Source organism: Populus nigra, chromosome 7 (genome assembly GCF_951802175.1).
Source record: "Populus nigra chromosome 7, ddPopNigr1.1, whole genome shotgun sequence".
Classification (NCBI taxonomy): Eukaryota; Viridiplantae; Streptophyta; class Magnoliopsida; order Malpighiales; family Salicaceae; genus Populus; species Populus nigra.
The window spans coordinates 1408909-1465747 of record NC_084858.1 but is presented as its reverse complement, the minus strand read 5'-3'; the positions used below and the strand labels follow the sequence as shown (position 1 = coordinate 1465747).

Genomic DNA, 56839 nt, shown 5'->3' with positions numbered 1-56839 from the left:
CATAATTTTCAACATGTTTGTGTCATTGGTTTGTCCATATTTGATTTGATTTGAAATCCATATTGTTGGGTTCATGTTGAATGTTCTTTGGTGTTATTTGCTTGACCGCTTTTTATGTTCGGCTTGTTTTAACTCGCAAGTGCACGAGTGTGCGATGTAGCAATTAACTCGGTAAGATCGAGGTCATATCCACAGAGAGCTAGATCTGGAAATTAAGCTAGGTAACAAAAAAAACTCAAGAGAAATTAAATTAACAATAACTTGGTTGAAAATGATTGATGGATTTGTTTTGAAAGATGAAAAGGTGTAAATAGATTTTAAATGACAAGAAAAAGTAAGTCTTGGTCCAAATCAATTTTAATGGTGATGTATTGGTGATTCCTTCAACATATATAAGATAACTCAACCTAATATCAACGATGGTGATATTAGATCGGAAGATATTACAATGAAGTTTAAAAAGATGAAGATTGATTATTGCTTAAGAATGAACAAGTATTTTCATATTAAGTAAGACATTGAATCAAGCAATCTCTATACAAAAACTAAGGTTTGTGCATAAAAATTCAAGATTATAACATTACCTAAATGATTTCTAAAATTTCTTTGCAATAATAAAACATTCATGAAGAAAATGAAAAGATAGACATTAAGTTTCATTCATATCTTAAAGAACTCACCTCAATCACCATCATCCTTGATTTGGATCCAAGAAGAAGATTAGCCAACCATGATTATATATAATAACACTTTAATAAACATAAAATGACTTGAATCAAACTGAAATAATGAGTTTTACAAGCTAAAGAAGCGAAATCTATAAAGAAGAACACAACACAATTTCAGTAAAAATTCGGATACAAATCTGACTCTAACTTTGGACAGCAATTCGACCCTTTTAGAAGCCTCCCCTGGATATGGCTATTAGAGACATATTTATAGGCCATTCTGTTAGCTTTCCAGATCATTAAAGAACAGCTCATTTGGACATCTGAGTCAAAAGTTATGGACAAAACACCGAAAGGTGTTCTGGAAAATCAAACCAGGCCAGCTTGGAGAACACTTTGGTGCACGTTTTTCTTCCTCCTTTATGAGTTGTCTCTTTCTTATTTTGACCCAAAATAATGTCACAATGTCCCCTCCAGCTTTCCATCCATGTGCTTGCCCTCTTGGATCAATGAATTACCCAAATAAATCAAATGTTATTTATTGTGTGGACATGTAGGATCATGGATTGTGTTTGGGCTGATTTGGAGGGTGATTTGAGGCTGAATTTAAGCATCAAATAAGGATACAAATGTACCTATTATTTGGGCTAAGATTGACTTTGAAACCTTGAGTGTTTGATGGTTGAAGTTTGCACACAACATAAGGCATGTTTGGGCTTGAAATAAATCATATGATATTCTTTTCTAGAATTGGACTAGAATTGATTTTTGGGGCAAATTTGGAGCACTTATTTGAACCAAGATTTGCTTCAATCTTCAACTAAATTTCTCTTCAATTCTTTGTTCCGAATTCTGACGTTGAATTTTCTGAAATAATTCATTTAAGCTCCAAAAACCTATCGAGACATTAAAATAAACTTCATTACTAAAAAGCACATCAATTATTATAAAAAACCCAAATAAAAATAATAAATACATATGTAAAATAAAAGACTTAATGATACTTTTGATGCACAATCATTATTCATGTCCTTTGTTTTTATTGGTTTTGATTTGTTTGATAAAGATTTTTTGAGTTTTTTCTTAGTTTGATTCGTTTTAGATTTTGGTTTAGGTTTTGGTTTGTTTTTTGGGTCAAAACAGTGGACTTTGATTTGGTTTATGGTCGAACAAAAGTTTCGGGTCTACTCGATCGGGTAAAAAAATAATTTTTTTGCTCGTTGCATATGAGCTAATCCTTACAAAAATTGCATTTTAAAAAGGATAGTAACAATGTTTTTAGCATTGTTTTAGAAAAAAAATTGTTTTTTTTTTTGCATTTTAGAATTTACAATAAATTTGTAAAATTTCTTAAGGATTTGACTCATATTTCAATAACCCTAAGAATTTAAATTCTTGAAAATTAAAGGTCAATATTTTGATATAAATGTTGGACCTACAAATAGGTTGATATTTAAGTATCAAGAGTTAACTATACAATTTTCAGAATTATTTTGGATATTCACCAATTTTAATTGAGAGTATTTTTCACCACAATTTACGAGTTGTGGAAAACATTTTTGTCTCTCAGGATAGGTAAACCCTATAAGAGCACCTGCATTGATTTTTTCTATAAGAATTTACCTAAGTATATAAGCCCATAATAAATTTGAAATGCCAGATTTTTTTATGAATATAAATCTTTGTTTTGAGCCATAATCAGACCACTGGTTAGGAACTCATCAACACTTTTAAACCACATCCAGATCACACAATGCAATTTACTTTAGGTAAAGTGCGCTAGGGGCATTAATATCTTCTTTTATCACAACCAGTCCACCCAAGTCTCCTAGTGACCTTGAACCAAACAACTAGATGACGACTCTTTGACATCTCGCCACGCCACACGCGCTACGTGTGACATTTTAGTCTATGACCTCACAAAAATGGTGGTGCACATTTGTTTCAGTTATAAATTTGGACCTTAAATCTTTAATTATTTTAAACTAATAACATTTAATTTTATCTCATCAAACTAAGCATCAACCGAGCACCAAATGTTTTTTATTGATGTCACAAGATCCCTGTATATAGGCAATTGAAACAAAACATTGAGTTCAAACCCAAATAACCTTAGTGTGAAATAATCAAATTGAATAAAAAAAGTATAGTGATAAAAAATAGCTAAATAGTTCCCCTGCCTATTTAATTTTGTTCTTGATGTTAGCCAAAACAGGGACTAAATATTTGTTTAAGTTTCAAATTTAGTCTCAAAAGCTTTAATTATTCTAGGTCAATAAAATTGAATGTAATCTTGCAAAACCAAACATTAACCTGGATTCCTGAACACCAATTTTACCCGCTATAGGGGGTATATTTCCAACAACCATACAAACTTGTTTGTTATTGTTTAAATAATTGACATTGACCTTGTTATTGGGTTTAATGTCTACAATAAGCCACCTTATTGCATTTTAAGAATTGGAGTTTAACATGGGCTCCTTGTTAAAAATTCTTAGGTTTCTCCACTTTTATATATATTAGACCACAACTCCAAATGAAAGGTTGTTTATTAACTATGAGATTAAATCTATACTAAAAAAACTCAACCTATCACCAGGCTTGATGAGAGCCTTCCATACCTTATAAGCAACAAGTAGTTTCTTAAAACATGAATATCAGACTCTATTTTTTATGGGCAGTTATGACAATAAGGATCTTTAGCTAGTATTTAATGTATTTGGGATTCATTCATCAACATACTTTTATGGGAGACAATCCAGAAATGCATTGATTCTCTTTGGTTTATTCCATTTCCAAATTAATTTCTATATAAGATCTATATAACATTGTGGATTCAATATCCCTACCTGGATATTACAAGCAAACCTAATAGAAAACATACCACTAGAATAGTTACGCTAGAAGACTGAATCACCCTTTATCGTACTAGAAAAGAAAAGTAGTTTGCCATAACCATTATACCACCTGCATGAGAAGTAAATGAGCATGGACTTCCTATTTTCATAGTCTATTATTAGACACCATCTTCACAACAGTCACGTTTAATATCACTTCTGGTATCTTTTGGATGCATGGTGCATTAATGGTCTAAACCTTTCTAACTAACTAGCCTTCCAAAACTAAATATATGTTCCCCTTTCAATAGACCAACCCATACCATCAAAAACTTGAGGCTAAACTTTACATATTGTTTTTCATAACATGGAGTCTTTACCTTTAGCCTAAACCTGAGGGATGTGATCCTACGACTTGATATGTTTTCCTCGTAAGACACTCGCCCAAGTACTAGTGCTATCATATATAATACCCCCATTCTAATCTTATAATGAAGGCCTTGTAACCTCTATTTAGCTTAGACAATTGATAAGGTGAACTCTATCTTTGTGAAGTTCTCTCCTCATATAAATCCATAACATTTTTTTTAATCTTATAACATATGGATTTTGAAATAAGCAAGGACTACACATGATATAAAGGGACCATTGCGAGGATTGATTTACATAGTGTAATTATCCTCACTAAGGATAAATTCTTGGATTTCTAACAAGCCAACTTTTTATTCATGTTCTCAATAATGTAATTGTAGGTTTGCTTATTAATCCATCAGTGCAAGAAAGGAACCCCAAATACTTCTTAAGATCTTCAGTAATGGCAAAACCATTACTATGACTGATTGATTTTGCTAGTGTGAGTGACATATTCTTGGAGAAAAACATCTTAGTTTTACCAACACTCACCTTTTATCCCAAAACATCACATAACAAATTCAAATAGTGCACTACTTATTTCAGATGGATCTCACTAGCTTTAACAAAGAGAAATATATCATCCGCAAAACATGGATGAGATACGTAAAGTCCTTTCCTGCCAACATTAAAAAGAATCCATGAACCTGTCTCAACCACCTTAAAAATAAGCTAGGATAACATTTCTAGACACAAAACAAAAATATTAGGGAGAGGATCACCTTGTCAAATACCACTCATAAGTGTGAAACTAAACAAAAGGCTACCATTCAAAAGAACAATGGGTGGTAGTCTTAATATAATGCATAACAAGTTCTATAAACCGATGATGGAAACTTGCATCCACTAATGTGTCTCTAATGAAATCTCACCCTAATTGATCATTAGCCTAAGACAAAGTTGCTTTGATATTTAGTGACTAACTCTGTCATAAAGATTCTAAGGTGATTCACTAAGAGCTTGGTTACAATCTTAAAATTAACATCACATGGACCAATAGACAAAACTGGTGAAAAAACTTTGGTTTAAGAATCTTCAGGATGAAAAAAATCTCTTGTATTAAAACCAAATAAGAATAACTGATTTTGGCCACTTTAGTTTTATGTGGCTAAGGACTTAAGGTTTATGAATAGAGTCCTTTTTACAACCTATTTATTGTTTTGGCCTTTTTTATGATATAATTTCCTACCAAAATTGCCTTAATAGAAATATCATTATTTTTATTTCCTGCCCCCTAAAGTCGGCCCAACACCAACAATCTTGTTATTTTTCACCCTAATTACTTCAATTTTCATGTTCAAACCCTGTAACACATTGAGCCAATAACCCTCCAGTAAATTAGTTTTTTTAATCTTTTTCTTAGGCTTAACTGTTGTAGTATCTATACGAGATCTCTAACCAGAATCAAATGGCTTCCTTAACTCAATGATCACAATTTTGTTGTTTAATTTTTTTCCTTGTATTCTTCGCAATCATTCACTATCTATAAGTTCCTGCCACCTCTAGTCTAATCACCATGTTAATTGTTTGCAACATATTGTTATTACTCATACCATTTACTTCAGATACACTTTAGCATGGTGCTGTATATAAAGGCATGATTCCTTCTTGTGATTATACTAACCATTATTAAAACACATTAGATGAAGGTCTTCATTTACTACATGACTAAACCCCATTCTCAATTTGAACTTCAACAATAAAGGCTTCATAAGGTCCATTTCCACATAGATTCTAGCATGATTTCCATGAGAAACGAAAGACCTATTCAATATGTCTCTAATTTTCCATAAGATCTTATTATTGTAATATTCCAGACAACCTTACCCATACAACGACCTTTTTCAATTGTTGCTTTATAATGATTAAAATTTGGATGTTATTGCCTCACTATGAGATACTAATCTGCCATCATTTATAAACCTAAAAAAAATGTAATCACAGTCCTTAGGATTGGAGAGCCTAACAAGGAAGAATTGTTTCCCAAATCCACCAACCCTAGATCACCCTTAATCTTCCATAAAATATGGACCATTTTCATTAACTATGTATAACCGACCTTCTTCCTATAATCTTGATAATTATGGTTTGACATCAAGGTCCCCTTATTCTTCTTTTATCTTTAACGAACAATTTAATAAGTGCACATTCATCCTCACCAAAATCCTTTCATCATCCTTCGAAATATAATCTTCTCCTGACAATCTTCAACCATCTTTTTATTCAAATACAAAGTCATCATAAGAGGATCCTTGTAACTGAAACCCTATTGGTTACTTTTGACTTCTTCAACAAATTTGAACTTATTTCCTCCACTACAAGTTGTTTTCTTGAATCCAATTTAACTTTTTTATTCGAACGTGATAACAATTCAACTTTCTCGGATGAGATCTCCATAGAGTCTATATGGGTCATCATTCTTGCTACTAGAAAAAAAAAGTTTAGACTATAGTTGATTAGGTTAAATCATAAGTTAGTGGATCAACCTAATGTTTTTTTACGCGTTTTAATCAAAGTTATCAAATTGAATTAGACTCACGACTTGATTTAAGACCTGAGTCACTAATTGAGGTAGGTTAATTTGAGTCAATTCAAAACAATATTATTTCAAGGATTTTTTAAAAAATCTAAACAAGTTATTTTGATTTTTTTAAAAAAATTAAATCAAGACAATTAGGTTGTAAGTTCATTTATAATGTTTAGGTTTTACTGAGTCAACTCTCCTCCAATATAAGTTTAATTTGAAACTTAGAGCATGTTAAATTCTATATTAACAGGTCATCAAATTGACATGTGTAAGTTTAGTCACATTAAATTTTAGGAATGTTTGGAATAGTGATAGCAGACTAGCAGTTGTTTTTCAAAATGTTTTTTACTTGAAATTATATTAAAATAATATATATTTTTAATTTTTTTATATTAATATATTAAAATAATATAAAAAAATCAAAAAATTATTTCAATTTTTTTTTAAAACCCCAATTAAAATGATATCCCTAACAAAATCTTAATAAAAAACAAATCAAAATAAAATCTGAGTCCGTAATTAATCACGGCTGATCATTACCCATCAGCCGGTCAACTTTTATAACTATTAAAAAAAAAAAACCCTTAACAATTAAGAACTCGCAAATCTGAGAACCCTCCTTGCATTACAATACAACACTGTCTCTCACTGTCTCTCTTTCTATAACGGGAAAAATCAGAGCAACCCGAGAGAATTCATCCGTCCTTGAGAAAAAGATTTTTGAAATAAAAAGAGAGAGAGATTTGGTTTGATTTGATTGACCGAATCTTGACCGTCAGATCCTTCCGTCACCGGCGATCGCCATGTCCTCCGCCATTCGATCTCTTCCTCTCATCGCCTTCATTTCCCTCCTCCTCCTCTCTCTCGCTCTCGCCTTCGACGCAGATCACAGGGTAACTGAAATTTTGATATCTCAAACCCTATTTGTTTAGTTCTGACTCAGGTGCACTCACCAATAGTGACTCGCTCTTTAGGTTTTATGTATTAAGTTCACGAATTTGAGTCAGATCTGCAAGGTTTTGCATCGTTTTCTTGTATAAAATTAATGAATTATTGGAAAGTTGGATCTGATTATGACTGATCTTTTTGGATTACATTATAGGGAATTCGTTGGCTTAATTCTCATTAGGGAACACTCTTTTTATTAAAAAAAAAAAAACCTCTTGACCGAGTCTCAATTTTGCAAATGACAGCTTATACATTGCGTTGTGAAAGGTGTTTTGTTTGTTGGTTGGCAAGATTTGATGCGGAAATTCACTTTGCTGGTTCAATGCACCTTGTTTAATGGATAGGATGAACTTAATCAGGAGCAATTGAAGTTGAATTTTCTCAAGGAAAGATTTTGGGAATGACTGTTAGCTGTAGTATTTCGTCTTTTTCTTGTCGTTCAGAGGACGTGTGACTTAGTGTGATGATATTTACATCTTGTAGTTGCTTTAAATTTGATTTTTTTATATACATATGTTTGTGAGGAATGGGAAAATTTGACTATGGCGTGATTTTCGATGACGAGAGCAGACTAGGAAGAGTGACCAACTATCTAGAGTGGGAGACAGATTCCATTTTTGAGAGTAAAGTGATGTTTCTTGTCTTGATATCTTAACAGTAAGATGTGCTTCCTGTCTTTGTATGAGCTAACTGGCTTGAATCTTCTTATGATTGTCCTGATGGTTTTATTTAAATGAAATGTGCTCTTCAACCAATCTCTTGCTATGCTTTTAATTTATTCTCCAATGACAAGTTTTTTTTTTTAAATTACATCTGCAGTATGGACAAGAAGAAGCAGTTAAGCTTTGGGTAAACAAAGTGGGTCCTTATAACAATCCACAAGAGACATACAACTATTACAGCCTTCCATTTTGCCATCCATCTGGCAATGATGGGACACACAAATGGGGTGGCCTTGGCGAGGTCCTTGGTGGAAATGAGCTTATTGATAGCCAGATTGACTTAAAGTTTGCGAGTACGTAAATTCTTTTCTTGTGCATTAACTTTTCTGGTGGAATCTGACCATATGTTTGTTGTTGCATTTAATTTGACGTCCTTTTCTTTTTTTTATTTTTTTTTTTAACAGAGAATGTGGACAAAGCTGTTATTTGTCAGCTTGAACTTGATGAAGCAAAAGTCAAACAATTCAAGGATGCAATTGAGAACAGTTATTGGTTCGAATTCTTCATTGGTATGTTTTGAGCTGTATTCTTCAGATGTGTTGTTTGTGTGGATGAAAGTGTTGTGGTGCATATGTTTATTAGATATCAGTTTGTTAAGGCTTCTGTTTATTTAATGGTCAAGATTCCTCTACTCTGTTTGTGCTTCCTTCCCTCTGTTTCCCTATATCAAGCAGCATGAGTGTGTGCATGTGGGTTTTTTTTTGGAGGTTTACATGATCTTTTAAATTATATCTTGGAACTAAGTTTCCTTTGTATACTGGGATGCTCATTGTTTACTTTTCTGTCCTTTTGTCTCTGGTTTGTGATCTTTGGGATTCTGATTGCAAGTTCAGATGATCTGCCATTATGGGGTATGTATTCACTGAACTTACATTGTTTTACTTTTCTCTCAATTTGATTGGATAATTTATTCTTGAATATATCCTTATTTATATTTTAGGTTTTGTGGGTGAATTGCGTCCTGATAAGAACAGTGATAATGGAAAGCATCTCCTTTTCACGCATAAGAGCATCACTATCAAATATAATAAAGATCAGGTTTGTGGTTCCTGAACATATGACTTTCTATTAATGGCATTGCTTTTTTTTTTTCTCATCAATGCTAAAAGCATCCTCGCTTGCAGATTATTCATGTCAATCTCACACAAGAGAATCCAAAGCCCCTTGAAGCTGGGACAGTGTTGGAGATGACATATTCTGTCAAATGGTCTTTGACTAATGTCAGTTTTGCACGTCGCTTTGATGTTTACTTGGACTACCCCTTCTTTGAGCATCAGGTAACATTGGTTTAGTATTGTGCTTCTCATTGTTTGCTATCTTGATTTACATTGTTTCATTAGTTCTACAAAAACTTTTGATTGTGGGTTGGATTATTGGCTGTTTAATTGTGTAATTTGTCTATTTGTTTAATTTTACTTATTTAGTTATAAATGCATTTGAAAGTGCAGATCCATTGGTTTTCCATCTTCAATTCATTCATGATGGTTATCTTTCTCACCGGTTTAGTGTCAATGATTTTGATGCGGACACTTAGAAATGACTATGCAAAATATGCTCGGGATGATGATGATCTGGTGGAGTCTTTGGTATACTTCTCCCGATTCTTGTTATTGTTTAAATAATGGGTTTATTGTGAATAATTTTTTATCTTTGGTGTTTTTATAGAGAATTCTTGTAGATTCTGACTGGTCAGATTACTCTCTTTTTTATTTATCAATATATTGTTAATTGTGCTAATTATACTGACATTCTCAGGAAAGAGATGTTAGTGAGGAGACTGGTTGGAAACTTGTTCATGGGGATGTTTTCCGGCCACCTCGCAGTTTGGTTGTTCTCTCAGCTGTCGTTGGAACAGGTGCTCAGCTAGCGACGCTTGTGCTTCTTGTCATCTTGATGGCAATTGTTGGAACGTTGTATGTTGGGTATGTTGAGATATTACCCCATGTTATACAATTTATTATATTTATATGTTTTATAATTTATCATCAGCAGGTAAACTTAATATTTGACCTAACAATCCATTGCAGCTATCATTTTTCTGTATTATAGCTTTGGTGCATATTGGCGATTGCAATTTCCTTGAAGATTGTTATCTTGAACTTCTTTTCTTGTTATGCTCTGCACTATCTTCTTTAAAATGGTCTCCATTTAAGATTAGTACTTAAGTCATCCTGCAAGCTACATGTTAAATGATTGTCAAATATGTGTTGACATCAAACAGTGCCTTTATTTATTCCATATATGGAATCAAAGTGCCCTAGGTACATCTACTTAGGACATCTACAGTGGCCAATCTTGACTTGCTTGTTAAATCATCTTTTTTCTGTTTTATTGAACAAGCCACTGAACCATAACAAACATAAATCTGCAAGGGGCGTGCATCTCTTTGCAGGTAACATTTACCCAACCGATCCTCAACAGTTAGCATACCTGTACCCCTCATTTCTACTTTACTCAACCACCACCTGCTTGTCATCCCGAAACTACGATGTTCTTGACTAAGGTTTATCAACAGGGAGATCTGAGGGGAGGGTTATTGTGGAGATGGAGGATGCCTTTGACTCTGTTCTTTTCAATGATCGCTTGCAAAATAGTGGTGCCTAAAGTTGTAAAAGATGGATCCATGGTCATAACTGATATTTCTGCCACCTCTGATGTTGACATCGCCTTCAGACATCAGGGCGCTAGTGGGTTAGGAAATATGGATTTGGTGCAGTTGGTGCTGTGAGAATGGTGCTCTTCAATTGGGATAAAATAAATTAATGACTGGATTTACATTTGAGATTTTTCTGGCAAGGATTTTGGATGAGTCACAACTTTGGATTCTTGGAATACCTTGGTTGCATGCTTGGATTAGGTTCAGTATATATTTACAGATAGACATAGAATGATATTCATTTGGTTAATGTCATTTCAGGCTATATGCTTGCTGTGTTGGGGATTTTGTCATTTAACAATAAATTTAGTTTTACTGTGCGTCCTCATCTTTCATTGTGGTATATCTGTTGCTGAAATTGAGAGGCGTGGAGATCTCATCTTTTTGAGCCTTTCAAATTTAACTTCATTCTTCTATGATAATGAATCATGTATATTGGGTTTGTTATGAATGCTTGCGTCTTTGAATCATTGTATCACATACTGATGGTTGTGTTGAATCCGTTTGGATTTGCTTGGCTGCTGAAAATGCTGTAATCTTTGTTTATCCCTTTCAGTCATTGCTTGTGAGGTAATGTTTGGTGCTATTTATGTGTTGCAGGAGAGGAGCAATTGTCACGACTTTCATAGTATGTTATGCTCTCACATCATTTATTGCTGGTTATGTGAGCGGGGGGATGTATTCTCGCCATGGAGGTATGCATCTTTGTCCATTAGTCAGCTGATTTTCTGTTCTCTTTGTCGTCCTTTATCATTTGCTTATGGCTCTATTTTGGCTGCCAGGTAAAAGTTGGATCAAGTCGATGATTCTCACTGCCTGTCTATTTCCATTTATGTGCTTTGGCATTGGGTTCATCCTGAACACAATTGCTATATTCTATGGATCTTTAGCTGCAATTCCCTTTGGCACCATGGTGGTTGTTTTTGTAATATGGGCTTTCATCTCCTTCCCTCTGGCCCTTCTTGGCACTGTTGTTGGAAGAAATTGGAGTGGTGCTCCAAACAATCCATGTCGTGTGAAAACCATTCCCCGTCCAATTCCTGAGAAGAAATGGTACCTCACACCATCTGTGGTCTCAATGATGGGAGGACTTTTGCCCTTTGGCAGCATATTCATTGAGATGTACTTTGTCTTCACATCCTTCTGGAATTACAAGGTGAACATATCTGTTTTATTTTTTATTGGAACAAGTAAAATTATATTAATCTCGTGTATAATGATTGTTTCTTGATACCCTTGATTTTCACTTGTTTTTGTGTGGAGCAAATATCGTGTATAAGTTTAAGGCTTAAAACTTTCATCTAATGTGTATGACGGTAGTTTGTTACGTTGCCAGACTTCAAGGGAATTTAATTTTCTATAAAACCTTGCTTAATAACCTATTTGGAGTTCTATTTAACAAGTGCATGGACATGCTTATCTATGTCTGGCCAAATCTTTTAAAGCAAATGAAGAACTTCAACATTATTTTTTTCCTGCTCGGAAAAAGCATGTTGCAAATATAATAAATACTAACCATTCTGTGTTCAAATCCAATTTAAACTTGAGTGACTGTTTTCTTGGGTACCCTATCTTAGTTTTTATTTTATTGAGTGGCATGCCTGTTCAGATATGTTTTATGTGCATTAAAATGTTTCTGATCGCTCATAAGTCTTTTGTTTATGAGAACTGGAAAACAAGTGCATAATACAGATTAAGCAATGTATCTGCTTGACGCTGTACTAACCTTGCTGCTGTTACTGGTTGACAGGTGTACTATGTATACGGCTTTATGCTGCTTGTTTTCCTGATTCTCATTATTGTAACAGTTTGTGTAACAATAGTGGGGACATATTTCTTGCTTAATGCTGAGAACTATCACTGGCAGTGGACTTCATTCTTCTCTGCTGCCTCAACAGCTGTTTATGTGTACTTGTACTCAATATATTACTACTCCGTGAAGACTAAGATGTCAGGCTTCTTCCAGACCAGCTTCTATTTTGGATACACTTTGATGTTCTGTCTTGGATTAGGAATTCTCTGTGGTGAGTTTGATATTTTTGTTGTTTATAATGCATAATACTGCAGTCACTGTTGCATTAGTGCTGACTTATTCTAATGTCTATTCTCACTAAAATTTCCCCTCTTGTTTCTGATGGGAAACAGATTATTTTTGTTAGTTTGTCCTGTAGTAATTTGTGACGAGCCCCACCGAGACAATAAGTTGCTAGTAGAGAGCAAATACTAGCAATTTGGGTAGTGATTGATGCAATTTGGGACTTAAGTGACCAGGGAGCAAGGATGCCCTAATCATGCCCTTTTGTTCTTCTCTCTTAATGATTGATATGCTTTTTTTTATTTGCATGTGCAGGAGCTGTTGGTTATCTAGGCTCCAATTTGTTTGTGAGGAGGATCTATAAGAACATTAAATGCGACTAGGACTTCACCGACAAAATTTAGACCTGATTGTGCTTCATCAGAGCATGTTCTTATTGTTGAGACAATAATTTCTTAGATGAAGCCTCCGTTCATGTATGGGGGACTTAACAACGCAACAGATGATGGAACAGGGTTTTGGGATGGGGTATAAATTTATTCTTTCTCTGGACAAAGGGAAGCCCTGAGATATTTTTTGGTTTTCTTCCCCTGCTGTAAGTGATAGTCGTAATTTAGAATTGAGAGATTGTTTTGTAATCTGTGAAGCTAGAAAAATATATCAAACGCCTGTCATTTTGCTATACGTTTTGCTATGGAACAAGGTGGACAACACAAAGGACGGGTGCCTATTATCCTTTTTTTTTTTGTTGAACTTGTTCTTACTATTCACTGATCTTGGGAAGAATGTTCATGTTTGGGTTCAGGAATGCATCTTGCTCTGCTGCAAAACTCTGCTGTTTTCTGCTGTTTCTGCCAGTAATTTGACATTGAACATTCGTGTAACTTCGTGTTCGACTTGTTCATGAGAAACAAAATCTTGACTAGGCCGGTTTTCTTGATTCCTAAGCCATACATTTTTTAAAGCAGTATCTGCACTTTCAGATTCACCTTGTGTTTTGTTATTATCTCTACTTGCCTTGAACTCTGCTAAATCCCGGGGCATTAAGAGCCAGGCGAGTGCAATTTTGTCTGGCCCTGGACAACATGTGGTGTGCTTTAGTCCCGTAGGCCATGAATTTTGTGATCTATGGAACATTAGGGTTTGGAAAAGTCCAAGATGATTAGACCAATGGTGTTCACATCCATTTATGTGGTGTTCGTAGCATGATGCGTGGCTGGGCTGAAGTTCCCTGTCTGTAGTACAGCGACGGGAAAAAAAGAACGACGAGTTGCTTAAGGATTCAAAATATTCCAGCCATTCATTTCAAAGGGACGGTACAGTGCATTTCTTTATTGGTTTTCTAAGTTGTATTTTTAAATCAATATTTAGAAAATTTACCAGCTATTTGACCGCTCCCCACATGAAAAGGTTTTTTTTTTTTTTCCAAGCAGAAAATCTGAACTTGCTGGCCTTTTCTTTTTTAACATAAAAAAGTCTTAAACATAAATTGAAAAGCATATATTTAATTAAATAAATTAAAAATCATCTAATTTAATAAATGAATTTTTTTAACAATAACTAAAGATAATATTAGAAAAATATAAAAATAAATATAAATCAAGATATTTGATTTTATAATATATGTCATTTAACTGGTTGTGTTTAATTATTTTATTTATTAAAATTAATTTTTTTTTATCTAATTAACTGATTATAGAGTAGACACATATAAAATCAATTAAAAAAATTTAAAAAATATATTATATAAGATTGTACATATTAAAAATAAATATTGTTATTATATGTGAAAACCAATTAAAAACCAAACATTATTGTTTTTAAACAATATTTAACCAAAGAATAAATTGAAAACTTGAGAGATATTAATGGATGTAAAAATATAATATTGAAATAGAAAAATAACATGGTTGATTGGAGCCAATGCTTTATTTGATAACACAACAATAAAAGCAATACGTAGAAAAGTGATTTAGTAAAATTAAAGAGAAAGAGAAAACATAAGGTTGCACATAAAAAAATTTTCTAAGATCATTTTTTTAAAAAAATATATTCATAAACTAAATAAAAATTATATTATATTTTATTAGAAAACATCTTAAAAATCTGTAAAAATTACAAAAAAAAAAAAAGTTCAAGCACACAAGCTTAGCATAAATGACCCGTGTATCAGGGACTACAAAAAAACTAAATAAACATTTTAAAATTTTATAGATAAAATGTATTAATTTAAATATAAAGCAAAAAAATATTTTCAAAAAACACATTAAAAATTAACAATTAAAAAAACATAATAAAAAAAAAAGAGAACAAAAGAGCTCAAGCACACAAGCCACGCTCACCAAGAGGTGAAAAAAAAATTAACAACTAAAATAAAATTAATTTTTTTGAAAAATCAAGGAACCAAGATTTTATGATTTGAAAAGTATGAAGATACTTTTCATGTTATTTCTGAAACTACCATATATTTTTTCTGTTTTCTAACTTTAGTCTCTTTCTTTCAATTTTCAGTCCCTTTCTTTTAATCTTGTCTTTACATAATAAATTTAAAATAATTAATCTTCAATTTGGCCGTAAAAGTTCGAAGAAAAAAAACTAAATTTGGCACGCACAATTTTAGCTATAATGTTTCTCCCAAACGACTTAGAGTTTGTTATAATTAATAATTATTATTATAATATATTTTCTTTTAGAGGAGTTGGTATTTATTTGCGATCAATCCGATTAAAAAATATATTTTAACATCAAATAAAAAAAAATGATAGCAAAACAAGTCAAAAGATGCCAAAAACTGTCATGGGATTGTGCCAGCCACAGTATTGGTGAAGAATGGTGAACCTGTGTGTGTGTGTGTGTGTGTGTGTGTGTGTGTGTGTGTGTGTGTGTGTGTGTGTGTGGTGATAATAGAAAGATAACGCCAGCCACCAAAGGTTGCCATTTGGCAGATAGGATTGTATGCCACTTGACTTCTCCTTTTCTTAACCACACCATTTCCACAAACCTACCATTTATCATTCTAACACTAGCAGTGCCTCAGTGCAGCCTCCCACACTCAGAGAGAGAGAGAGAGAGAGAGAGAGAGAATGGCCACCACAGCAGCCCTCTCCAGCGCCATGGTCAGCACATCGTTTACTCGCCGGGTGCCAGTGACAAGCCTACGGGCACTTCCCAACGTGGGGGAGGCTCTTCTTGGCTTGAAAGCCAGTCGGGGAGGACGTGTTAAAGCAATGGCAGCACACACGGTGAAGCTCATCACTCCTGATGGTGAGAAGGAGTTTAAATGCCCCGATGACATCTACATCCTTGACCATGCTGAGGAGGCTGAAGAGATTGACCTCCCCTACTCATGCAGGGCTGGCTCATGCTCTTCATGTCTTGGCAAGATTGTGAAGGGGACTGTGGATCAGTCTGATGCTAGCTTCCTCGATGATGACCAGATAGAGGAAGGCTGGGTTCTCACCTGTGTTGCTTATCCTACGTCTGATGTTGTCATCGAGACACACAAAGAGGAAGAGTTTAGCGGTTAAATAAGATCTCTTTCTGTTTGTGTCGTCGGTGGTGTTCCGGCAGGGGGGGGGGATTTTATGATTGTTTTCTCTACTGTTACTGAGCATGTAATTTAATTTGTCCCAAGTTTTTCTTCTTTCATTTGTAGTCTCAAATGAAACTGCGTTTACTTAATAAATCTTAGTGTATGGGATTGTTTCCTCAACCGCCATGGATCTCTCTCTCCCTCTCTCTCTCACACACACACAGACGTGTACTTTTGCAAGTGTTTCTGTAAAAATGGATTTGTTTTGGATGCTTAATCTGAAACATTTTTAGCTTAAAAACACAGTATCGAACACAGCCTTAGTGGCCTTCACTCGCAACCAGGTGCCTTTTAGCTTAGTTGGGCTAAGATCTTCTCTATGCCACAGATAAAAGTAAGAGAAGGCAAGAGCCCTGTACCGAGAGAATTACAGTTGCAACTACAACACAACTGTAAATTAAGAGAATAAGTCTTTTCCTGCTCAATGAATAATGCTTTTTTTTTCTTTCCTTCATGTTTTTGTGTGTGAGAAGTGTGGAGGAAGATTAAATATCGATTTTATAAAATTAAATTTAAGATTATAGTTAAAAAATTGAAAGATTAGATGTAAAAATAGATAAAAAAAGAGAGTCAATTACTCAAAAGGCATGGAAATTCTCAATCTAGTCTTTGAGGTTTCAATTTACACATATTTGGTCCTAAAATTTTAAGAGTTTATGTTTTGATCCTAAGAATTTTTTTTTTTTTTCAGTCCATAAGTATCCGTGAGGTGAGAGATAAAATTATCAAAAAAATAAAAGGAGATAGAAGGAGATTGGTCAGGCAAAATTTGACTAGAAAAAAACTAATCTTTGTGTTAATAGATTCATCTCATATATAAAAGTTCCGTTGAGATGTTTTGGAGTTTTTTTTATTTATTTAGTTTTAAAAATTAGATTGAGGTTTAAGAAGATTTTTTTTATTCAATATAATGAGTTTTTAGACTGATTGAAAGGTATTTTAAATTAAAAATGAGTTTAATAAGGTCTTTGGGATATTTTTAAGATGTTTATAAGTAAAAATAAATTAAAAAAAGTAGATTTCAAGGGTAAAAAAAATCTTGAAACTTGATTTTGGGCAAAAATGATAAGAATTTAAACTAGGAAACAACACATTATTCATTTTTTTATTTTTTATATAAAAAATTAGGGTGAATAGTATATTTTACACTCCTTAAAGAAAGAAAAAAGAAAGAAAGAAAGCAAGTCAAGCAAGCGGATGCCTGTACTTTTTTATTTTAGAAAAGGCATGTTGGCCATCCTCCTATGCCTAGGCATCGTTTTTTATTATTATTATTTATAGATTACCCATCAATTTTTTTAATTTATTTTTTAAAAAAGTTTTGAATAAAATTTACTATAAATAAAATAATTAAAATAATATTTAAATTATTATCCTATTTAACATAGTTTTCAAATAAATCTATAGTTTTTAATAGTAATATTAATAATTACTTAGTGAATTGTTAATTATATATGAACCTAGTATAAAAAAGAAATTTAAAAACAATATGCTCATGGATATTTAATAAAAATAAAATAACTATTTTTTTTATTTTTATTATAGATTATGTACATAATGTTTTCAAATTAACTATTTTTTTCTCATGAATGTTTATATTTTATGAATGAAATTTGCTTTAGAATCTATAGGTTTTTATTAAAAAACAATATTTTTTATAAAGAAAAACATGTTTTTATCAAAATAAAGAAAGGAAGTTTTAATTAAAGTGATACAAAATAAAAACAAATGCATGAACATTTATTTTGATTACCTTTAATTTTTATTTAAAGAACAATACTACTACTAATAAAAAAATATGTTTTCGTGCAAAAAAAAAAAAAAAAAAAACACACTCAAAAAATTGCTCCTCGCGTGGGAGAAAAAAACCATTTAGTGACTACATAAAAACTCCTCAATGTTTTGGCAGTACAAGGAAACGTTTGTCAGGCTCATAGACGAGTAGTAACATCATTTTGGACGATGAAGCTTCCATGAACAAAGCTGTCTAAAAAATAATCAAGTCCTTTGAAATAATTCTATAAGAGTCTCTGCTCTTGATCCCTCTTCATCGCCCAAATCATCATCCTCTTCATCGATAATCGGTGGAGGCTGCAATGTAGTATCATTCAAGTACTCTTCTATCCGCAGTGAAAGTTGGTGATGATCCTGGTGTGGATTTGAGGTCTCAGCATCTTCTTCTGCCTCTTCTTGTTCATGAGGTGGGGCTACAGTTACCTCATTCAAAGAACCTAGGGAAGAGGACCGCGATAGAGTCCCGGATGCCACTGTGATTTCATCCTGCTCATCGATCGTTGTATCTAGTGAACATACTGATCTTGTAGCAACTGAGAGTGCTGCCGAGTCACGTTTAGACCTCTCCTTCACCCTCTTGCACCAGCTGTGCAGAGAATCTCTAACACTCTCAGCAACCAATGCCTTCCTAAACCGTGATCCCATCTGAATGGTGAAAAAGGTTCAATGAACCCTCTTCTGAATGGAATGTGAAAAGATTTCTTGGCATATCTAACATTGAAAAGAAATTGCACAAACCTGTGTAATAATGACATTCAAGGGCACTGTGCTGTAGCTACACCAGAACTGAACTAGAACCCTGCATTTACAAATATAAGATGGTCACTGAAATCCAAAGATTAATAATTGCCAACAGTAGAAATTCTTGAAAGCAATTGGACAATGCCAGCAACCTGTTCTTACTACTAACACACTCAAAATCAAAATTACAAAACTTTTTTTTTGTTGTTGGATTTTCAGAAAAACAAAAGTGCTAATTATTCAGGTTAGGTGCACATGAACATTGGTTGGATGCTTGTGGCATCACCATGTACAGAAAACAAAAGTTATGACATGAGAGTTAAAAAGAAAAAAAGAAAGACATCAAATGAGAAACTTTAATATCAGCCTGTGATTGCTCACCCCCCTGTGAGAGGGAAAAGGTACATCATGGAACTGTTCTCTCTTCAAAAGATTCTCTCTTGCCTGCAGCTCAGAGTCAATAGAAACTGCAACAAGAAGATTTTCTGAAGCCACTGTGGCCTAAGTTGCCGAATTGCTAGAAGAAGCATGTTAGACAGACAACACTAAGGATTAACTCCATTGCTGTCATAGCTATTGGGTGGAGAGAAACAGGGATTTTCGCTGGCCTTGCATACATGATAACCTCTGGTGTATGGAAGGAAACTTCGATGACAAAAGCCTAAGTTTCTAGATTTTCTAATGTGTAACTGATAAGGGATTTCATCTTATATATGTAACTGATTGGATACAATTTCGCACCAGATAGCATACATTTTTTTCCTGATATTCTTAAGAAAGTTAATATGAGATTATCTTACATGTGCACAGCTGAAAACCGGTTCCTAAGACCAAATTAATATTCTGAATAAACAACTTGAAGAAACAAGGAGATATATTGTTACTGAATCTGTGGTGTCTTTATGTTTGTGGAGGACTAATACAAGGAGATCAAATAACCAGATCATTATATAACTTAGAAAATACAGGAAACTTATGTATTGGCAATACCAGTGGAAGAACTTGAAGAAAATCTGCAAGGTAGGTTCAAAATTAGGAAGGGAACATACCCAGAAGCTAACCGAATGATTATCATGAGATGGTTTTTCATGAAGCACGATCTTTTCTTGAATCCCCACTAAACACAAAGAAATTAGAAAACTCATAATTAAGAATAGATAATATGAGAGTCCATTCTCCTCAAAGAAGAAAAAAAGGACCTATCAGCTTTTGCTTTCCAAAGCCTGAAGCTATTTAATAAATGTACAGTTAGAGACATTTGAGATGTGACAAGAGACAAGCACCGCTAACCCATCTATGTTGTCAACTTATCCACGAGTTCCTTTTCAGAAGTTGCATAAGCTATACCATGTTTCAAGAACCAGTTTCTCTCAAAGCCTTAGCTACAATGCGAACCATCCCGATTCTCATGAACATATAGACGATAATTTTTCTAACCCCTAGACACTAGAAATACTGAAGCCCACAGAAAGAATGAGAAAAGGGGCTCAAACCTACCAAGGACCAGATAAAGGTTGCCATCTCAAAAGCATTCTGCATGCAGGGCAAGAAAACAAATGAGAAGAACTGTATGAAACACAGAGAGATCAATATATCTGACACAGGATATAAATCAATATCATCACCTGAAATATGATAAATTGTATCAACCTCAACGATATGTCCGGTTTACCAAACCAAAAAAGACCATCTCGAGGCTTTACTTGATTCCCAATGGATGGACCTGTTTGTTCCCCTATCTCAAGTGCTAACGTCAAAACAACATGCTGAAGTTTTGTTCCAATCAACATCACAAGCTTTGATATGTGAAACATGTATGTTAGAAAAATACCATGCAGCAACCGTTACTATTTAGATAAAGTGACAGAAAGAATATGTATACTTACAATAGCAGGAATGAAGGAAAGCCAAAAGTAAATATTTAAACCTGGAACATTTAAAGAATTTAACCTTTCAGAAACAAAATGGTAGACTCTAACATATACCAAAGAGATATCCTTTTTACATGCTAGAAAAAGAAACGACAAGTTACCATGGATATTGACGAAGATACAAATTATTGCATATCCCCAAAGTGGCCAGCTACAAAATTTAGGAAAATGATTCAGTTCAACTCATTATACTGCTTCTTCACTTCAGGGAAATTTTACATTTACATCCTTCAATATAACAATGTTCATTTCCTTGAAATATTTGCATTCATTAAGCCTCATCTTCTAACTCCAAAACATGGTAAATTACAGGTATTTAAACTTCAAAGGTTGTAATGGTTACTGTTCTATAATAATTATATCGCAGAATGAGGATTTCATTTCTGGTGTCCATCCGATGTAAAAGTATGTAATCTCATAATTAAGTACATGTTTGCACATGTGCAACTTCAATCATCCAAAATGAAATCTATACTTCACCTTCCTCGATGAAATTAGGAACCAGATCCATTTTGAAGTCTTATCCTGCCACTATCAAGATGATCCAGATGGTAAAATGCATGCATATATCCTTTATTTTGGCCTACTCAAGAAAGATAAAGGTGGTTTTCCCCATAATTTCTCAAAGCCTCCATCCCCATTTTATTAGGCCTGTTTCTTTCTTTTGTATATGAAAATTGACAAGCATCGCCTAGCCCATATGAGTTTTTTTTAAAGATAGAAACTGTTTCTTCTTTTCCACCTGGCTCTTCAGCAGACAAGGCTGAACCATGTCTGACTGGAATATAATCTGTAGGGACACTGCAGGTATGTGATCCAAAATGGAAAATGACTGCAAAGAGCTAGTAGTTTTTTCGATCAGAGGAAATTGGTGGAAGAACTAAAATTATTCAAATGAGTACATACCTGATCCCCAAGATGCCATGAAACTCGTCTTCCATACTGCGGACCATATATTTGTGGAAGTCATAAGAAATTGGCAGTTTGTGCTTCTGCAGAGTTGAAAACATGATAACAACATGCAACATGTCTTCAGCACAAAGTTAATGAAATGAAACCAACAAAAGGAGGATAAGTACATGACCAAAGAGCTAATCAACATAATGATCTGATTCTTTTCATATCCTAAATGAATTAAGATCTACCAGTTAACAATGAAGCATTTTTAAACAAGGCTTTACAAATAGAATAATATTGAACTGCTAGCACGGTAGAGTTTGCATGCACGAAACTAAACTCGATGATTTTCATCTACAAAAAATTATCCTGTTCAACTGTAATCTGCTGAAAATCTTCCATATTCTTCGGATGCAATTCTGGATCTCATACTATTTTTCCATGAAACAAGAATATATCTTATTTTCAAATATTAAATAGCTGGGTGCCAGCAGTCTGTCAAAATAGAATGACAATTAAGTCACTAGTTCCATTTAAAGTGCATGGAGTACACACGCTGAAGATTCCTTCATGAGGATCAGATGTTACAAAGGAGAATTTCAAAGGGAATTCACAAGATCAACTTGAAAATGATAAAAGTTAGAATATGTATGGTGACTATGATGGAAAAAGCCAAATAGAGACAACAGATAATCAAGTAACACATCAAGAAAAATTAGACACGCACAGTGATGAAACCCAATCGTAGTGCCAAGTAATCTGATTTCTTTATAGAGCTCTTAAATTGTCGAAAGAAGCAAAGCTGCACAAGCACACCATTTTCACAAGTAAAACACAGTCAGAATCCCTCCCAGATGAGGCAATAAAGGAGCATAGGGAGAAAAAAAATGAAGGAAAAAATAATATAGCAGGAAAGACAATAAGGAAATACTCAAAGTTCAACCCTGTTCTACAAAAGTCAAAATTGATCGTCATCCAAAGTAGGATGGGTGGAAGATACACTGGTCTTCCTGTGCGCTGTTTCTTTGGAAATGGTATGGCCATTAGACATCATATCTTCAGTAAGTGTTATAATACCGATTCCGACAAAAGTCTCAGAATCATTTGATTGCCAGACAACCAAAATCATCAGACGAATATCTGGAGCATTGTTCTAGTAAGCTTACACAAAAATGTTGAACAGTATTAATTGTGGGTTTGGTGTAGGTAACATTTTCCCACCAGATATTGATTCATAGGACTGCTCAATTGCATAATACAAGTCCTAGATGTGGAGAATGCTTGATTTCATGGGAGGGGAAGTCTTTTGTCAATAAAACTAGCAGTGTATAGAATAGCCAATTGTTTGAGATGTGCTACATTCTGCTGATTATTTTGTGCATTCAGGATGTTAGCACTTGATTGACATTGAGTTGGCTAATTCATGAAACAACAGTTGCAAGGTTGGAGTCGAAAGTGTTTTGTGTAGATTTATTGTACTTTTATGTGCTAGCTCATTGAGATGAAATAGCATAACCATTGAACAAGAAGATAGAATACTCAACCAGTCATCCTTTATGGTTCTGATGCATCAGTTTGGATAAAAAAAATGAGCACCACAAAACTTTGACACTTGTCCTTCTAAGAAATAAGAAACGATATGAGTGGCAATTTGTTTATATCTCAGAGGATTCAGTGAAATCAAACTTTAACACTTGTCCATCTAAATCAGCACAGCAGTTCCTGTGGGGCATATTGGAGCAGGAAACAATCAAGTATAGAGGGAATGAAGTTTTAGTTTACCAATTCAATAAAATGTCTTCAAGAGCTTAAAAACAAATTGCTGCTGATATTTATCATCATGGATAGCGGTGGTTTTTTACCATTTGGCATATTCATTTCACAAACTGTCCTTCAGAATAATCGGAGGGACCAACGCAGTATCATCCAACTTGAACAGCAAGACTTTCTTCAACACAATACTGAAGGTTCTGTTTATCTTTCTTTTATATGACTGGTTGACTTGTTAAACCATGAAGTAAAGACTAGCTCTAAACAATATACTTACGTATACTAGCAAAACTAACAGCAAGTTTAGGTTCTGAACATTAATCCATTCACTTTCTGGATTTTAACAAATTGCTAAATAGAATTCTTGATCCCAATGTAAAATCTTTCAAAATCGTGAATCTGTAAGGGCAAGTTATTAAGCATCTATCCAGATATAAATTCAGCACAGTATGTAAATTCAACTCAATCTATTTTCTGTGACTTGAAGTGTCAATATATAGCAATATCATTTGTGAGAATGATAGTCTGCTTCAACCCACTGATTCATTTTCTCTAATTCTAATCATTCCTAATCACAAATTCTCAGCTTACAAAACTGATAAACTTTCACTTCAAGGACTTTCATTCGTTTTCCAATGGGACATTCTACATAAGGAATACCCTTTGTGTGATGAGTCAGTGCAGATTCCTAATGAGACACTAAGGAAGGATTTTCAAACCTATTGCATCTTCATCATGTCCTGACAAACTGAAACCAAAAACCAGACAAATTCCTGTAGTCAATTTAAAGACTTTCAGAGGAATTGTTGACATCATCGATAGCACAAAGCTGCATAGATTTCTCAGCCTCTTATATTGTCAGGAAGTCAAGAAATGCCACAGCAAGATTGCGGAAACTAAAGGTTTTTCAAACAAAATTCCAACCTACTCAAAGAACCTTAACTTCAAAATAATAGGTTGCCAAGAGTATTGAAAAGGAAAGGAAACCAATGTGTCAACTAAACAATTTTGGTTAGTCCTCCATACATCCTTCAAACACCATTTCCATGCCAGAAATATATATACAACAATGTCCATACTAGAGTGCAAGAATGGATCTCACAACAAATATTATGTTAAATTAGTCCACAGAACATGCTTTGAAGTAAATGATAGATGCCACCAATATATGCACTAGAAATAATTGCCAAAAACAAGGAAAAACATCACAACTTTACAAAGAGTCATACACATAGAAAGCAAGGAAATTACCATCCAAATGAGAACTCGACTCCTGCTCCAAGGATGAGATGTGTGGTGGAAAACAAAGGTGGATTGCCGCCTCATCACCTTGTTTTTCTTTGCTATATAAAATAATAGTGAGAGAAAGATAACACGGTGAGATTTTGGATACCACATAATAACAATTAGATAAATATATTATCAAAGTGAAATTTTTATTAGACAGGGGGGGAAAAGGAACAATGGCATAAAAACAGTATACAAAAAGTAAAGGTTCTGCAGTAAGAAGTCTACACACACTTCCAGCAGCCATTAGCACATAACACAGACCATTTTGTATAATAGGCAGATTCTTGTGCTCACCGCCATATGATTGATATCTTAAAATTGAAAGGAACTTTCATACATAAGACTAACAGAATGTAGCATTCCTACATTAATGTCTATGTTTGGTCCATGATTTCTGCACAATCCAACTCTTGTTATTAAACTCAGTCCTTTTTTTTCAATTCATACAAGAACGTAAGACCATAATGTGCTACTAACTTAACTATAGATGTGCAATAAGCGATTTACAAGACAGCTTGCGAGGCTTTCTTCTTTGCCTCTAAATGCAATCACTGGTACCAGAATGTAGACCAATTTGTCCATCTATTCTGAACTGGAGCTCTCTGAAGGTCGTCACCTCAACTAAATTGGCAAAACTGATTACCATATGTTAATGTTCCTGTGATATAACTAAAGGAGATTACTTGATCCGGTAAAATGTGGATCGATTTCCCTTCGAATGGAAGATTAGTTGTGCATACTGCTGTATCTCATGGTCTCAAACTAGAATCCATTTCCACGATGAATTAGCCTGATGCCAATATCCTTGTGACATAGGTATAGCCATAAAAAGATTAGATTGGGCGGAGTAGAAAGCGGATGATCAATTAAATTTAAATTAGGAATGTGGATGCACATAATGTATCAGATGGCCTCATAACTGAAATCGACTAGTTTTGTATGGTGTCTACTAGAAGAAAACAGGGGAAGCGTGTATCAAATGGCTATCCATCATTAAACAAATGAAAAAGACATGACAGGAGAAGTTTTCATGGTGTGAGATGTCACTAGGAGCCTTCATTAAACTAGTTATCCAATTTGCTTACCTTGTAAATTCCCATCAACCACTAAGTTCGTCTGATTTTCCCATTTCCTCCAACTGTAAATCTAGGAAGACATGCAATAAGAAGAATAATAAGCCCCGGCAGTGTTCAAGAAGGGCCTACAAACTGCATGAAAAGACAACATACAAGCTAAGTCTGCAATCCGTACTAGTTTGATTGTCTGCATGCATGGATTCACCTCCTCTATTCAGTTTCGTTAATTACAGGTTGAATTTTCTCTTGACTGTTGTGATGGTAGGCCTATTACATCCTCTCTAAATAGACGACGAACATACAGAGGTCACTTGTTTTCCTATGTTCACGTAGCCTCTTTGGAAGAAAGAGTCCCAATAAGCCGCTAACATGATACAGTATGATGCTTTAGGGGGAAAACAAACAGCAGATAATTTAAAGTCTAGGTAATTCCAATTCCTAACAATAATATTTCTTGGAAATGACTTCATGATACTTCTTGGAGTTGGAGCAACTTGGATTTTTAATTTCTTAACTAAAGAATAAAACTTGGCAGGCATCAAGTATTGGTGATGTTGAGAATCAAAGTATTTACGATATATAGCATACATTAGAAGCTCCATTTTAAACCTAGAGATAAAATAATCAATAAGGTGATAATAGTACCTTGCTCATAGCCAGACCAACTGTCAAGCAACTGTACAGGACATGAGTGATGCCGAGAACAAATAAGAATCGGTGGAGCTGCTCAAGACCCTCTAGTGAGACGAATGGTTCGCGACCCTGCAATCGAGAAAACTATAACTTACCATGGCTTGTTCCCGATCACCACACCTAATAAAACTCAAAAGACAAGAAAAGCAAATTTACCTCACCACATTGATGAGATATTTGAGTAGTTATTCTTTTGGGTGGAATATGGCTCTCATTCAGGAAAGGGGATGGATTTTCAAACAAGACTTTCTGAGTGATGCCATAATCCTCCTCAGAACAAAGATAGAATTTGCTGCTGAAAAGAGATGAATTCACGCAGATCTCAGATATCCACCGCGCACATTGTGCCAAGAGCAGAGATATAAGCCCAAGCAGCATCAGCTCTAACAGGAAGAAAGGGGACAAGTAGCAAAACAAAAGGCGTATCAAAACCAGAAACCGAAAACCAGCACCTCTTCAGTTCTAGCCATGTTTAATCTTCGAACTCTCAAAACACAGCAATGAACAAGAAGGAGAGCAAGGCAAACACGAAACAAAACCAGCTAGACAGGACACAACCCACCCACATGGATTCGAAAATGCCTCAAAAGCATATACACATAAAATCAATTAAGGATATTAACACATGAACCCTGTGTATAGCATTCTCTCAATCATTGATCAACAAGCATAATCATGCCTTAATTTCTCTTTTCCTTTTCTTTTCTGAACAAACTTGCAGCTGCTATTAATGAAGTAAATAATAAACACACACCTTCCTTAATCTTCTCCAAAGAAACAAACAGAGCCTTCCTCCTTGTTTTCTCCAACCACTGTGTACAAAAGCAAAACATAAAAATCAGACAAACCTTCACAAAATTGGAAAATCCAAAATGAAGATTTCCTCAAACCTTTAATTTCCCACATTTTCTCAGCAACCAAACAGGACATTTAGCAAAATTGTAGTTCTCTTCAACCTTAAGACTCAACTAATCCAAATACTAAGCACTATAGGCCCCAAAAGGACAAGATTACAAAGTTGCTGCTGTGCTGTGACTGCTGTCTTTAAGCACACTAGCTATAGCTATCTTATTTGAACAAACGAAAATCCCCCCCCCCAAAAAAAAAAAAAAGAACCCTTTACATTACTATAAGGAACCATTTAAAAGGCATATAGAGATAGAAGGAGGACATGACTTACCTTTCCAAATCTGTAGATGGAGCGTTGAAAGAGAAAGCAAACAAAAACCAAGACTGTAATAACCGTAGCTACAGAATAAGTGGGAGTCTCAACCAGAGATCTCCCTTGCCTTATCAGCACGTCCTCCTCCCCCATCACGTTATCTAAACAACCCAAGTTAACTTTACTTTCTTTGAAAAACTAAATGACAGCTTCATCAAGTGGAGGGTAGCTAGCAAGAGGAAAGCGGTGATCCAGGAAATGAGGAGCGGTACAGTCTACAGAAATAATGCAGTTGAAAGTGAACTTTTTTTAAGTTTTGTCAAACAGAAAGAAAAGGAAAGGAAAGCCATGATCGACGAACATGCAGATGGAATCATGGAAATCTATGTAATCCGGGAAAATCTATATATATATAAAGAAAGGTTTTATTTAGTACTTAGTTTAATATTGATATATTTTTTTGTCCTGTTAGGACATTTCTCACTTTCTTTGCATGGGAATCGCTGCATGCGACATAATGCAACCTTCCCACATGGAAAAAGTGAGCTCTCTCTCTCTCTCTCTCTCTCTCTCTCTCTCTCTCTCTCTCTCTCTATTTGCCTCTTGAAAGTTGGGAGTTTTGAAGATCTAACAGTCTCTGTTCCTATAGTGGAAGACACATGAGCTCCATTAAACCAAATGCTTGGCATGATGTGCTCCCTTACCCATGGTTGTGATCACCCTCAGGAGGTAACCCGCAAAAGGATTAGGTGAGTTTAATAATTATATGATTATCAAAACTTATTTTTACTTATTATCACTACTATATATATTTATATCTTTTTTCTTGTTAAAAGAAGAAGATTTCAGGCAGAAATTTTCAATTTTGGTATACGGAGATTATCCAATTGTTAACTATCTAATTCATGTGAGAAGGCTGATAATGAATCAAACAATTTTTAATTTGAGGGAGGAGGCTTATAATTTCTCAAAAGTAAGAAACTATATAGGCTTTAAATAAAAAATTGACTACAACCAGGCGGCAGGCATGGTATAGTTTGGCGCACATGACCAACTAAAAGTTTTGTTGACTTTTTTGAGATCATAAGTTACCCATGATCATGATCAAGACTTATTTGAAAAGAGTGATAATTAATAATAATAATAATAATTAAGATTTGATTGGTTCTTATCATCTCCTCTCCTCTCAAGAAATTGACACCACTAGGGTTATTCGTCCTCGACAAAACAATATCACACAAAATTATTTCATTTTTTTAAATATATTTTTCATCTAATTTGGCCACATCAAGTGCTAGAGTCTCACAATTATTTTCATTACAGTATAATCTTTGTCCTAACACGAGGGGTTGCACGAATCATTATTGTTTGCTCACCAAACTTGCACCTGCCCCCGTTCTGTTCATCCTCTCATGTATATTATTTACCATCAATCTCTTTTAAATTCATAAAATTTACTCCATGGAACATAAAAGTCAATATCCTTTTTTCAAGAAATGAGGGTCATATATATATATATAACCAAATCCAATATCTTTTTTATACCGTCCCATTTACTTCCACATGAACTTATATGTTTCGTTTCATTAAACATTTTTATTTTAAATAATAACTCCTATATTCTTCTATTCTTTTTATTACCAGTTATTTATTATCATGTTTTTATTAGATTATTTTTCAAACTTTCTACATGTTTTCTGTATTAGCGGGAAGATGAGTTACCGTATGTATTATTACACATATTTCAATGCTCGATTTGCATCCACAACACTACCAAATTTTACTCCATGGAACTTTTTCCTTTGCAGCATCTATTTAATATTTCATAATATATTTAAACAAACTATTTAAAAGATTTTTTGAATTTGATAAATTTCAGCAGAATCTTTCTTATACAAAACCCTATCCAAAAATTATCCTGTTATATCTTATTTAAAACACCTTCTTATAAATTTTGCATAGATATCTTAGATATATCACCGGTTTATTTATTAGTCCATTAAATTTTTCTTCATTCATAGTCATTTATATCAATTCTAATTTTTCTTTCCATTAGTTAATTATATACTCGATATAATAGAAGCACAGATGAATTTAACATATAAAAGTTTGATTTACATATATTTAAGTAAAGTATTAAAACACCTTTTATATATTGTTAACACAGTCGACTAATATTGATAACACATCCTTAGTTACCATCAACATGGTTAAGTAAATATCAGAACTTTTTTTATGTTTTGTTAGCATGATCAACTAATATCGACAACATATCTTTAGTTAACATCAACACAATTAACTACGTATCAGAACATCTCTTATATTTTATAAACACAATCAATTAATGTTGACAACACTTCCTTAATTACCATTAACATGGTTTAATAAGTATTTTTTTTTTATATTTGTCAACATGGTCGACTAATACTGATAACATATCCCTACTTATCATCAACACAATTAACTAAGTATTAGAATATCTCTTATGATATGTTAATAAAGTCTACTTTATCAATAACATATCCTTAGTTAACATTAACACAGTTAATTAAGGATCAAAACATCTCTTATGTCATGTCAACACACAAATCCCAAATGGTTTTCAAATCACAAAGTCAACAAATTTTTTGATAGTTTTCTTTGTTATTTTTTTATTTTGCTATACAAATCCCAAATGATTTCTAAAAATTCTGAAAAAATTCAAAATTATTTATAAAGAAAATAAAAAAATATATCTTTATTTGTGTGCATATGACTAAATTCTAAAAGTTTTCATGAATATTTTATAAAAAAAATTGAATTTTTATCATATTTTGAAAAATACAAAAATCAATTAATGGATATAATAACAAGTTTATGATTATCCATTAGGATTTGATCAAAATTTCAAAAACACCACCAAAATTAATTTGTTTAATTAATATTTGGGGTATAAATTTTACAATGCAATGTATATTCCAGGTATTAAATTAAATAAATTGACAAAAATAAAATATTAAAATTAATTATAGACTTTAATATTTGAGGATATAAAATTACAACGTAAAGTATATCCTCATGTATTAAAGATACAAAATAAAAATAAATACACTATTAAAATTTAGACCTTAAAATGATTAGATTTTAACTTGATAAGGTAAAAACCTCTTTACTGAAAGAGATTTGTCTTGAGTCTCCAAAGATAGAGATCTTTTTACCGAGAAGGATCTACCTTGAATTCATAAGATAGAGACTACCTTATTAAGGATAACTTGTTTTTGAATTTTAGAGAGACAAACAGATAAAAACATGACTTAAAAAAATCAAACAATCAATAATATAGTTTATCTTAGATGAGATGCACTTGGGTAAAACGTCTTTTTCATACACAATTAGCCTTTTTACCTCGATTCTTGTAGACCAGTAAGTTTCCAAGTGATTATAATACTTGATAGTGACTCCTTAACTATTTTAAATGTAGTTTTATAATTAATTCCAACACATTCAAAAACCTATCAATATCCAAATCCAGGAGAAAAAAACTACACCATGAACGCCATGACAAAATGCATATTGCTTTCCAAAACCTTGTTGTTAAGGCGATAACTCATTCCTTATATTTTAAATAAACTTTTAGATTATCTTTTTACCTCATTTTCATATTCAATTTCTTATTCATTATTATTAACAATACTCTAAAACACGTGGGAAAAATAATTTAGCTTTCCCCGCATGTTTTGTTTTGTATTTTTTTTCATTCCCCGTATGTTTTTTCTTTTTTCTTTGTTTTTTTCCATTCTCCATATGCTTTTTCTTTTTTTTCCCCAAAATTATCTTCTTATTTTTATATATTTTTTAAATTATCTTTGTCGATTTTATTTTTTTACTATTTAACTGGTTGAGAATTTAGCTTTATAGTTTTTTTCTTTGAAACATTATCAATTACTATAGTGTTTCTCCACATAGTTTTTGCTTTGCTATAGTGTTTCTCCACATTTTTTTTCTAAAATTATCTTTGTTGAATTTATTTTTTTAATATTGAGATGGTTAAGAATTTAACTTTGTAGTTTTTTTTTCTTTAAAATATTTTGGATTGCTACAGTGTTTCCTCACATGGTTTTTATGTTTTTATTATGATTTTCTCCAAAATTATCTTTGTTGATTTTATTTTTTTAATATTGAGCTGGTTGAGAATTACAACTATAGTTTTCCGCACAAAACATTATGCATTGCTATAGTGTTTCTCTACATGGGTCTTTTTTCTTTTTTTTTATATGATTTTTGTTTTTTTATATGATTTTTTTTCAAAATTGTCTTTGTTGTTTCTATTTTTTTTAATATTAAACTGATTGAGAATTTAGCTTTGTATTTTTTTTAAAAAAAACACTATGGATTGCTACAGTTATTCTCCACATTTTTTTTTGTTATGAATTTTTTTCAAAATTTTCCTTATCAATTTTTTTTTTTAATATTGAGTTGGTTGAGAATTACAACTGTATATTTCCTGACAAAACACTATAGATTGCTACAGTGTTTCTCTTCATGATTTTTTTTCTTTTTTTTTAAAATATTTTTTTATATATTTTTTTGAAAACATTGTAGATTACATTAACTTTTCTCCGTATAATTTATAAATTCACGACAAGATATAGATATACCGTAAGCTTGCGGCAGTGCACATGTATGACATCTAGTATTTTCTCAATGTTGTTTTCATATGCATTACGGAAGCTTGAAAAGCTTTTTTTCCCTTCATTTTGCTAGGTTTCTCCTTCCACTACGCTGTTTTTCAACTTTTTAATAATAAGCTTATAGTATATTTAGTGATTATTTTTAAAAATATTTTTTATTTATAAATATATTAAAATAATATATTTTTAATATTAATACATTAAAATAATTTGAAAATATAAAAAAAATTAACTTGAAGCAAAAAAAAAATTTAATTTTTTTTCAAAAACATTTTTAAAATAAAAAAACAAACAGATTCTTAATATATATTTGATATTACAAAAGTTTTTGCAGTTATAATTTAAAAAATAAATTTAAAAAGATTATAAATTGTAGTTTTTTTTTATCCAAAATTTTAGAAAGGAGTTTTTAATAAAATTTATATAAAACTATAATATATATTGATAGACATGTATATTTAGGATAAAACATACACCACAGCACACCGTTGACCGTACAACAAAAACAAATGAAGCTTTAATTTCCTTTGAACTGCTCTAAAATTTCAGACCCGTAAATATTAAAGCCCGTGTACTAGATTGAGAAAAAGTGAAAGTTGATGTATCAAAATTGCAGCTTTCCCTTAGGACACATAAGCAGAAAACAGAGCCTTGGACTTGATTGAAAGTCCTGAAAAATCGGTGTACTTAAACAAAGATAATTAAAGTCTATGTACTAGATTGAATATTTATGTAAAATCAATGTACCATAAGGTAAGAGCCCTTGACTAGAGAGGGAGGGAGGGATGGAGAGTCTAGAGCCTTTCATTCCAGTCTAAACCCCCTCCAAAACCCTGGCATAGCTATGGCGCAACGACTGCTCCGCCTCCGTCGAGCCCTAACCCCACTCTCTTCTACTCGGCAACGCCCTCCTCTCTCCACTCCTATCGAAATCGCACCACCAGCCGCACAGACGCCCCCAATCATTTCTCAATGGCGGGGATTCTCGGGAACGAGAGTGTCAATGATGTCGACGACTGGTTTAGCAGAGAAACAGTACAAGGTATACGAGGATGGAGAAGAAATTGTTAAGAACACAATTCTGTTTGAAGGCAACGAATACATTCACTGGCTGGTGACTGTTGATTTCCCAAAAGAACCCAAATCCTCTCCTGAAGAAATGGTCGCTGGTTTTGAACGCATCTGTGCCCAGGGACTCAACATCAGGTTTCATGTTTTGTTTTGTTTTTTGTTATGATTTATTAGTTTAATTTTAATGGCGTGATGTTTTTTCAGTATTGAGGAGGCGAAGAAGAGAATGTATGCTTGTAGCACAACTATTTACCAAGGGTTTCAGGTTTCAATTACGCACCAAGAGGCCGAAAAGTTTAGAGGCAGGTGTTAGCTTTTGACAGTGGGACAAACGAGGCCCTTTGAAAGTAAACAAATTCACTTCAAAACTAACTATAGGAGAGCCATCTCCATCCCTTCAATCAAACGCATTTACATCACTTTCGTATCTACCCCTTCTGTCAAGCGTAACCATACATTTGTGTTTCTTGCATTCTGAATTTCCACCTGTTTTTTGTGCATTGTTATTGCTGTTGGTGTCCTGAATGCTTGCTTACTGACTTGTCATATGTGATGATGCTTTAAACAGGTGTTCCGGGGGCTGTTTTTGTATCACCAGATTCGCGAGTAAAAAAGGAAAATGGAGGTCATTTTTTTCTCCTTGTGATTGAAATATCTTCTTTCAATTCAATTGTTGAAATGCATTCTAGTATATTGTCTGTTATTCTACTCTTTTAAGGTAGTATTAGCTCTTTCATTTGGTCACTTGGCTATTACACAATTAGTTAAAAGCAAGTTTGATAGTGGTTAGTTCAATTGGTGAATTAAACTCATTTGATCTACTTTGCAGGAGACAAGTATAAAAATGGAGTAATCACTCCGAGACCACCCCCAGTTCAATTTCAGAGAGGTGGAGAAAGGCGCCGTGATCCAGGCAGAATTCCACCTAGATTTGACCAGCCTGAAAGTCCAATTCCAAACCATCAAGGGCCGCAACCCCAGTATAGTCAGCAAGGGCATATGCAAGGAGGTGGTAGTAACTACGGGTCTCAACAAAATCGTCCACCACAGAAAAATCATGGTCCTCCAGGGCTAGGAGGAACAGTGCCGATGAACAATAGGGATTATGCTACTGGAGGAAGGAACACATATCCAGGACAGCAAGGAAATCACGATCCCCCAGGACAGCAAGGTTACAACCAAGGACAGCAGGGAAGTCATTACCGCCCAGGACAGCAAGGTTACAACCAAGGACAGCAGGGGAATCATTATGACCCAGACCAAAGGAGCTTTCCACAAGGAGATTGGAGGAGGGATCATGGATCTCCTGGGCAAAGAGATGATAGGGGAGACAACTGGAATTATTCTCCCACCCATGGTGGAAACTATGGGCAAGGTGGAAATACTAGCTATGGACGACGTCACCCAGGTGAAGGTCAGAGGTCCGCACAAATGGAGCTGAGGGGCATGCAAGGAGAGCAAGGGAACTATGCACCAATGGGACAACCAGGGTGGTCAAACCAAGTAAGGCACTCCCCCCATTAAGTGATTAGGACCCTTTTTTTCATTTTTTAGATTATCCATAGGTGGTTTCATAGTGCAGGTGAGGACGGAGAATGGTTTACTGACCTTACATGCACGCATGACTTGTAGATTTGTTTATGGGAATATAGATTAAAATGTCATCTTTTGGAGCTAGGTTAGCCCATGACTGTTTACAAGTTAGATAACAGGGAAGTTTTATCATCAAAAGTCTTGTGATTACTATTCTTCAATTACCAATAAATCTCTTGGGAAACTCTGCATGCTTGAAAGTGAAGTACACTGCTGAAATGTGAGGAGAAGTTGAACACAATAAGTTTTTGAGAATGAACAACTTTAATTAAGAATTAATTCCCTTTTTCCCTTCACCATATCATCTTATTTCTCTTGTTTTTATTGGGTTGTGTAACTCCAGTACAGTCAGCAAGGGCACATGCAAGGAGGTGGTAGTTGCTACGGGTCTCCACAAAATGGTCCATCACAGCAAGATCATGGTCCTCCAGTGCTAGGAGGAAGGATGCCAATGAACAATAGGGATTATGCCCCTGGAGGAAGGAACATGTATCCAGGACAGCAAGGTTACTTCCAAGGACAGCAGGGAAATCATTACCCCCCAGGACAAGGTTACTTCCAAGATCAGCAGGGAAATCATTACCCCCCAGGACAGCAAGGTTACAACCAAGGACAGCATGGAAATCGTTATTCCCCAGGTCAGCAAGGTTACAACCAAGAGCAGCAGGGAAATCATTACCCCCCAGGACAGCAAGGTTACAACCCAGGACAGCATGGAAATCGTTATCCCCCAGGTCAGCAAGGTTACAACCAAGGACAGCAGGGAAATCTTTACCCCCCAGGACATCAAGGTTACTTCCAAGAACAGCAGGGAAATCATTACCCCCCAGGACAGCAAGGTTACTTCCAGGAACAGCAGGGAAGTCATTACCGCCCAGGACAGCAAGGTTACAACCAAGGACAGCAGGGGAATCATTATGACCCAGACCAAAGGAGCTTTCCACAAGGAGATTGGAGGAGGGATCATGGATCTCCTGGGCAAAGAGATGATAGGGGAGACAACTGCAATTATTCTCCCACCCATGGTGGAAACTATGGGCAAGGTGGAAATACTAGCTATGGACAACGTCACCCAGGTGAAGGTCAGAGGTCCGTGCAAATGGAGCAGAGGAGCATGCAAACAGAGCAAGGGAACTCTGCACCATTGGGACAACCAGGGTGGTCAAACCAAGTAAGGCACTCCCTCCATTAAGTGATTAACTGGAACCTTATTTTTCTCAATTTTTAGATTATTCATAGGTGGTTTCATAGTGCAGGTGAGGACAAAGAATGGTTTACTGACCTTACATGCACGCATGACTTGTAGATTTGTTTATGGGAAGATAGATTAAAATGTCATCTTGTGTAGCTAGGTTAGCCCTTGACTGCTTACTAGTTAGATTACTGGAAAGTTTTATCATCAAGAGTTTTGTGGTCACTATTCTTCAATTACCAACAGTCTCCTGGGAAACTCTGCATGCTTGAAAGTGAAGTACACTGCTGAAATGTGAGGAGAAGTTGAACACAATCAGTTTTTGTGAAAATGAACAACTTTAAGAAAGAGTTCATTCCTTTTTGCCCTTCACCATATCATCTTATTTCTCTCGATGTTATTGGGTTGTGCAGGGAGGATACTGAGAAGACTGATGGTTCTTTGAGGTGGAAGAGAGAATGGACTTGTAAATCACTTTCATCTTGGAATTTATGGGATTTTGGTGTAGCTTTATGGAAGCTTGAATTTTTGCTAATCTTTAACAGACTTGCTTATTATCACTGATTTTTCTGGCATCTAAACGCCCACTGTAAATTATATACAAGATTATTAATCTGCATAGATGTTTTGTGGTTTGTACCATGGTTGTTCGTTGAACTGTGATGCCTTTATGTGCATGCATGGTGGTAGTGAATGCTGGGTGGTTGTGTACATATTTTTGTCTTCAAACTGATCATTTTGTTCCTAATCTTTTTTTCCTGACATTTCAGCATGGGAAAGATTCCTGGTGTCAACTTACAGAGACTGCAAGCTCTGCCTAACGCTTTTGATGCACTCAAGTAAGAATACTGAGTTGCCATATTTTATGAATGTTTGTGATATTGTATGGTCCATCTGCAAAACAGTAAATTTCACAAGCTTTATGATGTTAGCTTCTGATTGATCAACTTTGGATCTAGTTTTGGCAAATATAGGTGCCTTGACAATTTGGTGTTTGCCAAGTTAACAAGACAGAATGGGTACGGAAACTAATGTTCCTCGAAAGACTCAATCTATTGCAATTCCGGATACAAAGGAACTTGTTTTTTTTTGCATGGTGAATTGGATGTATCGATTTTAGGACAATGAAGTTTCATGTTAAGGACAATGATTTTCTTGGGGTGCATCTTATTGGAGTAGTGGAGATACCAGTTGAGACAATCAATTCAGGAAAGAGGAAAAGAGCTAGATATATTTTGATACTTAATCATCCCAACCTCTTTGCTAGTATTGAGCTTTTCTAATTGTCGTGCTGCTATTCTTCTTAACATTGCTGCCAAACTTCACCCTAGAAATGGGAATAATGTAAGAGGAAAAGAGCTGAGAATAAAGGTGGAAGATGAATTCTTAGATAACTTTCTGGGGGTTTGGTGCATAACTCCAATGATGAGTAAAGATAGTGAAGGAATTCTCTCCAAATCTGTTCAGATTTTCATAAAGGGAAAGATGCCTAATGTTGACTTTGGAGAATTGAAACACATACCAAAGAAATTATGATCATCATTGTCTCTCTTACAGGTATTCCGATCTATTGATTCAGGATCTGTGAAGGGATTTCCAAATTCCACTCAAGAAGCCGTGGCTCAAGTTCGAACTAGCTTTATGCAGTACTTGCTAACATTAACCAGTTTGTGCTTCTAGTTTTATGTTTATGTGATATCATTCCAGACCTGCTCCAATAACTTACCTCCTTTTTCTGCAGAATCTTGTATTAGGAAAGAATTTGAAAGCAGACAAGAGCATTCATACAGCATATGTAAAGGCAATAAGATCAGCTGAACACTTCATATACAAAGAGAATCAATATTTTCCTGGATCTTCCTAGCTATCTTTGGCCATCATACAAAAATGCAGGTACAGAAAGCATCAAGTTACTGCCTTTCCTTGCCAAATGTGAAGAAATTTATTGAATGCTGATTACTGATTAATCGACACTAATAAATCACAGCGTATCTCATGCAAGACATTAAGGTGTTTTAGTTTTTGTTTTGTTGTTTAGTTGGATATCTGATGAGGAAATTTCTCTTTGACTTCATCTATGTGAACAGGAGCTGATAACTTATTATTGTAAATACAGCTATATGTTTTCCCATAGTTTTGTGAACTTTTATAGATTATATTATTTTGCAATGCTCTCATAATGTTGAGGATAGTCTGGTTATTTGTAAATAATTTCTTTTATCATATTAATATCTTATATAATGATTTTATCAAAACATTATACTAATTGATATAATTATTTTTATTTTTATTATTCTTGTTGAATTTAAATTAAGATATTAAAAAAAATCAGATTATATTGACTCAAATTTATAAAGTCATATACCAAAATATTAATAATCTAAATTATTTCCTTATAAGCTCAAAACATATTTTACATTACACTTATTTGATCAAAACATGCTCGTTTATCAATTGAAATAAATTAAAAAAAAAATATTATGACAGGAAAAAACAAAAAAATAATAATGGATATGCGCATATAATATACCCTACATTTTTTATGCATACTTAATATAAAAAAATATTTTCAAGTTATATTATATGATTTCATCATTTAATTGAAAAATATTAAGGGTGTAAGTGAAGTATAACTCGATTATTGTATTATCATAAACTCTTAAATGATATAAGGAGCTTTGATAAGAATTGATCTTGCATGGACAATTTCCTTGTTTTTTTTTTAGTTTCACTTCTTAACAAAAAAAAAATATCAAATATCTTTTAAATTAAAGCTTATAATAGGAGTTTGTAATTGGTTTAAACAAAAACAATAAAAAAAATATATTGTAAGAAATCTTGACCTAATTTTTTTAGTTATTTTCTCTCTCCTCAACTTTATTACATACTGTTTTATTTCTTTTTATTTTTATACTAACACAACATAAGTGGTCCATTTTATCTTTTAACTTTTATGTTAGGCATGATATAATTAGTAAATGATAGATCATTTGCATATGTTTTAAAAAAATATCTAAAAAATAAACAATGTCAACATATATTAATTTTCAAATTTGTGAGCATGATCATGAGTTTGAGAGTAATGCTAAAGAAAACAAACTTTTAAAAAATAATAAAGTAAAACCCTCAATCAATAAAATATTTAAAGATGAAATTGAAAAAAAAATATAATAAAAAAGAATTAAAAGCAAATAGTAACAAAAAAAAAATAAGGATCAATTTTAACATAAAAAACTTAAATCATAAATCTTAATTACAAAAAGAATAAAAAAAATAAAAAAATTAGGATCAAATTTTATATAAAAATAAATAATAAAGGATATAATTAAAAAAATCAATAAAAACAAAATAAAACAACAAAAAAAATTATAATCTAAATAATAAAAATTAAATTGAAAAAAAAAAACTCCTTTATCTAACCACTGAAAAGATACTTCCGATATAACCGCAGAAGACGGTGTTTTGTCATCATACAGTAATATCTCATGACTCATGTATTGTCTAAAGATGGCAAAGACTCTCCGGCGCGTGTGGAGCACATGTAACAATATTACAAATTTGTTAAATAATAAACGTTTCGAAACACATTTCCAAAGGCTAGTTACTGAAAACTAGGGAGGAAAAAAAAAAACTAATAGAGAGAGAGAGAGTCTAGAGCCTCTCATAAACCCCCTCCAAAATCCTAGCATAGCCATGGCGCAACGACTACTCCGCCTCCGTCGAGCCCTAACCCCTCTCTCTTCAACTCGGCAACGGAGCCCCTCTCTCCCCGCTCCTATGGCAATCGCACCACCAGCCGCACAGACGCCCCCAATCATTTCTCAATGGCGGGGATTCTCGGGAACGAGAGTGTCGATGACGTCGACGGCTGCAATAGGAGAGAAACAGTACTGGGCATACGAGAATTTAGGCGAAATCACTGAGAACAAAACTCTGTTCGAAGGCTGCGCTTACAATTACTGGCTGGTGACTGTTGATTTCCCCAAAGAAGAACCCAAACCCTCGCCTCGAGAAATGATCGCTGCTTATGAACGCATCTGTGCCCAGGGACTCAACAGCAGGTTTCATTTTTTATTTTTTGTTATAATTTTTTAGTTTAATTTTAATGGCGTAATGTGTTTTCAGTATTGAGGAGGCGAAGAAGAGAATATATGCTTGTAGCACAACTACTTTTCAAGGGTTTCAGGTTTTGATGACGGAACAAGAGTCCGAAAAGTTTAGAGGTAGTGTTAGCTTTTAGTCACCGTCTCTAGACAGAAGAGACAATGGGACAATGGAGACCTTTTTTCTTTCTATTTTGAAAGTATACAATTTCACTCCAAAAACTAGCTATAGAAGAGCTGTCTCCGTCCCCATCAATCAAACACATTAAAATCACTTTTGTATCTGCCCCTTCTGTCAAACTCAACCACATATGATGATGGTTTCTTGCATTCTGAATTTCCATCTGTTTTTGTGCATTGTTATTGTTGTTGTTGTCCTGAATGCTTGCTGACTGACTTTCTCTAAACAGACGTTCCGAGGGTTGTTTTTGTATTACCAGATTCTCCCGGAAACAAGGAATATGAAGGTCATTTTTGTCTCCTTGTGATTGAAATTTCTTCATTCAATTTCATTGTTGAAATGCGTTGTAGTATATGGTCTATTATTCTACTCTTTTAAGGTAGTGTTATGGCTGTTACACAATTATTTAAAAGCAAGTCTGATAGTGGTTCATTCAACTGGTGAATTAAAATCATTTGATGTCCTTTGCAGGAGACGAGTATGAACATAGAATGATCACTCCGGGACCAACCACAGTTCAATTTCAGAGAGGGGGAGAAAGATGCCGTCACCAGGGTAGAATTCCACCTAGATTTGACCAGCGAGATAGTCCAATTCCAAATAATCAAAGGCTGCAACCCCAGAATAGTCAGCAAGGACGATTGCCAGGAGGTGGTGGTAACTACAGGTCTCAACAAAATGGTCCACCACAGCAAAATCATGGTCCTCCAGGGCTAGGAGGAAGGATGCCGATGAACAATAGGGATTATGCCCCTGGAGGAAGGAACATGTATCCAGGACAACAAGGAAATCATGATCCCCCAGGACAGCAAGGTTACAACCATGGACAGCAGCGAAATCATTACCCCCCAGGAGGTGGTGGAAATCATGACCCCCCAGGACAGCAAGGTTACAACCATGGACAGCAGCGAAATCATCACCCCCAAGGACAAGGTTACAACCAAGGACAGCAGGGAAATCATTATGCCCCAGACCAAAGGAGCTTTCCACAAGGAGATTGGAGGGATCATGGACCTCATGGGCAAAGAGATTATAAGGGAGACAACTGGAATTATTCTCCCACCCATGGTGGAAACTATGGGCAAGGTGGAATTCCACCAAGATTTGACCAGCGAGAAAGTCCAATTCCAAATTATCACGGGCTGCAACCCCAGTATAGTCAGCAAGGGTGTATGCAAGGAGGTGGTAGTAACTACGGATATCAACAAAATGGTCCACCACAGCAAAATCATGGTCCTCCAGGGCTAGGAGGAAGGATGCTGATGAACAATAGGGATTATGCCCCTGGAGGAAGGAACATGTATCCAGGACAGCAAGGAAATCATGATCCCCCAGGACAGCAAGGTTACAACGAAGGAGAGCAAGTAGGTGGTAGTAACTACAGGTCTCAACAAAATGGTCCACCACAGCAAAATCATGGTCCTCCAGGGCTAGGAGGAAGGATGCTGATGAACAATAGGGATTATGCCCCTGGAGGAAGGAACATGTATCCAGGACAGCAAGGAAATCATGATCCTCCAGGACAGCAAGGTTACAACGAAGGAGAGCAAGTAGGTGGTAGTAACTACAGGTCTCAACAAAATGGTCCACCACAGCAAAATCATGGTCCTGCAGGGCGAGGAAGGATGCCGATGAACAATAGGGATTATGCCCCTGGGGAAAGGAACACATATCCAGGACAGCACGGAAATCGTGTTCCCCCAGGACAGCAAGGTTACAACCAGGGAGAGCAGAGAAGTCATTACCCCCCAGGACAGCAAGGGTACAACCCAGAACAGCAGGGAAATCATTTTCCCCCAGGGCAAGGTTATAACCAAGGACGGCAGGGAAATCATCACCCCCCAGGACAGCAAGGTTACTTCCAAAGACAGCAGGGAAATCAGTATGACCCAGACCAAAGGAGCTTTACACAAGGAGATTGGAGGGATCATGAATCTCCTGGGCAAAGAGATTACAGGGGAGAGAACTGGAATTATTCTCCCACCTATGGTGGAAACTATGGGCAAGGTGGAAATAGTAGCTATGGACAACGTAACCCAGGTGAAGGTTAGAGGTCTGCACAAATGGAGCAGATGGGCATGCAAGGAGAGCAAGGGAACTATGCACCATTGGGACCACCAGGGTGGTCAAACCAAGTAAGGCACACCCCCCATTAAGTGAATAAACGGAACTTTTTTCTCACACTGTTTTTAGATTATCCATAGATGGTTTCATAGTGCAGGTGAGGACGAAGAATGGTTTACTGACCTTGCATGCATGCACGCATGACTTGTAGATTTGTTGATCGGAAGATAGATTAAAATGCCATCTTGTGTAGCTAGGTTAGCCCCTGACTGCTTACAAGTTAGATTACTGGAAAGTTTTATCATCAAGAGTTTAGTGGTTACTATTCTTCAATTACCAATAGATCTCCTGGGAAACTCTGCGTGCTTGAAAGTGAAGTACACTGATGAAATGTGAGGAGAAGAAGCTGAACACCATCAGTTTTTGTGAAAATGTACAGTTTTAAGAAAGAGTTGATTCCCTTTTGCCCTGCACCATATCATCTTATTTCTCTCGTCTTTATTGGGTTGTGCAGGGAAGATACTGAGAAGACTGATGGTTCTCTGAGGTGGAAGTAAGAATGGACCAGTAATTCACTTTCATCTTTCAATTTGCATTCTCACGAGACACATGAAATGAATTGTCGATGACTGGTTTGGTGAATAGGCTTGCCTTCATGAGACTAGTAGGAAAGTAGGAAAGCGGTATTTTTCCCGTCTATTTAACTGCTTGAGCTTCTTAGCGAGGTTGCTCGGTCATGGCATATCTTCTACCACAAGCGTGCAATCTGTCATCTGTGTTTCAACTTTTTCCTGCCTTTTAATAGAAGTTACTACGCAGGGGTATATGTTGTGGAAAGGATTCCTAGCTAATTTATAACAAAGGACGAAAAGGCTTCAACATTATGCATTTGTTTTCCAACAAATATATGAATGGATAAATCATATAATGATTGAGTTGTGAACGCTGATTAAAAAGGAAAGCGAGGAGTAATTTTTTTTTTTGTATGGCAGTAAAAATTGATATTCGAAAGAACGGTAATTCAGGATAAAAATATTATTTTTTTCAAAATTTTCATTTTTTATTAATATTTTTTTCTTCTTCAAAAAACATCTCTTTTATTAGCAAGCAAAATGGTTTCTTCAATATAGATAATTAATATAGGATTAGAGATTCTTTTAAAAAATGTATATCTCTAATTAAACATTTTTTTATTTGTATGTTTTTTTTATAAAAAAACTTTTAAAGTTTTTTTTAATTAATACTTATCATGAGTATTTTTATTTATTTATATGGTTGACCCGGTGAAATCTAATAGCAACATATTTTTTTATATCAACATTTTTTCCTCATAATGAAAAATATAATCTTTGATCTAATTGATATTTTCTTATTTCTCATGAGCACCTGTTCGTCGGAAAAAAAAATTACAATAAAAAAAATAGTGGCTTTAGTTAAAGGAGGGATAAAAACTTTTAAATAAAGGTAAGGTTGGGAAGATATAGGTATTGTCTTGTGCGTATAAAAGAACACAAGAGGATTTTTTTTTTTATGCAGTCCAACATTATACACACGAGTTTATCACTAGAAGTAGCTTTTATTTATTTTTTTAGAATTCAAAATGTAATTTTATGTTTACGAGAAAAAAATTATGTTTTTTCAATATAAGATAAAGAAAATTTTTTTATTTAAATACTTCAATTTAAAAAAAAATATAATATCTTTTTAATGTGGAATAAAAAAAATTTGAAATAATTTTTAAAACTTTATTATTTATAATATGTATAATCTATATATACATGAATTGTTTCTTGACTTTTTTTATGTGAGATATTAAAACTTTAAATATTATTTTTTTTAATTTTTTTGAGTTGATTTAGAATTCAACCCTTTAGCCGGGTTTGATAACTACACATACAACATTAGAAAAATTTCAATATTTCTTCAAAGATTTATTTATTTATTTGTTTTTTATAAAAAAAATTCATTGATCAAATATTAATATAATTTCTTTAAAAATAATTTAAGAAAGTATTGATCTTTTTTCATTCCTATAATATTTTATTTTAAAAAAATATTGTTTTTTTCTTAACCATTTTCAAAATTTTAATTGTAATTACCTTATATTTTAATGCAATTTAGTCTAATCGGGTCAAATTAAATAAATTTGGAAAACATAAGGTGGCCAAATCTTTTTCTCAAATCCTCATTTTCCTAGATAATACAAATAGAAAGGTAATTTTAAGGGTTTTTTTTCCTTCTAAAATGAATAGAACGGTTCTTGAAAATATGAGACAGTGATCACCACTTTATTTTATTTGAAAAAGGAAAAGTAGAAAAAATATTTTACTAAAAAAAATCATCAACAGATGACAATGATACAAAAAAAAAATGACGAATTTAATTTCCTTTTTTAAAGGACATTGAGTGTAAAACTCAGATTAAAATTAATTTTCTGAGTTTGTAAATATTAAAATCCTAATTTGAAAATAAAATGAAATTGAAAGATTTTTATATTAATAATAAAATGGATAAAAACAATTGTGTTAAATTAAAAATTAGTTGGGTTGACTAGATGAAATACTCGGTGAAACGAAAAACATTTAATTATTAAAAGGAGAGGCAATACTTTTCTTAAGAGGCCGAAAAGGTGAGTATATAAGCACCGATGACCTCCTTTGGAAGCCAATAGTGGCCGGCTGTTTAAAGAAGGAGAGAGTTTTTTTTTTTTCTTTCAAATTTCTTCAATATTCTACCCAAATTCACATCTCCATACAAGAATAAAAGGGGTAAGAAGGGATTAGGAAGATATTAGGCTAGGAAAAATAATGAAAATCTAGAGGATTTTTTTTATTTTATTAACATGGATGTTCAGGTCAGTTTACGTGTATCTCGACTAATCTTACAGGCCCTGAAGTTAACGATCATGTAAATCTCCAGTAGTCATCATATTAACAACTATAGGGCTCGAATCTGAAATCACAAAAGAAGAAAACCTCTTAATTTCAAATTCTTACTACTAGACTACCTACTGAATGATTAAATCTAGAGGATTTTGACAGGAAATTGGTGGGTTTGAGAGGAAAATTTAGGAGGGAAGGAAAACTTGTTTTCATTACCATCTTTTCTTCCAGAGGTGAGAAGTTTCAATTTAAACTTTAATTATATGTATATTACGTGATAATATATTTTTATTAGAAAATGCATTATGGAACGTGGGTTTGAATGAATAATTGATTAAATGCTTAATGTAGTGAGAGAGTTTAGCTCTGCAAGCAATACTCTTCGAACTAGTACTGGGCGGCAAGGGCTGCCTGCCGCGATGTGTGTCATGGTGACAATGGAACACAGCCAAAACAATTGATGAATTGATTTGAATTCTTCCCCAATTTCACTCTATCCTCATGCCATAACGACAGCAACCCCCTTCACAACGAACAACAACATTTTTTTCGGTCTGCAATGTTCTTTTTTTTAAATTTCAATTATATCTGTTTGGTTATTGGAATCATAATTTTTTTCAGTTTATTTTTTATATGATTATTCTAAAATTATAATCTAAATTACAAGTTTGATAAGTTAACTTAAGTTTTTTTTTAATTGATTAAATACAAAGGAAACATTTCAAGCCATTCTTCATACCCTCATCGTTGATTACTTGACTGCAGGTATATGGTTACCGGATGTCTCTTTGGGCAGAGCATCTAGGCAACCTCGAGGAAGCTTTCGGCGAGCCTCAGCACCTTGAATGCATGAAACGAGTGAGTAAGATTTCCAGACACAACTGGAAAGCATATGTTTCCGAGGAGGGTAAAGAAATGAGAGGAAACTTGCTACAATATCCAATTCAAGTGAGCAGAAGTGGAAAAGTGAGCGCATTGCCAGGTCATGAAACATTTCCTGATGTTGGTAGCAAAGTTCTTGGATCACCCACCACCCTTCCTGTTGTTCTAACAACGTAAATTCAGCTAAAGCTTTCACGCTATGGAGTTCACCATGTATAACTTCACCTGAGCTGCTTCTTGTTGCACAAAATAGTGGGGATCCTGTAGGCACAACATTGTTGAAACATCGAACATGTACACAAAAAGTTGTGACTTATTCAAACACACAGAGCTAGTGGTAGGTTTGATGATCTTTCATGGCAATGTTGCAAGAGGTTTACAAGAATTTGGTACCATTATTTATTAAATTAAAATGCGTTGTTTTACTTAATTATGTGCTTGATAGTAATACTAATCTTGAACAAGAAGAGGGGGATCGATTCGTTAGTATTGTAGTTCAAGATTTTTTTAATTAAAAATATATTTAAATAATATTATTTTTTATTTTTAATATTAGCATATTAAAGTCATCTAAAATATATAAATTTAAAGTACAAAGATTTCCTGAACTATTAAAATGAAAAAGGTTTTACTCTAATTATTTCTTCTTCTTTTTTGAATTTTGTCTAATATTTTATTTTACATTCGTCAAAAGTCTAAATAAACAATAATTTAACTATTGAAATGAAATAAAATAAGGAAATGTAAATTAAAAAAGCAAAATAGCCAGGGGCATGCCCATTCCGGCTACTCCCCTGCATCTTTTAAGCGAAAGTAAATCAAACGTGTAAAACAACTATATTATTTCACTGAGGACTACAGCACAATGAGGACCGCATAGCGCAGTGGATTAGCGCGTCTGACTTCGGATCAGAAGGTCGTGGGTTCGACTCCCACTGTGGTCGGTTAAACTACTGCGTCTCAGCCTCTTTTCTTCAATTTTTGTGAGCCATCTATCAGTCTCAGACAATAATTCAAATATTTTCTTTCATAATTATAATGTGCGAAAATTTCTTTCTTGATTTTTATGAGCCATGATTAAGTTTTCAGAATTATTTTAATGTTAGGTGTATCAAAAACTTCATCCCGGCAATATAACCTGAGTTTCTCATTAAAAAAGAAAATAAAGAGTTAGTTGAGTCCATGTACTGTCCAAGGTTGTCAATTTCGTTCTGTTTCGCTCGAAATGGCCGAAACGTTCCATACCAATTCAAAAAACGGAACAAATTTCATCTCATTTTAAATCTCGATCCGTTCCGGATTTTTCGGCTAAATTCCACCCGAAATGTTCCTGTTTCATTCCACATGTTCCGTTCCACTCTTGAAAAGCTATTGAATCAAATTGAACCTTGTTCAATTTAATTAATTAAACCACCTAATTATAAAAAGTTCCTTTTCATTACAATTTTCAATAACAATGATATTAATAATAATATTGAAAATTTTTATTACTATTTTCATTAACAATGATATTAATTTTTTAAAATTAGATTTATCACTAATATATATGGTTTATATTCATGTTGTTTTTTTCATGTTTATACTTTGTAGGAATTTGAGCAAAATAAAAGATGTTTTAGATTCCATTAGCCTTGATAACATTAACCTAACTTTATATTTAAAATATTTGTGTTAAAACATTTTACTTTCATAATATTTTGATATTTTGTTTAAGTTAAAGATCTATTTAATCTTGACTATTTAGAAATATTTTAAATTTTAAAATTATATTTGTTTGGCATTGTGTTTGTATTGCATAATTTATAATTAATTTATCTTGAATTTGAATTATGTTTGTTGAATATATATATATATATAATTCAAATTCAAGATATATGAACAGTACAACCCCGAAACGGCATGCCGAAACACTTTGAAACTGAAACATTCCATTCCAATTGAAAAAACAAAACACCTACCGAAACGGAATTGACAACCTTGGTACTAACATATGCATTGTACTCATTAATTATTTTTTAAATAATATTTTTTATTAATTCAATTACCTAATTACCCTTAAGACAACCTAATCATAACTAAAAAATCATAATGAAAATATAAAAAAGCCTTGAATATTAGTTTAGTAATTTTTGTTTTTAGGATAATTCAATTATTTTATTATGTTAAAAAAATAAAAAAATCTCTAGATGCAATTTATTTGTTTTTTTTTAATAATTAAATTATTTTACTACACTAAAAATTATAAGAAAACCGATTTATTTCTGATTAATATGATAATAACAATAGATTCATTCTAGCGAGTAGAACATTTTACCTTCAATGACCAGTTCATTATTTTTGTCTAGGACATACAAATTCATCGTTACACTGTAACAATCAATGCTAAACTGTGAGATGTGTGTGTGTGTGTGTGTGTGTGTGTGTGTGTGTGTGTGTGTGGTGGAGGGGTATATTGGTCATCCCAGCAAAGCAAGCAGGTATAAAAAGGAGTAGAGTATTCCATTCCATTCCATAACGATCGAAGCAAAGCAGTGTAGCAGGAGACCTAATAAGCTGCTTAACAGTCACAGAAAGACATTCATAACGCAGATAGGTTAGAGATTATGGTGAGTCATCTCTATTTTTTCTCGTGATTGTAATTAAAAGGTTAATGATAATGATATGATTTAGGGTTTATGAATAATGGGGGTTTTTGGGTGCAGTTGTTCTTTTCGTATTTCAAGGATTTGGTAGGGAAAGAAGTGACGGTAGAGCTGAAGAATGATTTGGCAATTAGAGGAACTCTTCACTCTGTCGATCAATACCTCAACATCAAGCTCGAGAACACCCGCGTTGTCGATCAAGACAAGTACCCTCACATGGTACTCTACTCCTGTTCTCTTAAACCCTAATAATTTCCCTATCATGTTTTTTTCTTTTTATTATTATTATTATTCCATTTTCAACCCTAATTACCTTCCCCTAAGTTACCAAGCTCGTAGTGTAATGTATTTGACTGAAAGCTTGGTATGGAATTTTTTTTGTACAGGAATTAAAGTCAAAATTATTAGGTCATTTTGATGACCTTTTCTTGCAAAAAGTAAATTATTCTTATATTGGTGCAGTTCTATTTTGTAGCTGACATTTTGGGATATATAGTAGCCTGCTTATGAGCCAACCCTTAAATTTCAACTACATACATAAAGCTATTTGGTGGGTTTAATCATATTGTTCTTTTCGTCATCAAGTGACCCTTGGCTTCCGATTCGTAGAGCTTAAATTCTTTACGGACTTTTGCGATCTTAGCTCATTGTCTGGATCAGTTGTGTCCAAACTAAGGCTTTTTATGAAACACCCTTAAGATATTTTGATATGTAAAATCAACAATAGAACTATCATTTAGTGGCTTGACATTATATGACCTTTCTTTGAGCTATCCGGTAGCTCTTTTGTGATTATTACTGGGCTATGTAGCTTACTTTTGATCATCTATGGATGACAAGCTGTTATTCTCTTATTCTCCCTTGAGAATTTAACTAAAGTCTTCTTTAGACTTGGAAAGGTTTGCACGCTTAGCATGGCAACTTAGTTCTTGAAGAAAAAGTTGAGATATCCGGTATCTCATTTGTGACTTTTACTGAGCTATCGATTACATCAATTTGGAGTAGGCTCAATCATCTTGTGGCTTAAGCTTTCTTTTCTTTGCTATCTAGTAGAACAAGTTATTGAGAGCTCAACTATCTTTCTCATAGAGTTATGTGCAATTTAGCCATCTTGATCCTGAAGCTAGCTGTAGATAGTTCAGCCATCTTGTCGCATAAGTTATTGTGACCAAATTATCTTTATTTAGTAGCTTGGGTTCAGTCATGGCCTTGGGTATCTTGTAGACCGGGTTTTAGGTCATCAAGCAGTCTAGTACCTCGACTTTACAAGTAGGTCGGTTATCTCACAGCACATGTGATGACCCAGCAACCCTAGCTTTGTTTAAAAGGTTGTTTGATGTTCTTATAATCATGCGCCTATGCTGAGCTATCCTGTAGCTTGATTGTCCCCTTATTTCTCGTCTTGTGACTTTGTCAGGCTATCTTGGAGTGCAGATTGTGTTGATTTGTTATTCAAAGCTATCTGGCAGCTCATTCTTGATCCTTATTTTAGATATCCTTGTCTCATATCTGATCTCAGTGGTGCTATATTGTAGACCACTTGGCTGAATTTGATCACTATACGAGTCCTTAGAGAAACAACAGTTCATAGTGATCAGGCTAATCATGAATGGGAAATAAACTTGTTCCCTAGGTTAGCAGAATTTCATACCGAGTGTGGAGATGCAAAATAACAAGTTGTATTTACAACGAAGAAAGAAACAAACTAAAATGTGAACTTTATGACAGCAGCATACCAGCATATCATTAATTCTGTTATCATGATCATAATCTCCGATGATGTGTTAAACATGCAACTTTTTAATGATAAGTTTCATCTCCATTGAATCTTCAAGTTAGCTAAGTGGTCCTTGTCATTTATATCTGGACACAGTACCACACCAAGCTAATTACCCTGGTGTCAAGCTGGTGCAGCTAGGTATGTCAAGGACTTATGTTGAGGTAGGCACTATATGCCAAGCTCGCCTCAGTTTGACATGAGGCTTCCCCATATTTCTCTTTCTCCTGGTTTAATCAACAAATTAAGGAGTTCATGACTGTTGTGTAGTAACGGAGGTTTTATTTTGCAAGTTGATGCAATTTTCAAGAACGACACAGCATGTGTATTTTTTTAATAATCAAAGTTTGATAAGTGGCTGACCTAAGTTGTGATTATCTCGATTTCATGTGCTGACAAATTGTTTTGGCCAACTCCTTGTTATTCATGGCTATTATCTTGATGAATCATGTTTTTAATTGATAGTTGTATTTGATCTCTTGGATGAGCTCACCCTTTTTCTTGTTGACACCAGTGAGCAAAGTTGAAGAGTTAAAAGTGTTATTGATGTCATCATGAATTGTCGTTATGTTTATTCCCACAGACAGCAAAAAACAGCCATATTATTGAAAAGTTAGAATTGTTGAGTAAGGCTACGAGCTAGTCAATATCAAGCTGCTTCCCACATTGAACTCATGTGTTGTGCCTGGAAAACAATTAAAACCTAAGGATGGCCCAGAAGCTGTTCTTGGGAGACCACTCTGATGCCCAAGTTAGCAAGCTTGTTAGTTGAGAGAAAGCTTGGGAAAGATTTTTAAGCAATTGAGTGTGCATACCCTAAGTTATGCTTCAAAGTCCCCTCCTTATAGAGATTTAACTTGCTCATAAAGAGTTGGATTATGAGTAGACTTACAGTTTGGAGATCATATGTAAATCATATTCTGATTAGGATTGCATTATCATGGATCCAACTCCCTATTCTTCTTGAAGATCATAATTATATTATTTTTCCAAAATGTCAAAGTAACTATTTACAAGAGTTTTGGGTGTTTGTTTTAAGGAGGATGATCTGAAGGTCGGTTGGATGAATTAGTTGTAAGAAATCACACTTGCTGACAGCATGCATGTCAAATAAACATATCACATATTTTTGGAATTTTATGTTTTGGCTTATTTACAGCATGCATGTCAAATAAACATATCACATGTTTTTGGAATTTTATGTTGTGGCTGATTTTATATTTGCGATGGATGATGATGTTGTATATCTGGTTCCTAGCTTTTTATAAAATAGCACATCTTGAAAAGTTTATGTTTCTTTGCTTGCCACCTTCAATGAGTTTGTATTCTGCTCCTGCAATATTCTTTCCCTTACTAATAGAAGAGAGCATTGTTTCATTCTTTGTTTTCTCTTTCCTTTTTTCTTCTATTTCACAAAAAAAAAAAACATAAAGAGGGCGGGTTTAGCATTTGGACATTATTTCTATCAATGATCTGGCCATTCATGTATAATTTTGTTATAAAAACAAGTAAACTTCTTTCTGCAAATCAAAAAATTTTAAATAGGGATCACAAAAATATTCATTCACTTCTCCTATGAAATTGTCATGCAATATGCGAGCGAGGATTGGGAGAAACTGAGTAATTGCCTTTGCTAGGAGTTCTGCTGTCAAGTCCTCTATATTCATGCATGAATGTGTTCCTATGAGGGCGTGTGCTATTTTCGTTGTATAAATTCATGAAGATGCGCATCTCTGGACATCCACACACAAAAACACCCAAAGAATGTTTTCAGGACGAGGATTGTGTTGAACTCTTGTTATTGATGTTTTTCCGTGAATAAATTCCCTGGGTTTACTTGCTTTATCCTATGTTTGCTTCAAGTTATGATGCCCATAGTACCTTTTATCTTTCCCATTTGACAGTCCTGTTCTTCTGGATTTTCAATATGATCGTGCTAGCTGGATCTAATGATTTTATGTTAAATTGCAGCTTTCTGTGAGGAACTGTTTCATAAGGGGATCGGTGGTGAGATACGTTCAACTTCCTCCAGAGGGCGTGGATGTTGATCTGCTTCACGATGCCACAAGAAGGGAAGCTCGGGGTGGCTGAAAGTCATTGGAGTAAACCTCTTCAAGTACTTCTCTAGACATCCGATGCAATTGATTTACTTTAAACAAGCTTTCTTCTCATTCTGGAGCTGTACGTTATTACTAGTGATGAGTTAATGAACATTAGACCATATAAGTTAGACTTCCTAGCAATCCGGAGAAAATGCTATTGGGTTGAGCATTGACAATTTAATGGCTTAAAGAAGATGATTAATGTGCTAAACTGAAGCTATTCATTGCAGAAGATTGAGTTAATGGCTGCTTTGCGGGGGGGTTCTTCAATTGATTGTTTGTTGTTTTACCTACAAGTTCTACTGTTCTAGGATATTATGCCGGATGTAAGAATCTACTTGCTTCATATTTCTCAAGTCTAGCTCCTTGACAATAACTATAGATATGTGGTTAATGTTGGATTTTCTCACAGCTAAATCCTTCAAGTACAAACTGAAGAGAGAAATTTAATTGTACGAAATTGCATGTGATTCTTCGAGTCCATGATGAAGTAAGTACAAAGCATGGCCTCTTGAGAAAAACAGTGTAGTACCAAAGCAAAATTATAATCTTTTCGTGGAAAAACCATGGATTCTTGAGAAAAAACACAACACCAAGAAACAAACAAAAACCTAATAATTATTATAGTCAATAAAAGGTCTTATTGTATTCTATATATTATTATTCCAAGATAAAATATAGACGACCAAATAATATTAAAAGGGAAATTATTCTTTAACTTCTTATAGTTTAGTTGAAATTGCATGATAATCATATATGTAATGTGCCAAAAAAACATCAGCAGAAATGACAATTACTAAAAAGCCCTCGTAATATTTAATATTATAACTTTTCTATCAAACTAGCATTACAACTTTGCCAAAAATAATAAAAAAAAAACCAAAACTTGATATTTCATCAAACATTTTAGATGCAATACAAAATCCATCCTAATTTTATGAGAGCAATTTGAATCAAATACCAGCAGCTACAGAATCTAGGAAATTATGACCCCTTTTACTACTTTCAGTTCTTGTTTTCAAATTTACTGTTTGTACTCTATTTCTCAGAAGAAGAAGAAGAAGAAGAAAGTCGTTGGTAGCTCACCCTCCCTTGAAGTGCTGCTTCTGTCCTTTTCAAATTTCAACAATAGTTTATACCAATTAAAGAAGGTATTGTGCGCTCGACCAAACTTCAATGTTTGGTCATTCTCAATCAATAAAGTCGATTCATAAGATCGCTAAGTCAAATATAAGGAACCTGTAGAGCCTTCAAGGTTGGTTGATGTGCCACCCAATTTGAAGGTACCCTCGTATGTTCTGATCAATGATGGAGTAGCACTATCATTATTACACAGACACTAGCTTTGGCATCCACATTTTATTGCGGGCCTCGATTATTTTATTATACAAAAATATAATATTTAAGAATTAAAATAGAGTAAAAAATATATATATAAAAATAGGGAGCTAAGTCAACACGAATTATCCCGTGAAATTCACAACCCATATCATATTACTTGAATAACCTAATAAAAAATAAAAAGAATTTAAAAGTTTTTTTTTATATAGAAAAAATATGTCAACTTTTTAAACATATGACCCGCAAGTTATTAAACTTGAAATTAAATATTTTTTAATAAATTAAATATTAAATAATAAAATTAAAAACAAAATATTTCAATCATAGAAAAGTATTTAAAGAATATCAATTCAAAGCATCAAAATCATTATTGCTATTATTATTAATAAGTAATATCATCACTATCATCACTATTATTATTATTAAAATTACTACTATTATAATCATTATTATTATTATTGCAAAAATAAAAGCCATAAACTTAATTTGAAGGATATAATTGAAAACTATAAAAACTTTGACATAAGAACTAAGAAAAATAATAAAAAATCAAAAGAAAAGAGACCAAATTGAAATCATTATTATTATCATCATTGAAAAAATAAATAAACTTGATTTGAAGAATAAAATTGAAAGTTATAAAAACTTTAACAAAAAAATAAAATAAAATTAAAAGTAGAAGGATCGAATAAAAAAATATTATATATGCAAATTAGAAATCAATAGTTAAATTGAAAATAAATAAAATTTTAATAAAAATAAAAATGACAAAAATACAAAAATAAAAACTAAAATGACTAAATGTGAAATACCAATAACAATAAGGATTATACTGTATTTATCAAGATAAAAGAGAAAAATAAAAAAAAATTATCAATTATAAACCAATTATATTTCATTCATAATAGAAGAGAAGACCCGTAATAAAAAAGAAAACGATGAAGAATGTTTATGGTTTATCTTTTGGACCACTGATAACTTATAATTGATTGCTAAATATCATTCTCTCTCTCCCCCCTCTTTATTTATCTATATGTTTCTTCTCTTTAATTAATGTTTAAATTCTTCTTTTTTATTTGTTATAGTTTATAAAATTAGAATTAGTGATTCTCTTTGCTCTCCCTTTTCTCTCTCTTTTTTTTTAAAAAAAAGAAAAAAAGTTATTCCTTTTTATACGTCTGAAATTAATATTCTTGACGTGAGATTTGTGAGGCGAAAGCTTAAAAGAATGAACGATCTTTACTCAAAATTGGTAGATACAATGCATGCTGCTTCCTCCTTTTATATTTATATTTATAATTATTTGTAAAATTAGAGTGAATTAACGAATCATCACCACATCCATGGAAAAGGTATTATATGTAGTCAATGTAAGTATATTGAAGAATCAATTGGAAATTCGAATGGAAGATTGAATAGTATTTATAATAATTAAAAGATACTGCAATGTTCTTAAGATATGAAACCTCTTAATTATATATTTATATTTTTTAAACTCGTATAAGCATTTATGTGTTTCTTGCAAATTGAAACTTGGATCCACCTAAAGTAAACCATGAGAAAGTAATGGTATGTATTTTTTTTTTCCGCACCCAAATGTTATAATTCCAGAGAAAGAGATATATAATTTTAACAAGTAGTTACATAAATTAATCTAAATTCTAACTTAATTTAAGACCTGATCATGAATAGGTAAATCAATCCACATGCTAGTAGATTAATCTGAGTTTTGATTTTTTTTTAAAGAACCTAAAATAATGTCATCAATTTTAAAAAATTTAAAATGATATCATTTTAGTAAAAAATTAAATGAAACCCGATTCGGGCTAAATTCTATATTGATAATCATCATATTAACCCATAACATAAAGTTTTATAACCATGCTTAATACTAAAAATATATCATGTTAAAAAAATTTTAAAAACCTAAAACAACATTATTTTAATAAAAATAAAAATTCATTTAACAAGAAACTCGGTTCAAACTAGATTAGAAGTCACCAAATTAACCTCTCAAGCAAGGTTTTATAAGCATGATTAATACTATATTCAAAAGTGTTTCCCTTTCTCTTACTTTAAGCATGCTTGCATGAACAAAATCATCCAAAAATAAAAGTTGGCTTGCATGATGGTCACTTGGGATTTTAGATGCTTAGGGGAGCAAAATGAACCTTTATTTCTCGAGAAATGAAGGCGAGCAACCTTTGCAACATTGTCAGCCAAGTGTGGATTTTTAATGTAGACATGTTGGGTTTTACAAGCATGGATTTTTGTTGTCTCCTTGTGCACTTTATGTGTGGGAGTTGGCTGGCTTCATTACCACTTTACTATAATGTTCTCTCTCCCTCTCTTCCCATCAAATTATCAACAACTTGCAAGCCCTTTATGTGCAATGGACTCACCCTTCCTTCTCCTACCATGTTCTATTAAGAAAATCCTTAATCCCACAATTTTCTTCTTCTTCTTCTATATAATTAGAAATAAATCCAACTCCCATTTGTCCCAACAAGGTAAATTAATCTTGAATAAACTTGATTAGTCAATGGACATCGCATTAAGAAATGTAAACCACACCCACCATTGATGCCA

At 33.6% G+C, this 56839-nt stretch overlaps 6 protein-coding genes and 1 non-coding gene across 21 annotated transcripts; 6 read left to right on the top strand and 1 right to left on the bottom strand.

Moving 5' to 3' along the window:
- Positions 1 to 7023: 7023 nt before the first annotated feature.
- On the top strand, positions 7024 to 13486 carry LOC133699250 (transmembrane 9 superfamily member 1). Its single transcript, XM_062122431.1, has 12 exons — positions 7024 to 7336; positions 8211 to 8406; positions 8518 to 8622; positions 8947 to 8964; positions 9054 to 9151; positions 9238 to 9390; positions 9562 to 9699; positions 9869 to 10035; positions 11370 to 11464; positions 11552 to 11925; positions 12520 to 12793; positions 13120 to 13486. The coding sequence occupies exons 1-12, from the start codon at positions 7247 to 7249 to the stop codon at positions 13185 to 13187; spliced, it is 1776 nt and encodes a 591-aa protein (XP_061978415.1). The 5' UTR covers positions 7024 to 7246; the 3' UTR covers positions 13188 to 13486.
- A 2312-nt stretch (positions 13487 to 15798) lies between these two features.
- LOC133698142 (ferredoxin-like) lies at positions 15799 to 16516 on the top strand. The gene has a single exon (XM_062120976.1). The coding sequence runs from the start codon at positions 15888 to 15890 to the stop codon at positions 16329 to 16331; it is 444 nt and encodes a 147-aa protein (XP_061976960.1). The 5' UTR covers positions 15799 to 15887; the 3' UTR covers positions 16332 to 16516.
- Positions 16517 to 18239: 1723 nt separating this feature from the next.
- LOC133699287 (MLO-like protein 4) lies at positions 18240 to 28275 on the bottom strand. Its single transcript, XM_062122492.1, has 15 exons — positions 27769 to 28275; positions 27343 to 27400; positions 26745 to 26971; positions 26541 to 26657; positions 25905 to 25965; positions 24781 to 24872; positions 22487 to 22561; positions 21769 to 21854; positions 20964 to 21013; positions 20818 to 20858; positions 20557 to 20727; positions 20429 to 20464; positions 19981 to 20048; positions 18929 to 18989; positions 18240 to 18835 (listed from the first exon to the last, which is right to left on the bottom strand). The coding sequence occupies exons 1-15, from the start codon at positions 27901 to 27903 to the stop codon at positions 18395 to 18397; spliced, it is 1719 nt and encodes a 572-aa protein (XP_061978476.1). The 5' UTR covers positions 27904 to 28275; the 3' UTR covers positions 18240 to 18394.
- Positions 28276 to 33204: 4929 nt separating this feature from the next.
- On the top strand, positions 33205 to 38467 carry LOC133698394 (multiple organellar RNA editing factor 1, mitochondrial-like). Of its 9 annotated transcripts, none has more exons than XR_009843115.1 (8): positions 33205 to 33626; positions 33696 to 33793; positions 34060 to 34116; positions 34321 to 34994; positions 35428 to 36255; positions 36690 to 36742; positions 37047 to 37115; positions 37834 to 38467. XR_009843115.1 is itself a non-coding variant. In XM_062121296.1 (7 exons), exons 1-6 carry the CDS (start codon positions 33265 to 33267, stop codon positions 37095 to 37097), a joined length of 2070 nt encoding a protein of 689 aa, XP_061977280.1. In that variant the 5' UTR covers positions 33205 to 33264; the 3' UTR covers positions 37098 to 37115; positions 38018 to 38467. The 9 variants fall into 9 exon arrangements, 2 of the variants coding, with proteins under 2 accessions (XP_061977280.1, XP_061977279.1); XR_009843110.1 differs by adding an exon at positions 36341 to 36436 and having other exon boundaries at positions 36690 to 37115; XR_009843109.1 differs by adding an exon at positions 36341 to 36570 and having other exon boundaries at positions 36690 to 37115.
- A 1216-nt stretch (positions 38468 to 39683) lies between these two features.
- LOC133698393 (multiple organellar RNA editing factor 1, mitochondrial-like) lies at positions 39684 to 43508 on the top strand. Of its 7 annotated transcripts, none has more exons than XR_009843108.1 (6): positions 39684 to 40337; positions 40402 to 40499; positions 40790 to 40846; positions 41032 to 42695; positions 42782 to 42881; positions 43139 to 43508. XR_009843108.1 is itself a non-coding variant. In XM_062121294.1 (4 exons), the coding sequence occupies exons 1-4, from the start codon at positions 39970 to 39972 to the stop codon at positions 42609 to 42611; spliced, it is 2103 nt and encodes a 700-aa protein (XP_061977278.1). In that variant the 5' UTR covers positions 39684 to 39969; the 3' UTR covers positions 42612 to 42741. The 7 variants fall into 7 exon arrangements, 1 of the variants encoding a protein (XP_061977278.1); XR_009843107.1 differs by having other exon boundaries at positions 42777 to 42881; XR_009843106.1 differs by having other exon boundaries at positions 42777 to 43016.
- A 3750-nt stretch (positions 43509 to 47258) lies between these two features.
- Positions 47259 to 47332, top strand: TRNAR-UCG (transfer RNA arginine (anticodon UCG)). Its single transcript has one exon. It is a non-coding gene; the product is annotated as a tRNA-Arg (tRNA).
- A 1503-nt stretch (positions 47333 to 48835) lies between these two features.
- On the top strand, positions 48836 to 53265 carry LOC133698646 (sm-like protein LSM2). The gene is made up of 3 exons (XM_062121643.1): positions 48836 to 48994; positions 49091 to 49249; positions 52779 to 53265. The coding sequence occupies exons 1-3, from the start codon at positions 48992 to 48994 to the stop codon at positions 52896 to 52898; spliced, it is 282 nt and encodes a 93-aa protein (XP_061977627.1). The 5' UTR covers positions 48836 to 48991; the 3' UTR covers positions 52899 to 53265.
- The last annotated feature ends 3574 nt before the right edge of the window (positions 53266 to 56839 follow it).

Excerpts from the sequence above, each read along its gene's own strand:
- LOC133698142 (XM_062120976.1), top strand. The coding sequence starts at position 15,888 with ATGGCCACCACAGCAGCCCTCTCCAGCGCCATGGTCAGCACATCGTTT.
- LOC133699250 (XM_062122431.1), top strand. The coding sequence starts at position 7,247 with ATGTCCTCCGCCATTCGATCTCTTCCTCTCATCGCCTTCATTTCCCTC. Across the intron at positions 9,152-9,237 it reads TCAAATATAATAAAGATCAG|ATTATTCATGTCAATCTCAC; the intron begins GTTTGTGGTTCC and ends CCTCGCTTGCAG. Across the intron at positions 11,465-11,551 it reads GATGTATTCTCGCCATGGAG|GTAAAAGTTGGATCAAGTCG; the intron begins GTATGCATCTTT and ends TTTGGCTGCCAG.
- LOC133698393 (XM_062121294.1), top strand. The coding sequence starts at position 39,970 with ATGGCGCAACGACTACTCCGCCTCCGTCGAGCCCTAACCCCTCTCTCT. Across the intron at positions 40,338-40,401 it reads GCCCAGGGACTCAACAGCAG|TATTGAGGAGGCGAAGAAGA; the intron begins GTTTCATTTTTT and ends ATGTGTTTTCAG. Across the intron at positions 40,847-41,031 it reads CGGAAACAAGGAATATGAAG|GAGACGAGTATGAACATAGA; the intron begins GTCATTTTTGTC and ends TGTCCTTTGCAG.
- LOC133699287 (XM_062122492.1), bottom strand. The coding sequence starts at position 27,903 with ATGGGGGAGGAGGACGTGCTGATAAGGCAAGGGAGATCTCTGGTTGAG. Across the intron at positions 24,873-25,904 it reads GGTTGATGGGAATTTACAAG|CAAAGAAAAACAAGGTGATG; the intron begins GTAAGCAAATTG and ends TATTTTATATAG. Across the intron at positions 18,990-19,980 it reads ATCATTCGGTTAGCTTCTGG|GGTTCTAGTTCAGTTCTGGT; the intron begins GTATGTTCCCTT and ends TTGTAAATGCAG.
- LOC133698394 (XM_062121296.1), top strand. The coding sequence starts at position 33,265 with ATGGCGCAACGACTGCTCCGCCTCCGTCGAGCCCTAACCCCACTCTCT. Across the intron at positions 33,794-34,059 it reads AGAGGCCGAAAAGTTTAGAG|GTGTTCCGGGGGCTGTTTTT; the intron begins GCAGGTGTTAGC and ends TGCTTTAAACAG. Across the intron at positions 36,256-37,046 it reads AACCAGGGTGGTCAAACCAA|CATGGGAAAGATTCCTGGTG; the intron begins GTAAGGCACTCC and ends CTGACATTTCAG.
- LOC133698646 (XM_062121643.1), top strand. Across the intron at positions 49,250-52,778 it reads AAGACAAGTACCCTCACATG|CTTTCTGTGAGGAACTGTTT; the intron begins GTACTCTACTCC and ends GTTAAATTGCAG.